The 72,089-nt window shown below is 39.4% G+C and overlaps 2 protein-coding genes across 3 annotated transcripts; one reads left to right on the top strand and one right to left on the bottom strand.

Moving 5' to 3' along the window:
- The first annotated feature begins 12,911 nt into the window (after positions 1-12,911).
- On the top strand, positions 12,912-52,841 carry atp1a3a (ATPase Na+/K+ transporting subunit alpha 3a). The gene is made up of 24 exons (XM_084739810.1): positions 12,912-12,930; positions 13,086-13,189; positions 29,389-29,502; positions 31,797-31,856; positions 32,188-32,391; positions 34,597-34,710; positions 36,175-36,309; positions 37,063-37,180; positions 39,014-39,102; positions 40,643-40,822; positions 43,237-43,435; positions 44,870-45,114; positions 45,213-45,405; positions 45,523-45,698; positions 46,102-46,238; positions 46,376-46,526; positions 46,659-46,827; positions 47,285-47,439; positions 47,944-48,067; positions 48,462-48,607; positions 49,101-49,231; positions 49,747-49,848; positions 50,222-50,313; positions 51,548-52,841. The coding sequence occupies exons 2-24, from the start codon at positions 13,184-13,186 to the stop codon at positions 51,574-51,576; spliced, it is 3,069 nt and encodes a 1,022-aa protein (XP_084595936.1). The 5' UTR covers positions 12,912-12,930; positions 13,086-13,183; the 3' UTR covers positions 51,577-52,841.
- Positions 52,842-63,453: 10,612 nt separating this feature from the next.
- On the bottom strand, positions 63,454-68,032 carry LOC146313413 (uncharacterized). 2 transcript variants are annotated; one of them, XM_084739078.1, is made up of 5 exons: positions 67,785-68,032; positions 67,302-67,457; positions 65,562-65,593; positions 65,331-65,426; positions 63,454-63,828 (listed from the first exon to the last, which is right to left on the bottom strand). In XM_084739078.1, the coding sequence occupies exons 1-5, from the start codon at positions 67,850-67,852 to the stop codon at positions 63,728-63,730; spliced, it is 453 nt and encodes a 150-aa protein (XP_084595204.1). In that variant the 5' UTR covers positions 67,853-68,032; the 3' UTR covers positions 63,454-63,727. The 2 variants fall into 2 exon arrangements, with proteins under 2 accessions (XP_084595204.1, XP_084595205.1); XM_084739079.1 differs by having other exon boundaries at positions 65,331-65,423.
- Between the last annotated feature and the right edge of the window lie 4,057 nt (positions 68,033-72,089).

The raw sequence follows: 72,089 nt of genomic DNA, 5'->3' as shown, positions 1-72,089 counted from the left end.
AATCCATTTAAGGGTTAAATAAGGGACATAAAGGAGGGAGCAGCAGGACACAGTTCTATTAAGCTGCACACTTTGTTTTTAACAGCATCTGAAATAGTGAGGCAGAAATTATCCCCGACAGCTTTCATGGAGACTAATGGTCACTTTATTCTGCAGATCAAACACCGTGAAGAACATTCGAAAATCCATTAGGGAGGCACAAAAATCTTGTGCACCTAAAGGCACAGTATGTAATTTGTTTTGTCTCTCAGTCAGAAAAATAACAAAAGTCTGACTCTGCAGGAACTTCCCCCAGGAACTAGCAGCCATGTGTTTCCACCACTGGTACCAGGGTTTAACTTAAGTGCAGGGGACTGTTTTAACTGATTAATCATCTCATTATTTTAAGCAGTACAGGCACAACGTAATGGTGGGAGTGCATAGATATATATTTTACCCCCCAAAAAGTCCCTCGTTAGGAGGGTAGTACCTCCAAAAGTACAGTAACATTGAGGGTTGGGCTTGTAGTGCTGAATACTTCTGACTGGTACTCACAGTATCCTATTTTGGCCACCATTTTTAAAACTCTGCAGCTGCAAACCAGTTTGTGTTCATTTTGCTTTGACACATCAATTTTGAGTTACAGAGGAAAGCATACAACAGATGGATGACGTCATGGTTATTGTAAAGTCACACACAAAAACGTGTAAAAACAGCCGCTGCTTTTTCATACACTAGCCAGCGGACTAATTTGCCAAATAAACAGGCTAAAGGAACCTTTTAGTTCCTTGAAAAGTAGTTCCTAGGACTAAAATGTTTGTCATATCTAAAAGGGAACACCACTCTCTGACATCATCTGATGTATCCCATGTTTCCCCGTAAGTTATAGAAACTAGTGACCAAATGAAACACATCTTACCTTCAATAAAATTAGGAATTTCTCTTGGTTTGAATGTTGTTGGAAAGATGTAAGTATACAACTCAACAAAATATATAGGTCTAGCGTTTTTAGACATTTTAATGTGGAAATGTTACATATTATGTCTTTAAATTAACTGTGTAGAATGATCAATACTCACCAAAGGAAATTCAAGATCCCCTACAAACATCTGTTGATAGGAGAAGCGGAAATTTTAGATCTGTGGAATTTGTTGCAAAGCATAATTAGCAAAGAAAATACATGAAAATCTTTACCATAGTTAAAAGAATAGTATCAGAAAAGGTGGACGACACAATATCATCTCTTTGCATTTGATGTTACATCAACGGAAAACAGTTTTACATATTTCCTTTATCGCATTAGCTGTGAATTTTTTATTTTAAAACTTGCAACCAGTATTTTTTATACATACAGTATTTGCCTTCCCTCCTCACTGGGAAAAACATTCCCGGTGTAAATCCAGCGATGTTTATAGCTACAGCCTGGACAGTGTTTCTATTATAAGATCAGAGATGTGAGTGGAGCATAAAGTGCACTAAGTGTAGGCGGAGGAGAGTGAAGCTGAGCCGGTGGCACACACGTGCACACACATACAAATACACAAATAGAAACTTCCGGATATTAGTGTGAATTATTCATTCAGCAGTGCAGTGCTTCCAAAAAGTATCGTACCCAGAGCCGTGGCTGCGGGCAGAGAAAAGGAGACGAGAATTATAAGAATCTGAAATACAACCTAGATCCAGTTTATGGTTCATTATTTCTAGTCAGAGTTTAAGTTTAAGTGAGATTAATCCAAAGTTTAAACGAGATTTACAGAAACTGAAAAAAGATAGTTGATAAAACTCACTGTGTCATTTTTATAGAGTAAAGTTCCTTTCATTATTTTCTCATCTTATTTGCTGTAAGGCTTTGCTCCATCCAGTACGTGACTTCCTTATTGGCTGGTGACTCGATTGATTGTTTGACTTCTGGAAATGAAACAATATCACGTCCCTGCAGATACGAAGATGACAAAAGCTGGAGGGAGAGGAAGAAACTTCTCTGAGATGTTAAATTAAGGGGAAAAAAAATAGACCGTTCAAACTCCTCTTCTCCTGCCTCTTAGGTCTTAAGTAACAACGACAGGAGAGATGCATGCGAGGAGGGAGGGATGTGAGCAAAGAGAAGAAAGTGACGGGAGAGATCAAACAGCTGCAGGGCAGATAAGGTACGAGAGAGGACAAGAAAAAAGCGGAGAGCAAGAAGAGTGGAAAGGAGGCCAATGAAGTAGAACACACAATGTTTCTAAGACGTTTGCTCATAAACTATGATCCATATCGACTCTGCACTCATGTCCGAACAGCCTTTTTTATTTCATTGATGCCTTTTTAAATTAAATTTACAGAAAATTGTAGATGAGCTCCCTGAAGGCAGATGTGTAAGAGGCGCTGTCCAGAGTGCTGAACCTGGAGGACTGAGGCTGTTAGCTGTAGAGTTTTTGTCAGTGTCTTTTTCAGCTCATACCCCCGGTTCTCATATATGCTTTACATTTTTCAGATCCTAGTAGTATCATCTCCACCTAACAGGTTAAACTTAAGTTAACTGTCATAGCGTCTAGGTGTTACTGAACAGTTACAGTTGGCTGGAGTGGTATGTATCTCTAATACCTTGTCTTTGTCTCCAAGATGCCCTGTTTCACAGTTCAGCAAGCTAAACAGTTTATTTGAGTCTACAAGCTGCTGTTTTCATTGTTATTTCCTCCTTAATATATTTAATATTTGTATATTTTATAATGCATTTATTGTTTTATTTCATTTACTTATTTATTGGTCAGTCCACCAGACTGAAATAACTCATTGTCATGAAATTATGTACGGACATTCATGGTCCCCCGATGATGAGACTGACTGACTTTGGTGATCCCTTCCACTTTCTTATGTATCTTTACAAATATTAGATGGATTGTTGTGAAATTAGGAGATCAAAGTTTTTGCCATTCATCTTACTGAGAACAAGGAACGTCTGTACCAGACTTTGCGTTTGGCTCCATCATTTGGTCACAATATTAAGAGGAAATTTTTGCACTTTTCATGTGGATGTTCAGTCAGTGGTGGTGGTAAATGTAGTCAAAAAGCAATAAATTCCACAGTGTGTGTTTAATTGACCAAGAGAGATGAGTTCTCTCGCTGCAAACTCCGGATGCAGGAACAACTAGAGGCTGTTTGAGTTTTGGTTTTTGGTCTCCTCTTCTTGGTGGATTGGGGCTGTGCTAGATTATTAGTTAATATTAGTTCTTATTGGTGCTTCTTTACATTTATTGAACATTTTTTTTATCCACTTTGTTGCTGTAACACCATAAATTTCCTCATTGTGGAACTAATAAAGGATTATTTTATCTCTTATATTACTGTTGTTTGCTCATTGTTCATACACTGAGACTGAGACAGATTTAACTTCTAATTCAGGGTTTTCCTGTTTCTGATTTTTCATCAGTTTGCACTTTGATCTACATCACTGAAAATCACAGCAGACTGAGAGCTGACTTGTATGTCACGCAGGTACGAGCTCACCAGCACCAGTGTGTGTTTTAGTGTGTGTATTTGTCTGCGTTGTAACACTCACAACCACTTCAAGCTTTAGGGCACCGGAACAGCCCTTTATTCTCACACAGCAAGAGATTTACGCAACACTCAACAGAGGATCTGTTGAGCAGGTGTATGTGTGTGTGTGTGTGTGTGTGTGTGTGTGTGTATGAGTTCCTGTTGCCAGTAGCTGTATGTCTCTGGCTGTGCAGTCATTACACCTGAACCATGCAAACACCTGTCGCATTAGTATGTCTGTGTGTCTGCTCATTTATGCTTGTGTGTGTGTTTGTGTGTGTGTGTGTGTGTGTGTGCGCGCTTGTCTTTATATCTGCAGGACATGTCTGTGCTCAGTGATGCAGCGATAATGTTCATCAGAGCATGCATGGCATCCTGCCCATTTACAGGTACACACACACACACACACACACACACACACACACACACACACACACACACACACAGCTACACACAGTATTTCCGTTACTTGCAGTAGTGATAGGTCATCATAATTTTGTCACCACCACAATGGTACACTACGAGTACTTTGGCATTGTAATGACCAAATAACCATGATTTTGTTATTTATGTTTTATGACAGTTTGTGTTTTTAGGTTTTGTTGAGCAACGTTAAAGTAATACAGACTTTTAAACAGTTTGTGAATATATTTTTACATTTTACAAGGGTTGGTGGTGCAGAGAGACTACGTTTCTCAGTAACGTGGTCGTAACGTCGCTGTTTTCTACATCAAATAGTTTTTCAGTAGTGAAGCTACTTTAGTGATCAAATAACGCGGTAGCGTCCACAGAAGTTACATTTCCCCACACATTTCTAAACCTTAAATGCGTCTCTTCCATGTGACGTCATGTACCTGTCCTCCGGCTGATGGCCGCCATAGACTGTGTAGAAAGAAATGGCCGTGATGGTCGCAGCGGGGCAAGATGGAGCGCGTGCAGCAGGAGACAGAGGAGGGGGCAGAGACGTGTACGTGTCGTGAATCTCCACGGCCAAACTTTAACAACTTCATGTTACTTATCGAGTCCTCACAGAACAGTTAAACGTTCCGGTGTTTACTGTGGAACCACTAAAGGAAGCTCCTGTCAACATCCAAGACGTCCAACACAAATTTAAGGACAGACGTTCAGGTATTTCCTAATGTTAACACAACAATCGCTAGCTAAGCTAATCATCACAACTCAGTCAGCAAACACCAACAGCTAACAGGACACTAGCTAGCAACATGTCCTTTGACAGCAAAAGAATAAAACTGTGTGTGTGTGTGTGTGTGCGCGCGCGCGTGCGTGTGTGTATGTGTGTGCGCGCGTGTGTGCATGTGTGTCAAGGGAATTTAGGCAGGAAGAGGTTAAGAAAAATAAGAAGACAGGAGAAGCTGAAAAGTATAACTTTGAGTTATGTTACTCAGAAATTTTACTTGTGCATTTTTTTACAAACTTCTCTACAAAACCAAACTGTTGTGGTCAATTTAAATAAATAATTTGATATTTGTGTAGATGGCTCCTAGTACAAAAGTAATAAATATACTCCTAAACACAGACAGACAGACACATAGATACTTTGTTTTTACTTTAAAAAAAATAGCTTTGATGTAGTTAAGCTACTTGTGTCATTTTATTGTAGTGTAGCTTGCTACATTTCTCTGGTGGGTAGCTTCAGTGTAGTGAAGCTTCATTTAATGTAGAATAACTTGTAGTTTAGCTCACTACATTTTCCAAGTAGCTTGCCCAACACTGATTATTTGTATCTGTATCTGTTCAACCAACCAAATTATCTTCTTGTGTCTTCAGATACAAGAACCAGAAGCGGGCGTCACATTAAACCAAGCATATGTTTTGTTTTCTAACCTTGTATTCACTGCCAGTGCAACTGTTGTGTCTACAAAGCATCAAAAAACAATTTTGCCATATGATTAAATATTTCCACAATATCATACTGCACTTTTCATGTCTCTTTCCACCTTTCATCTCTTTTTATTTTTAGCTAAATTAAGTTTTATGAGTTGTGTGAAGCCCACCACCACCTCAGTTTCTATTATTTGAAGTGGAGTTGCATGCCCTCCATTTGGAGAAGCCAGTACAGAGGTTGAGCAATAAGCAATTAGTTTAAGTGTATGCTATATTTCGAGATTTCCGCTACTTTACCTTGCTGTCAGACAGCCGTTTCTGACAGGAAACCACAGTTACATAAGGCAAATATCGACAGGCAAATAAATAATTTTACATGGGCGTTGCTGGTCCACCGCTGCCTCAATCTGTTAGATTGTTTGTGTTTTTGTGTGATTTTGGTGAATCTAAAGTAATCTTGTAAAAAATTTAAGTCACACAATAACACAACCAAACCAACAGATTGGGTCAGCAGTAGATCAGCAACTCCTTTGTTCTAGGAGGAAAAATGACAGATTTTGCCTCTGGACTTTGGTTGGTTTGGAGAGAGCAATATTTGGCTCATACAGGCTGTCTGATGGCAAAGCAAAGAGGTGGAAATATTCTACATATAGTGTACAACTTAACTGATTGATTTTTATTTTAGGTTACGTCAGGTTTAGGCAACAAAACTACTTGGTTAGGTTCAGGAAAAGATCATGTTTTGTCTGTGTAAATAGCCACGTAGGCTAGACTGCAAATAGCATTTATCTTTTTTATAATCTACAGTTGGTGTGAAGAGCTTGTTTGTGGGTTTTGTTGTTGTCACAGTAACTGACTTCCTGTGGTACAGTTAGACTAAAATTACTGTCCGGTCATCCAACACGGGTGCCATTAGACCTCTAAGTAGGACATTGACACTGTGGCATTTGCAGAGTCTGTGAGCTAAAGGTTAGAGCTTGTGACCTGAATCCCCAGACATGCTGGAAAAGTCTTGGCAGGGGAAATGAGCGAGTAACACCCTCCACTGAATCAGTGAATACCACAAAGATCCCCTGAGCAAGGCACTTAACCCCCCAGCTGCTCCAGTAGAGACGCTCAGAGGCCCCAGATTTGAATGCTTATAGTGCAGCTGAACTTGAAATGGTCATACAGTGCTGTGAAAGAGCCTTAAAACTCCTTAACTATAAATCATTTTTCAACAATATCCCATAGTGCCGAAAGCCTGGAAGAGTGTGCATTTTTAGAGCAATGGGTGCTTGGAGCAGTGAATTGTTTGATTTTGGACGTCAGACCATCAGACAAATGGTCTTTCAGTGCAATAAAACATGTTTTGGACTACTGAGGTTTCAGAATAATGGGCCGTGGGAACACTGGACAGTCCTGATTAGAGTGTGTTATATCAGTAACGGCAAATGTATGGCAAACTTTTTTCAAATATGCAGCACTCCCTGAGACCTGTAAACAAACTTTAATGAGAAAAATATGTCATTTCCCTGAGTACAGCCTCAAAAAGCCACGAGCACGGCTCTCAGTTCTTATGCTGCATCCAAAATCACACACAGTACTATGCACTACATACCAAAAATGTGTAATATCATTCAAATTACTTTTGTGTAAATAAATAGCAGTATGTATAATTTCTGGTGCACACGTTAGACTCATGACTGTGGTAACTTTTGCCAACAGTTAACTAATTAAAAATATATATATATATATATACTGTACATTATTGATACAATGGAGCAACCTTCATTGCTGTTTGCCTTAGTGTCTTATGTCGCTGTCATTGTCACGGCTGCATTGCATTGCTGCTCTTTTAGGGAAAAGTAGATGATTCTGGGTAACATTGTATTCATAACCAAACTGTTAATACCCACAAAGTTGCACTCAAAATTAGAGCAGATACAATGAGCTGAGCTGAGAAAAGTGATTTAAAGGCTGTGACATCATCACGATGTAAAATCTATGGGCTGGTGGGAACTACAGAAGTAAACCTGGGAGCTAGAAAACTTTTTTGGCATATGTGGCAGGCGAAGAAACTCCTGTTAGATTTGAATACATCCATGACTAAGATTCATTAGTAAGCTAGCTGGTAACAGCATGGCATGTTGGGTAATGACACACCAACTTTTCACGTTATGTCTCGCCCGCCGCTCTTGTTTCACTTGGAAATACGTCACAATACGGAAGAGATAAGTTCTCAAAATGCTGTTTCATCTAGACGTTAATGGACTTTGGTTCCAGATAGTTTGATCTGTGTGTGTGTGTGTGTGTGTGTGTGTGTGTGTGTGTGTGTGTGTGTGTGTGTGAGTGTGTCTGTCTGGCAGTGTCTGTGTCCTGCTGCGTGACAGACTGGACGCGGCTCTGATAAGAAATCAATCCTCGGATCCTCTGTGGTTACAAATGAAATGCAGCTCCCATTTGTCTTCGATAAGAACAGTGACAAAGCATTTCTCCATCACATGATCTTTTCATATCCATCAATCTGAATCATCCTGTTCCAGATAATTAAACCATAATCAACATCAGCATCAGGGATGTTCTACAAACGCTGCTTTATTTTTATACATCTTTTTCCTTTGGGTCTGTTCCTATCTCCCTCCACCCACTCATCCTGTTTCCAATTTCCTCAATTGTGTTTTGTGTCAGCTGGATGATTAGGGAGCCACGGTTACCTGACGGTTGTTGCTATGGTGACCAGGTCTCTGAAATGTTTTTTTTGTTCTGTTCTGATCCTCTCTCCTCTGAATCTCTGCTTTTTCTCTCAGACCTTAAAATACATCCTTCACTGTTTTAACCTTTATGACGACATGTTCTGAACATTTCAGCAGCACCCTGCTTAAACTCTGCAGCACAGACCAGAGAAAGTGGGAAGGTGGGCGGCGGCGGCGGCGGTGGTGTGCAAAAAACAGAGCTGCTATTCAGTCTTTTTATGAGGAAAAATACAGTGTACTGTGTTTAAAATGGCAATGCAAAGTAGGAAATTTAATATTTGCCCAGTTGTAGTTGGTCTTATTTTATTGCAGCATAAAAGAAACCAACCTGTTGTTTGTAGTCTTCTGTCTTTCTTTTAGAAGTTAAGAAAGCTTACTTAAAGTAAGCTACACTAAAATAACGGCAAAGGTTAAATTTGAGAAAAAGCAGTATCATTCATAATGGTTTCTGTGATGAATAGTTTCTTCACTCTTAAAATAATTATGAATACAGTGTTGTGCCTTTTTTTCCCCCTTCAAATCAATTTTTTGCCGTGGTCACAATTCATCTCTTAGATGGTCGACTTAGCTCCAGGCTTAAAACTATATAAAGGTTTTCTCAATTGTCAGTGGAGAGAATGAGTGGGAAATTCAATCTGGAGCTGGAAAATTGGACTCTGTTCATTGTCAAGCTCTGTAGCACAAACTAGGCTTCTTCTCTCTGCAAGTTAAACATTAAAACCAAATAAAGCAGCAGCAATTCTGTTTTATTTTCTGAGACAGTGCAACACATCTAACCTTATACAGTGACTTTCCCAGGAGGACTTCATGTTGAATTATTAGATTATTATTCTATCTTTTGTAGGGCAACATGTAATAAATAAATGACAGAAAATCTTAAAGTTAATCCAGCTGTTACGTTTTAGCATGTGGCAGCATGTAGCTGCCTACTACTAGTTGGTGCCGCGCCCCCATCAGACAGCAGGCCTTCTTGCTGTACGCCATAAGCATGTAAGCCCTGATGGCCCGGGCGACACCGGATGTTTATATCAGCTAAGTCAGACAGATGACAGCTTGTAAAACCAGCGTTGTTTTGCACAGCGCAAAGTAGTCCACTTTACAGCGGCATTTAAAGTACGATTTGGCAACTGTGGACTGTGATCAACGGCTTCAAATGGCTCTTCATATGCATTGTTTTTTTCAGACAGTGATTAACATTATCAATTAATAAATTCTGTTCAATTTTAACTGCTTTCTTAGTGTTTTCTTGCTGTTAGACTAGCCTACTAGTCTAAATTAAATTTTGCATGCAATCGACAGGGAAATTAGTCGCCAGGAACATCCCTAGTTTTCACCTACTCTGTTGTATTTATTTCCAGTTTACACCCACTTGATATGTTGTATCTATTTATTGCTTTCTGATTAGCTGTACTGCACGCCAATATGACCCATGTGACTGCTGCATTACACTTAATTTTTATCTTTTCCCGTCGTCACGCCTCTCCAGCATTACTGTTTGAAGCAGCATGTGTGACACAATGTCTCATAGCTCAGTTCTGGAATTTGCTAGAAAAAAAAACTTGATTGATGTCGCATGCTGGAGGGATGACAAAGCAGAGCAGAAACCAGGCCACACTTCAATTATAATAGAGGGGAGTATTGATCCCATCTGGATAGCGTGGCTGCACACACACACACACACACATACACACACACAGGCATGCACTCATACAGACGATGAGCCTGCACCGTCTCACGGGTATTCACAGACAAACATTTGCATAGCAACACACACAGACACATCTAATGCAGTGACAACCAGACATTTACACACACTGACTTGATCACTGTCTCTTTTGCTCATGTGTTATGCAATCTGTATTCCCCTCTGCTCATTTGCTCCATGTTAGTGGTTGAATATCCACAGAAAGGATGGGTGTATGCACGGCAGCTGCGCAATATTCATAGCCTCCTGCTCCATTTGAAGGCTCTAAAAACAGCAGTATAATTGTCTAATCTTGCACAGCAGGTGGTGCACACAGAAATAAAGCATGTGAAGCTGCAGCTTTTCTCTGATTGTTTCCATTTGATTTCTGTTTATACTACCTTCACTGTGTGCTGTGTTGGCCGGGGCTTTCGTTCCCGACATTAGCTCTGTGTAAGCCATCTTTATTCCACAGAAAGAATGGGCTTAGGCTTGATGTCTTGTCAGTTCAGTCTTTTGTGCATCACTCTTCTTATTCCTGTTTTCTCTGTGATTATTTCCCTGTTCGTAATCTCCTCTTCAGCCCCGCTCTCCTCTCCTTTCTATGCTTAACTGTCAGGAGGATCTTAAAACAATCCCATGTTTTGTGTGCTGCACTGCTGCTCACATTTGTGTCACATCCATAGTAATGTATTCTGTATCCTGTGTTTGGAGAATAGCATGCAACAGTCCTTTCCCATGATGCCATTGATGGTGCAGATGTACGCTCTGTTCACATCTTTTTTTGCAGAAACAGAAAAGCTGCAGTCAGAACAGCTGCCTCAAACTAAACACAGATCCAGGTAGAAGATGCTTAATTTCATCTGATTGAAAAGTTAAGATCTCCAAAGTTCTTATGTGATTGAAAAAAATGTACAATTGTGCCACTTCATATGGAATATCTGTAGGCTAAGACAAAGTAGAGAATTGGCATAATATGGGCGCCTCCAAGCATATAGTTGTATAAATCCACATACATCTTTTTGGTATTTTGTGTGACTGACTGGTCTTAAATAGGGCTGCATTACCAATTGCCCAGGAGCCCCGAACCCTGACGGGTCCTAGAAGCCCCAGGTCACTGGTTTCGGTCATTTAATTCATTGCAATTTTGTTGGCGAATTTACACAAGTAAAATACAATGCAGCAGCATAATATAATTGACCCTTTGCTAAGCATCACATGCCTTAGTTACTGTTGCTATGCCTGTCAAGCTTTCCATTCTCATACTGCATATATGCAGTTTACAGCGATAACTGTGGCAGATTTAATATTGAAACTGGGAGTAATTGTTGAAACACAAAGTTTTTGATTCCGCAGAGAAGTAAACAAAAGTAGCTTCTCATTTCTAGGTGATGACTGTGGATTTTGTCGGCTAAAGTGTTGACTCTCACTAGCAGATTTCATAAGTGTAGCTAATACTAATCCTTGAGCTCCTTGAGTCAGCTGAGGAGTCCATCTCCAGCAGACTTTTTAATGTTTCCATCTGACACATTTCAAAACAAGAACCCTGTGAAAGTGTAAAGTATGTAAAATTACCAGCCAAGTACATGGTATGACTTTAAGACTGGTTGAAGCTAGCGTACATGCCAGAAAAAAGATGGTCAGATGGTGAAATACGACACAAATATGTATACAATAAACAACAGCTATACACTCTAACAGGGGAAAGAAAGCACAGGGATAAAATTAAGTGCAGCAGTCCTTAAGATGGTCACCCAGTCAGAAAAGACTGCAATCGCCTCAGGAAGAGACCCCCAATAAGAGTTAAGCTAACCCAGCTTAAACCCACAAGAGAGAGACAGAGAGATGCATCATCCTTTTAAAAAGACAACAAAAAGATGCCACCCTGAAAAATCATGAGGCACCGAGTTGCTCATCTTAGAGCCCCATGCACACTGCTTCAACATGTGAAAAATCCAGAGCTTGACAGGCCTGCAATGCCTTGTTATGATTGCTAATCAATGATTGGACAGTTCACAGGAGGGGGTCAATTGTGATTAGCTCCAGTGCAAACACAAACGCTTGTGTGCGCACACATGGTCACTAACAACCACTCCAGATCATTTCTATATCCAACCTGAACCTAGAACCTGAACTTAAAGCCACTGAAAACCTGGCTTGAAATAGTAAAAATGTGTATATGACATCAAAGTTTGGTTTCTCATTAAGTATCTACAAAGATCTGAATGACAATAAGCGTTCCAGACTAAGGTTATTTGCTGCAGATCGAGGCAGTGGTAGACCAGCTACTCCAGTGCCCTGCGGGGGGGAAATGTTTTTTCAATGAAGTTTTGAGTATATTTAAACCAATATTGATTTCAGCCATGTTAAATCACTGTGATAATGGAGTGATATAATGGCCTCAGCTCCCTGTTGTTGAGTTGGCTCAGACCCAGAGACTCATTAGCAACATTAGCTAGTTAAAAGCTAACATTAGGTTGCTGTGGCTTTTCCACACTTGGTGCTCGGAAGAGCTGCCCAAATGAGACGTTCACCTCATTGTGAAAGTGAGCATAACATGTTCCCTGCTGGGTGTGTTAAATTACAAACTTATTCCACTTATTTGTCTGCTGTTTTGAGCTGGGAGAGGGAAGGAGACGACAGGAGGGACACTGACACAGACCTGTGTGCACTAAGCAGACACAGACACCGGCACTGTTTGATCAGTGTATAACACAAAGCCAATTTAAAGGCTTTTAATTAATGTTGAATATCTTTCTATTACATTTCTCATGTATAAAAAAGTGTAAAAAAAAAATGGCTTACAGGAAACGTATATTAGGAGGTCCCTAGAATATTTTCTATCTTGTTAGGGGCCCTTGGCTGAGGAAATAAAAACACATAATCTCTAATTTAGAACATGTACCTTTTTAGCTCTAGTTTCTTCTGCGGAGTGACAACCAGGGAGCCCTGAGTGCTGCGGCAGCCTGGACACTGCCGCGGAGGGAGACAGCATCCGAAGACGAGGCAGTGGTGCTCTCCGGCCCTACTTTCCACCGGCATCATTTGCCTCTCAGAGGAGACGGTTGGTGAAGAATCACCAACGGCTGCGTTTAATTTTTACATTTTAAGTCGGAAAAAAACAAGCCCGTTTGATATTTAATCTCAACGGGGTGAAGATTTACCGAGGTGTTTGATGAAACTTTGCCTTGTCAAGTTACCTTACGCCCGTTCATCTTTAAAAAAAATGATATTTTAGGATATTATGTCAACTAGTTGATTTTTGTCATTAGAGCAATAGCTATCAACTGAAGGGAGACATTTTTTTTTCTTCTCATCATCAGCTTTCTGCCTTGTCTCCCCGCCTTAAAGTCAGCTATTCTGATTGAATCAAGCCTACAAGCGATTCATCTAAAGAGGAGACCCGACTGACTGCGCCAAAATGGGGGTAAGAGCCACATCTCTTGTGTTGTATTTAGCTAATATACTGTAAAAATGTCGGTTCTGCTAAAGCTAGGATGTAATAACGTTAACGGTCAATGAGTGTGTCCGTTTAGGAAAGGGTTAATGTGCATGGAGGCACAGGCATGATGTTAAAATGACATTGAACACGGTGGGATGAGTATGACTGGTCTGAACTGGCTTTACCTGCTAGTTTATGTGACTCGCTGCTTTTCATCCTTTCATGATTTATCACTGTCTACCAAACGGGTCTAATTTGTCGTTAGGTGTCAGTAATTACCGTCATTTATCACAACAAATCAATATGTTACAAATCGTGATAACGACCGAGGTGATCTGATAATTGAGGGGATGTGTGTTGCTTGAATTTAGTGCCTTTTTCTGAGGAATGTGCGCTAAATGTGTGCGTACAGACCCTGGACAGAACCGGTACAGGGTGGTTACGCGTTACAGTAACGGCCATCTGTTAGTATTTCACCCTCTGTTGCCTTTTTACAGCTCTCAACCAAACGACAAATGCATTACTGCTGTTCTAATCCCGAGAGAACATCACATTGAAGATGAGCAAACAGCCACTTCCCATCTGCAAATTCGTCTTCATCAATGGATGAGAAGTAATAACTTACATTTTAATCAGTCAGTTGTGAAAATGAACGTTTGACACCAGCACCGTTTGGTTTCCTATCATTCACAGGAAAACACATCTGTAATCTTCATTTTTGTGCAGCTGTCAGTGAGGCTTTTTGGCGATGTAACGCGAAAGTAACGTAACGAGCACTTGAACGAAACCAGAGAACGGGCCCAGTGCACCGAATAACGTCATTTTTTAGCTATAAATAAGCGATTAATGGGGTTTTAACGAGCATTGGTTACGGAGAGGCGGAAAGACGCGCTGCTCCATTCACCGGTTCCAAAAAACGAGATTACACCGAGCGAACATCTGGCAGCATGCAGGCGCTGGATCCGCTGCAGACGATTGAGGAAATTCACAGCTCTTCAGTACACGATTAGTCAGACTGCATAATGGCACGGGCGAGTCCAGGCAGAAATGAAATCGATGGTGAATAATATGCAGATGAAATGCGCAATTACGCACAGGAATATGTGACCTGTTGGTGGTAAAAAAGCCACAGCCCTGACTGCGGAATATCATGCCATTCCTCCAGATTTACTGCAGTAATAGTCAAATGCATGTGTGTCCTGTCAGGTGTTCCTAATCCTAATAAAGGAGAGCTCCAAGAAACTGGTGAATTTATAATATTTGCAATATGAGGCTGTGGATGTGGTGTGGATAATCCAGAGCCAGAGAGGGTGGGGGCTGGGAATACAAACCATGCAGGCTGTAATTTGCTCTGTTCATTTTTTTTTCTCCAGCCATTTGGTGCATTTTCATTCAAACATTACATAATGCGACAGTGCATCGTGCTGCTGTCACTGATGGTGCTGGGTGTAGAGGCAGCTTAGGTCTGGGTACCAACTGGGCACAGACAGTGCATCAAAATGGTTCCTCAGACTTGGTCACCCCCCCCCCCCCCCCACACACACACACACACACCCCACTCCTATAAATGTCGACGGATGGGTCCCAAAGGAAGCTGTTCTCCATAAGCGTAGACACAGCCAACACCTTCACAGTCTCTTTTTACCCCATCAGCTTCACAAAAACTCAGTGATCTGTTAGGTCACAAAAGACATCCTGTTCCAGTCACTAAATTTAGCCTCCATGATGTCATACCTATTGAAAATCCCTGTTACATCCCTGTAGTGTTATTATAAGGTTTTATTCAGTGTCTGTACTCAATAGTGGGATACAGAGCGCTGCAGGAATGAGTCCTAAAACCCAGAAATGAGTTAGCATCCTGCACCTCTTGTCTTTTGGTTCAGTGCCTGAAATTAAGTGCCAACGTCTTGTTCTTGTTTTGTTCTGTGACATAAAATATGTCATTAAATATCCCCCTCATGAATTTTGACTTATAAAAGACAGTTGCTAACAAGTGGCTAAATGAAACTACAGATGTTGTTGTCAACAACAAACATAAACATGCCAAAAACCCCAGTCAGAAGCTACTGGGATTTCAACATTGATTTCTAGTTGATATGGTCCAAACATCTAAGACCTGTTTTTGCCCCCCTTTCAAGTGGCTTAAAAGCAGTTACAACAACAGCGGGTCATGAAACACAAATTCCGAGAGATGATATTGATTAGTGTGAAGGTACTTCTTCAAAGTCATATTTCACTGGTAGATGAAATGTGGTCTAAACAAGGACGTAATTTCAACGCATTTAATGTTTTATATGAAATGTCATAATTACAAAACTGCGGCACGAGACCTGTGTGTGGCAAATGTATTTTTCGTTGCTCTAAACTGAGAAATTTTGATGCACTTTCATAGTGTGGGTCCCAAGTGGCTATAGTTTATTATTTGCACATTATAGAGCCTGAACAATGTCAATATTGTGAATCTCAGTGAAATATGGTTTCAATGCGATCAAGGTCTTCAAATAGTCAGTGAAAATTCTTTCACTTTTGACTTATTCTGAATGTCTTTTTTTCCAGTAACCATAGCTGTCATTTAAAGGAAAAATGTATACTGGGACTAGTCAGTTAGTGGTGATGACGTGAAGTCATATGACTATGGTGTAGTTTGTTTTTAGCCCAGCATAATTTTTTACTTCTGGTGATTGCATTTACACTTCAAAAATCATACATGTGGTGTTCCATTATGAAGATTATCTGGCTGAACAAAACTTGTAAATATAAAGGTTGTCAAAAGTATCAATACTAAATACTTTTTAGTTTGCACATATGTAAAACAATACAATATCTGTTAATTATAGTGTCATATGTACTAAACCAATTAAAAAGATCTGAGTGCTCATTCAAGACCTCAGTTTCTGGTAAATCTTTACTGTTCTGACTGTGATATGATCCAGACGAGAGTTTTATGATCTGTTGCATCCTTAATGGTATATCAAAGATTATAATTATCATTCTAGTATTGTTACAAGTCTAGTATGTATAATAAACTTTTGTTCACCCAGAGCTTATTTACTGCAATAATCCAAAATCCAATGGAAACATTCCTTTGGCCTTTTGTCAAGGGAACTATGGTGATGCTGACATCCAGGTTTGTTTACATAAATATATATCTTTATGCTGTTGCATAAACACATTATGGTATGTGGAACCTATCAAATTATCTACTGTAGGACAACTGTAGCTGAATTTCCACAGAGTCCATGATGTCATGGTCCATCACTGCTAATGAAGTTTGATGGGCAGTGGTTTCTCCTCTGCTCCACATCCGGGCTGGGGGGTTGGGATGAGAGAGCACTCAGGCCAAGGCATAGAAATGGTGCCACTCCGTCACGATTTGTGATGCTGTCCACGAGATCGCCAGAGGGGAAACCACACACCACTCTGACTACTGCGCTAAAGAGAGGAGGCAAGTGGTGTGTGTGTGTGTGTGTGTGTGTGTGTGTGTGTGTGTGTGTGTGTGTGTGTGTGTGTGTGTGTGTGTGTGTGTGTGTGTGTGTGGGAGTGGAGTGGAGTGGAGTGGAGTGGAGTGGAAACTCCCAAGCTCAGGCTGTGTTTTGCCATTTGGGGGGTTGGAGTGAGAGGAGATTGTGAAATGTGCAATAGAGGAGGTGGGGAGCCTAGAGGGAGATTCAGTTGACAAGGCAACTGGGGCCATTTGATCTGGGCCAATCAATTGATAGGGGCTGTCGCTGCAGGAGGCAATGATCGGGTCTGTGGGTTAGAGGATGGAAGGCTGAGATGAAACGAAGGTCAGCCCCAGTAGGCCTCTCAGGGAGTTCCTGTTAGAGGAAAACTGACCAAGATCCAGTGATTGACACTAAATGATGGAGGTAGAGCGAGAGAAAGAGATGCCTTTGTGGTGAGTCACCTTGAGCAGTATGACTACTAGGAAAGATGGAGGAGTGGAGGAATGCAGGAAGAGATGCCGCTGGGATGCTGCTCGTGCAGTGATGACACAGGAGGGAACAGTGGTTGAGCTTGAGGAGAAAATGGAGAGATGAACGCTGAGATACAGAAGGAGAAAACGAGATATACAAGGATGAATACTTCTGCTGATATCCCATAATGCACTTGATGTGGAAGCTTCAGGAGGAGAGCCAATCGCTGTGGAGGATGGAATCGTGTGTTGTGTGTATATGTGTGTGTGTGTGTGGATGAGGCAGGCGGCTTTCTTAGGACTCAGCCTATTCTCATTCATGGTGTCTAATCCTTACTTGACGATGAGATCTCTTCATTGTAGTTGCTCTTTGTCAGGCTGGATAACTATTGTCTGTACTGCAGTTCACTAAAACCAGTGCACAAAATCATGGTACAGTGTAGTGAAAAGTAGAAAAACACATTTTCCTAGATGCATCATTAATTCAAACTGGTAATTTTTTATGTGATGGAATAAATGTTCCATCTAATGTTCCATTAGTGAACGCAATTGTTGGTTTATTGGGTTGTGGGTAGGGGTGTAATGACAGCCTGTTTCGGTAAAAAGCTAACCACAAATCGGAAACAAATCAATGCAGCACTAGCGCACCAATACATCTCATAAGGACACGCTTATGTTTCATTTTTGGCATCAGGGAGCTGCCACTGTAAGTGTCCTCTGTTTTCTCTCTCCTCCTGCCTCTGCCTGCACCACTCTTGCTGGACGTGTGCTGCCGCGATCACACAAAACAAGTGCTCCCTTTCCCTCTCCTGTGTCTCCTCTTCATTTACTCAAAAGAGACCGTGCTGAAAACAGTGACAGAAGTGACATCGTCTTTTTGCCATTAATAGCACTCTACACATGTAACATCGGTCGAATCGAAATGTAAAGATTCACACATTGTATTGTCTTGTATTGCATCATATCATATCATGACAGAGCTGAATCAAAACGAACCAAATCGTTGAACATGTATCGAGATACGCATCGAATCGGTCTCAGTCAGTGAGATACACACCCCTAGTAGTCTGAACTACTGCACATCCATGGTGTCCACAGCTAGCCATGTAAGAATCCATTTGGGAGTATATTCAAGCCTTCACAGACTTAGCGGATGGAGCGGCTCCATCCAGAGAGGCTCTGAACTCACCTCAACCACAGATCATATATTAATTAGACTTCAGCCTGTATAATGTACAGTCTATGGCTGCAACTCACTGTTTGGACTGCTGGACTCATTTTTGCATGTGCAATAGCCACATATTGCTCCTTCAAGTTAATGGTGCCCTGATTGCACTGATTGTTAAAATATATTCAGCTTTGGAGAATTGTATGGAATTTTTCTTCACCACAGAAGAATGTATTAAGATAACACAGAGCAGGTACATGTATAGTAGAGTTGGGCGATATGCTAAAATTTTCCAAGCGATCTCTGGCAGCCTATACATCGGCGATTGGCGATACCACCTTCTCCCAACGTCTCGGGTCTCAGCTGGGAGATGTGCGCAAGTGGCAAATTCATTATGTTTCACATGCTGTGTACATTCACTACGTCCAGTGGACAAAATACACTCACAAAGTGTCTACAAATTACGTTTTCACACTTATTTTCCATTTTAAACAGAGGAATACAACTGTTCACCTTATGAATTCAAATTTCTCTCTTTTACCGAACAAATACAAGCTTAATTGGCTCATTAACGCCTCAGAAAACACTTTTCATTTAACCTCATTTAAACTCACAAAAACCGTGTTTGTTAGTCTGTCCACTCTTCCAACAATCACCAACTCTGGTTTTGGTCAAAATAAATCCTCACTTTACTGCGTGGTAAAGCAGGCTGCAGGCTGTTTTCCTCTCACTCATCGCTCAGCTCACTCATGGTCAGTTGAGTGGGTGTGTGCTGCGCGGCTGGGTGAGAGCGTGGTGCAGAGCAGAGGCTGTCACTCTGCAGACTATTACATTAGCAAAATAAAATGACAAATATTGCCCTGAAAATCGGGCAAAAAAAGCAATCAGTGATGGACTCAGCACATTGTCGATAGACGATATAGTCATCCAATCGCCCAACCCTAATGTATAGTAGGCTAATCTTATTGCTTTGTGATTGAAGTGATGGGATTGTTTTCCATGAATTGATGCTGAGTTTTTAGGGTTAGGGTTAGGCTGGATACTACACTATACACTGGAATAATGGCATACTAATCTTGTTTAGTCCACTCAGCCATGCTAAACAGAGCTAAATTGCAGTCACAGTTCATTATTATGTGTGTAATTGCAGTTACACCATATACGTTCTCCTCTCTTGGTCATGGGCTCTGTTACATAATTGTCCCAGTCTGTCAATATTTCATCAGTACTGACTCTCTACCTCCTGTCCTTACTAGTTTCCATCTGTGTGAGTGTGTGTAAAACAGTGTGGATCCATACTACTCATCAGGGTTTTCCAATACCATTGATTCTGTTCACTGTTTAATGCATTGTGCATTTCCTGGAAAGCAGGGTGAGGTCATTTTGACATCACTTCCTGTTTGCAGGGTGACTGCAGAGTCAAGGGTAACTAGAGTAGTGGTTTTCCATGCTGCCTGCAACAGCATTACTATACAGAAATAACAGGTAGGATTTAAGATGGAGAGTACACTCTACAGTGAACAGTTGCACTCCATAAACCTCACAGCAGCATTACATAACACACCTTCACATTAAGTGCATCATTAAAAAATTCCAATACCCCCTCCTTCCACTCCCCCACAGCTGACTTCAATTATTTAGATGGACTCAGTGGATTGGATGTTGCTAGGAAACCTCACATCCCCCATCTATCCACTGGAAGTAGACGCTGTCAATCTGATTCTGTCAGCAACTGCCATTTTCTATCACAGTCTCAGACATGCTGCACAACACAAAGTGTCAAACTGTTTAATGGTGGGAAACAGTACAAAATCTGTAGTTTGTTCTGTGTACTCGGACAGCCATTCAAGCTGTTTAAATATTATACAAAATCAAATCAGAGACAAATCAAATTCGTGTACTATTATTCCACTGTGGATTTTCTTTGTGTTTGATCCTGGATAAACATGTATTAAGTTAAACCACATCTTCATCATCATGCAGTCTTCATCATGAATGTAGCTCAGACTGTCTCCTCTTGATTAAACCTTGGTGCAGATGAGTAGATCAGTGTGGAGGAGAGCAGAGAAACAGATGGGCAGCCCGGAGGGAGGAGAATGTAAACAAAGTGGGAGGGTGAAGGGAGGGATAGATGATGGAGGACCCCTCTAACTGTGTCTGAGTGCGTGTGTGTGCCAGTCAGTCTGTCAGTATTTTCTAGGTCGGTCAGTCCACTGATCTGTGTGCTAATCCATCTCTTTATGTGTATGGTTACTATGATCACACTGTGGCAACACCAGAGCTACAAAACTGCCCCGGAGGCAACAAACACTAGTGAGATTTTTCATTCAAAGAATCTGAGCTAAAATTGTGACATTTTGGTCATCAGATGTAGTTGAAAAATAGGCTAAATACCAAACACTGAATGTGGTTAAACACCGGATGATTCAGTGCCAGCTGGTGGATATTTCACTAAGGTCTTATAGTATCGATGGAGTTGCTGTTAGAGTACATTTGTTTGGTTGTGGTTTATCATATGGGCAAATACAAGCATTGCAAACAGCCATTCTGCTGCTTTTGTGTAGAATGACTGATAGTATAATAATAGGGGTGTACTATATATTGAATATTGTGATAACACAATAAAAAGATGTCTCAATATCGTACTGTACTGTGACAGCATCTACTGTGATTCATTATTAACATCCGTGTCAAAGGAAAAACACATTTTATAGGGACAAAAATGCTGTAGACATCAGATTTCTTATTCAGTTTTTTTAAGATGTAATTTTTGTTTGTTTTTAATATTGTGATAAATATCGTGTTGTGGACTTTGTACTGTGGTATTATCATTCCGTGAGTTTTTGGTATTGTTGCTTCCCAGCATGATAAACTAAATCCAAATTATGGAAATTAAGTAGGGAATCTACATCTTTGAGATACTGATCTTCATAACTGATGCCCCTTTTTCTCATTACAGCTTTAAGGTGCTTTCCCACAATAATTGATCTCCGTAACACCCACTTCGAAATCAGAGTTTGGTTGATTAATTATTGCAGTTCAATTTTAAACCCTTCATGTATTTATCTACCCATACCCAAACTAGGATGCACAGATCAACATATTCCTGTTTAATGTCTGAAATTTAATGAGTGATTTGAGCAGATTAAAAAATGGCTTATCCCGCCTCACTCAGACCTGTGGTGCCAGGCGCCGCAGGCATGGCTGGATATAGAATACCAGCAGAGAGAGGAGACTACAAATGTTAAGCATGTACAATCTGTCCTGTAGCTCAGCACAGAACATCTGGATGCTGCTGAAACCTCCTCAGGTTTTACAGCCTGTAACTAGATGGAGATCAAGCTGTATGTTCTTTAGCAATATGCAAGAACATATCCTCTTTGTTAATTCAGTTTAATCATGAATGACACTGAAAGCAATAGATGTCAGTGTCGTCTTGCATATTGTACATAATATGAGGGCTGAAAGATGTGCAAAAAATATTTATTTTAGCATTTCAGTTTCGCTGTAAAAAATATAAAAATTATGATGTGATTGTTGCTCAGGTCTGCACTAAGCAAGCATATTTCCCAGGAGATTATTTTTCTCTGTGCTGGACAACAAAACTAACACAGGCTTAGACAGCACTGACGATATGGAAGAAACGATTGCTGGTTTCACGATAAACCACAGTTAAAATGTTAAGCATTACTGTTTCAAACTTTAATTATCAGTAAAACCATGTTTGATTACCGTTCTTTGAAAAACCCATGGTAAATTCTGTCCAGCATAAACTTAAGACAGCTCAGGCGCAGGCCCAGCATGTAGTTTTTGTTTGTTTTGCATCAGTGAAAGCATTGACAAAGGACGTGATGCCCTTTCAAGTCTTAAAATAATTTCAGTATGTGTATCAGTAGTTTTCAAACATTTTCAGCACATTTTAACAATATTGCATTAATATTAACTATAAGAGTTTTGTTGTCCCATAAACGTGATATCAAATTTTCATACAGTTTTATCTGTAATTAGCAAAAAAAAAAAAAAAAGGCTAAACAAATCTAACTCGAGTAATGTAAATCTGTTTTTTACTGTGTTTGCCAATGTACAATTCTGATGTATTAAGACTATTTCTTGTGCCTCTGTGACTTCATACATCTTAGGATCATGCAGCACTGAATGGTCTGTTTATGTGCTTGAGTAGTTGGCCTTGTCGCCTCTGCAGTCATCATCCTGAATGGATGTGTGCACAGATGAGCATGAGGGCAGAGGAGAGGAGGAACTGAAGTAGCAAATGTCTAAAAAAATAAAAGCTCCTCATGTCAGAGCAGCAACACTGCAGTGCACATCTGTGAGATGGTTGTGTGTATGCTTCGATGTGTACTTTAGCATTTTCCAAGTCAGATTGCACTTTATGCTGCTTTAGTTTACTTCATTTTAAAGACTTAATATTGTGGTAGTTCAAGGATTACTGTGACGTGTTTGGTCCTGTAAACTTTCAAATTAAAGTTAAAGTGAAAAGCTTTCTTATCTACTTCTCATGTCAACAGTTGGTGCTATCGCACAGAAATAGTGGTAGTTTATAGCTAATGAGTCATTGGTTAAATTCAGACGCTAAATTGTTTTTATTGGTGCGCAAAACACATGAAAAATTCCTTATTTCATGTTTAGTCTTGCTGTCTTTGTGCTACTTGTATACATTTGTAGTTTTCCCAAATATCAGTAGGTTCCTCAGGGTTAAATAGTCAAAACAAAGGATACAAACAGTGTTAGTCTATGAATAGCATGGCATTTATGAAATTAGTTTACATGAGATAAACTTTCTAACAACTCAAAGTGAACAGATGAAGATGTTAAAAAGATGTTTGTAAGGATTTTACAGGATTCAGTTTTCATGCTCAGTCAGGCAACTGGCTCATAAATCTTTATACCCAAAGTCAATTTTTATTTGCCCCTGTACAGATAGGCTTATTAGTGGCCATTATAAAAACAGACTTAATTGTCATTTTTAGTATAGGGCTGCAATGTCTATAAAATTGTGAAAAATGTCCATCCCAGATTTCAAAGTCCAAGATGAAGTCTTTAATTGCCATTTTATCAGTCCAAAACCCAAAGATAGTCTGTTTAATATGGTGATAAACAAAGACAGATTTACTTGCCCAACATGGCATTTTACTTGCCCCTGGCAAGCAGGCAGTTGTTATTGTTGAGTCCTTGATTAGGAGATCTGTAATCTGATCATTTGACTTGACTGAGTCATAACTGTACCCCTGTGTTGACTGAAACACATTCAGATCAATTTACATATTGTACTCCAGTGTAGTTATGCCAGAGACACGCAGAAGATCTTACAACATTGTAAATAAATGAATGAGTAAGGATGAATGAGAGACCGGGATCGAAAAGACGGGAGAGAGAAAGAGAGAGTGATGGAGAGGGATTATTGTTGTTCAGTGGGTTAATCTGTCAGTGTAGTAAACAGCAGTAATCTGATGGCCTGCTGGACGCGACTGCCTGGGGAACACTGTTCCACCTCCTGACAGATGGCAACAACACACACACACACACACACACACACACACACACACACACACACATAAACATGCAGTGCATGCAGATTCACAGATACACACAGAAGAACACAATGCGCACGTTTGCAGTCAAGCAAAAAATAAACAGCTGCACAGATGGAATAAAAGTATCAGTCACTGAAAAACACTAAAAAGTAGATTTGTGCAAAGGGAAGTTGTATACACATACTGTACACAGCATACAGTAAACACCAAGATATTAAGCAAAAGAAATACCGATATGGATTTTCTTTTTGTAGTATTAAAGGTCTTGCTCTGATGTTATCTGTCTTTTTTGTCCTTTCAGTAGTGGCATATGGTGTACCAGCCAGTTTGCAGGATTAAACTCTGCATACAACAAAAAGTGATAACCACACAAATAAAGTTGCAGGACAAAAAAATAGCAACATGTACAAAGAAGGTAGGTGCTATATAAATAAAGTTATTATTATTATAATTAGATCAATGTTAGTTGGTTAGATTTCCTATAGCAATTAATTAATTCACTGTAATTACCCATACTTTATTCCTCCTAAACCCAATTAGTATTTAATAACATCCATTTGTGGCCATCAGTGGTTTTAGTGGCTGAAATATCATTGTTTCAGTCAGGTCGAAACAACCATGATCTACACTGAGCTACATTTGTCTTGCTGGTCTTTTTGCCTCGGTTTTTATTTTGTCTGTCTGAAGAAAATAAATTGGGCAATAGAATAAAGGGAAATGTGGTGATACAGTTGTCGTGTATGTCAGACATGACACAAGAATAAAAATACAGATGCACTTCTTCCCATTAAAAGGATACAGTGATGCAAACAGCAGACCACTGATTGGTCAGAGTAGCATAGTGTGTGTGTGACTTTGGTTGAGTGAGCATGAGAGTGAGAGGCAGAGTGTGGCTTCAGTGTGCACTGAGCAGAGGAAAAGGTGAACATTACTGGCAGTAAATGTAGATCGTAGGTTTGAGTTTGTCAGTGAATAAAAGCTTCAGCTTTTCCAGAACAAAGCAAAAATCCTGTGTGTGTGTGTGTGTGTGTGTGTGTGTGTGTGTGTGTGTGTGTGTGTGTGTGTGTGTGTGTGTGTGTGTGTGTGTGCGCGCGTGTGCGTGTGCGTGTGTGTGTGTGTGTGTGTGTGTGTTGTTAGGCAACAGCTTTACCCATGTTGAGGAAGTACTATTTGCAGTGTAGTAGAGTTGAGATGAACCATTTTATACAAGTCTTATATATACCATCATAATAGATGATTATTTTGCATACATAATACAGATGCTTCATATCCAAGTCAATCCACACACCTGTGAGCAGGGTGCAACCACCCATTGGCCAAATGCAGGTAGATTTTGGCAGTAGCAGGTAACACAGTCACTCTTGAGGGGTGACTTAAGACTGGGCAATAAAACTCAGTACAGGACTGTGGCATTGTTTACACGATGTGGATAGATCACACAGCAGAGATAAGTTAGTCAGTCAGTCTGTGATCTTTCTGCATGCACAAAACCAGGAACCTGAAGCCAGAGGTGCTAAATGGAATTATTAGTGTTAATTCCAGGCAGGTCTTTAATGAACACTTAAATTTTTTATATAGCTTCAAAAAAATTGTAAATATATTTTTGGCAGTTTTATGCCTTTAATTTACAGGACAGCTGAAGATGTGACAGGAAACAGAACAAGGGAATGACATACAGCAGGCAGGAGTCAAACCCATAGCTGCTGCAGAGGACCCACAGCCTCAGTATATGGGGCGCATGCTCTAGCAACTGAACTACCAGGCCACCCCATAGCTTTGAAATTTATGATGCTGTAATTAATGGATGTGGTACCATTTTCAACATGCAGAATTGAAAAGTGGTCAAGTATCAATACTTTTGACAATCTTCTAATATACAGTATGTAGTCTACATGCAATGAAATTTTACATCAGGGCCTTAGTGGGAACCTCGGTGAAAAAAGTCCAGTGTTTGATGTAGTCCTATGTGGTGAATATTAAAATCAAAACAACATGAACACTCCTACATATTTAAGACAGATTTACATGTAGAAATGTTCAGATTACGCTTTCATCCTGCCATTTTCCTGTTTCTGTGTCAGCCGAGCAGCTGTCTGACATTTTAGTGCTTTACTAAAAACCCTCAGGATGTTCATCCTGAATGGTGCATGCTGGGTAACAGGGTGATTTAATGAAAAGGTACTAATCCCCAGGGAGCATATGAGCAAGGGCTACACACAAACAACATACTAATATGAGTACTTGACAACAAAGCATTGCATTATTTACCTCCACCAAAGAGGTTATGTTTGCGGTTCGGTTTGTTTTTCTGTTAGTCAGCAGGTTTATGGAAATGTTACTGGCCAGAGTTTAATGGAACTTGGTGGAAGGGTGCAGCATGGGCCAAGGAAGAACGCAGAACCTAAATTTTAGAGCAGATCAGAATCACATGATGGATACAAGAATTATTATTTACTCTACAACATTGAGAGATCAGAGGTCAATTTCATCACCGGTGTCTATGGCAAAATTGATTGAATTCATTGGTACATGATAAATGCACAGCTGAGATCATGAGGAAGAATATCCAAACATACTAAATAGAAGCACTTGCAGATTGGGGACACTGAAAGGGGGAACAAATAATTACAATGAATCCACCTTGTTTGTTTATTTTCCCTACATAAATCGTAATTATTCAGCTTAGTTTCACTCCATATTTTCCCCTGATCATCCACCCCGGACAACAACTGCACTTGTCCAAATGCACGCTTTCCTGTAAGTTTTGGACTGAATTTGCTACATAATAGTATTTTTTGATTTGACTATTTTATGTCAGCAATTAGAAGTATTTAGTGTTTCCCCAAGATAATTCTTGACAGGTTAAAAAAAAACCTCACATTTAGACGCTCCTGGAAAACTGAAACTCAGAATAATGAAATTATAGCCCATTCAAAGAAAGCAAAGTTGCAGCTTTTCCAGTCTTACATTAATCAGCAAACAGCTCAACAGCAGCATACTTTCATGAATAGATAAAAATGGTTCAAACACACACACACACATATATCCACGTACTCTAATGTAGGACATGGTTGACACGATTGTGAATATCCCATGATGCATGTCACAGTTACTGTCAGATTTTTTTTCGTCTGCCTTCTGGCCCTTCATTTCCACTGGATGTCTCTCTGCCCTGACTGCTGTTATTTTCCTCCTCCTCTCAGACACAGCAGCAGCAGTGTCTAGCTTAAATAGCAGATGTTGTAAATTGCAGTTTAAGTGGACCTCTTGAGACACACCTGTGCTCTAATGATGCCAGATCTAATCAGGAAGTGTCATGTTCCCCGTCTCTCACCAGGGGATTGCATCTAAGTTTGGATCTCAATCTAGATGTTTTGACTGGGTCTTAAAATAGTAGAAAAATGAGAGTTGGCTGTCAAGCATGTTCTTAATATCATTCATGTTATTAATCAATGGTAATTAGAGCCAGACTGATAATCAGTGAGCCAACAGTAGTAGTAGTTTTTCTTTTTAGTTTTAAAAGCAGCGTTTCATGAATATTTGATTTTTTAATTTAAGTTGTTTTTTGTGTTTGGATTTGTCTTTTCTTGAATTTAGGATTATTTACAATTATTAAAATAACACAATATATATAAATCAGGATTTTTATGGCTCAGAATGAGACGGAGGTGGTACCATCCTGATAATGTGCTTGTGCATGTATACCATGCCTTCACCTGGATTGAGCAGATGTTGTTTAATAAACATCAACATTAAATTAACATTAAATTAAATGCAACATAAAATCAAATTATTCAAATCAAATCAAAAATATAAGGTCATACCTTTTGTTTTCAGCTGTTTTTAATTTACAGTTCAGAGCTCTCTTGCAGTCTAGTTCAATATAAATATAATATAAAAGCCTTTTCTTTAATTTACACATTTTAAAACAAGCAAACTGTGCCTCTGTTACAGGGTAGTTGAACTATGCATTAAAGCCGTTGTTTTCATCTACACATTTCACAACCAAAGGCATAATATTTAAGCTTCCTATTTCTCATTTTATAAAACCTCTTAATTAACTTTACGTCCCATCAGTGTAATGTTTTTAGATATGGCTCTAAGGATCAGTGATTACTTTAGAAAGTGAGTTCACACAGAGGAGAATCATGACGCCAGGTGAAAGTGTAATGTTAAACATCTGATTATTACGGCAGTGAAAAGAAATGATGCAGGTTACTTAGGAGGCACAGTAAATTTGTCAAATCGAAAAGTAGTGCAGGGGTAGTTCATTTAGGAAACTTTTTGTTCTGTCTTTTTAAGAAATTGGACTTGCTTGGATGCAAAAGAAACAATATCCACCTGTGTGAACAGCCACAGAGAATCAGGAAGTTGCCAATAAAATCCATAGAAAGAAAGAGAGAGACTCTTGTTATATGAGCAGTGTGGCTCCTGTAAGAGACAGGGCAATGCATGTGTATGTGCGTATGGAGTGAGTGGACAAGCAAGAGAGAGCAAGCAGGTATTACGAGTGACAGTGAATGTACCAGAGCAGAGAATCAGGTCTGTAGCTAGCAGTAAAAGTAGTCAGATTTAGCAGCAAATGTGCAGTGTAACTTACAGTTGTTACTTAATAACGACTGGAGCTTCTCAAGACCAAGTGGAGCTCCCATGTGATGTTTTCCAGCTGCTGGTAAAAGTGAAGTGAAAAGTGGGTTTATGCTGAAGTGAGCATTAACTTTGGTCCCAGAAGTAAACAAATCTTCCATGTGCTTTCTGACTACATTCGGAGAGCTGAAGCAGGAAAGGTAAACACTCTTCCTCATTGGTAGCTTGAGACAAAACCTTTTCCAGAACTGCAGATTACTATACAGCACTATGCCATGACCATGTTGGTGCAATGCTGCAATCGCAGTTACAAAGGACAGAAATCCACCAAGAGCAATGCTTGTTTCCTACAAAGACACCCGTCTTGAGAGCTGTAGGCGGTACGAAATTTGATGGAGGCAGTTGTCCAATTATTCTTCATACAAGAAAAACCCTGTAAATATATATATACAAAAAAAAAACATAGAGAACATAGACCGATATATCTATCAGAATTTTCTTGATCCCTAATGTCCCTAAAAATCCCGTATTTGTCAGGCTCTAATGGTCCTAAGTGAAAGTGTTTTAGATGTTCATGGTAGTGATAGACCGATTAATTGGTTGGGTTATTATAGGGCCAATTCTAACTGTATTCGCATTATATCATATATCATCCATCACCCACCCTGCTCCCTAAATATCGACATTTACCATTGAAAAATCCATATCGGTCAACTGGTAGTTCATGATACACCAATGCTTATTCCAACTACAAGTCAAGGTGTTCTTTGACTGTCTTTGTTTAGACTTTTTTTCTGGTGATGATTCTGTTTTATAGAGCATCTGTTGTAGTGTACGGTACTTGATGTTGTCTTGTCCTGCAGTGAGAACAAAGTTATGAGTGCCAGCTGGTATAAAACCAGATAATATCAAAATAATATGACAGATTGAAACTCAGTGATCTTGTCTTTGTGTGTTACAGTATGGACGGTCGGACAGCTATCGCGTGGCCACCACGCAGGACAAGGATGAGAAGGAGTCACCCAAGAAGAAGGGAGGCAAGGATCTGGATGACCTCAAGAAGGAAGTTCCCATAGTAAGTACACCACTCCTTTCCTTTCACCACACCATTTCCTTTCACCTCACCCTAATTTGTCACATAACTGTTGTTTTTCTTCCTTTTACCTACTTTTGAGAAGCAGACTGGTGGTGCAGAAGCACCCAAAAAATCTAATTTAAAACCAAAACACAACTAGTCAGACACAACAAAAGCTTTGATGTCCCAGCTGAGCAGTGAGGAGTTCATAGATAGTGTGTCCTGGACTCACTCCAGCAATCGAAGAGCTGCAATCCAACTGTAATCTAATCTCTCTGTTTGAGAAGGAGATAACAGAGACGTGCTGTTCTGCAGCAGCTGGTGTACAGAAGTGTTACAGTGTGGTTTGAGGGAATATGCCAGAGCAATTTAATCCTGTTGTGGAAGGATTTGCTCCTGAACTGGGCAGGAAGCCAAACCCTCAGGATATCCTTCTTTTATAAAACTCCACATGCTGAATCAGATACACACATTGATTTCCTTTATTTAGCCATCTTAAAAAATACCTGAACTTCTCTAAGGAGCATTTGTAAAATACAAATTCTGAACCAAGGGCCCATAATACTGTATGTAGAGTTTTATCTTAAACAGGATGATGTAGGGTTCTAACTTAACTAACTAACTAACTAACTTAAAGTGTTTTTATATATACTCCACTTTAAATTAATTAAAGTCAGTCCTTTGTGAACCAAGGAGTAGACCAACAGAAAGAGGACAGAGTTCTTTTTCTGTTCGCATTGTCAGTTCTTTTGCAAGAAGACTTTTTTGTTCACACTATAGTTCCTCTCGAGCACAGGTGTTTCCACACAGAATAATGTCCAGTCTGTTGCAAAAGGGACAAAATGAAAACTGAGGGAAAACCAAACAAACTACTTCTCATCCACAAGCCTTGGTAGCATTACCAGTGGCCATAATTCGATCTACTTCTTTTATCAAGCGTACCAGTGCTATAGCATGTGGTCTATCTATGGCGAGCATAGATGGCTAAAATACAAAGGCAAAGAGTGAAGCGAACCTTGAGCACTCAGTGCAGAGGTTAAGTGAAATATCAAAGGGACCCTGAAGCAAACTGATTATGGTTCATTTCAGAGGGCTCTGATGTCTTTTGGAGTGTTCACATATGTGCAGAAAATGCTAACTAATCACTCTGAGTTAATTTGAAGGGCTGAAAGGGACCAAGTTTGAAAACAACTCTAATTATAAGAATCAGTTAATCCAAAAATATAAATACACATTTTGGAATACAAGATTTCCTCACCTAACACCAGTGTGTGCTAAAATTTCTATTCTTTGAAACATTTTACATTGTTTTATAATATCATTAGACTTCATGTAGGGCTTGACTGATTATTGACCTGATGCATATCAGATCTGATATTTAGCATTTTTACAATAATCTGAACCATTTTTTTTTTTTTTAATCCGATTGCAGAGGCAAAGTAGCCCATTTTAAACTAATCGTTCCAACGCAGCTGCCTCATTGTGCCGCTAATACAACACTATCTGATTGATTAAATGGTGAAAAGTGCCAATTTAGTTGAACACATGCTTAAAGCCATTTCAATTAAGTTTTGTACTGGAGTTGTGTAATTCTGAATTTTCAAAATTTTCACTTTTACTGCAAATTTTGCAAATCCAAATATCACTCAGCGCTTGACATTAAGCTTTTTCAGCCACTTGCCCACAGGCAAATGGGAGAAATATTTTACTTGCCCAACAACTAAACTTAATTGTTAAAAATGGAAAACACAAAAAATATGTGCAGAACTTTCACATATAGTGGAGTATTTTTGAATATGGGGATCAGATGATTGTTTCTGCTAACTTGCTAGCTTTGAGCTCAGTGGAGTGGACAGCTCCGCACAATCCTGTAATTGCGACTTTGTGACATTTCAGAAAATTCTGAAACAGCAGCAAATGTATTGTTATGTAACGGAAACACTGGCCAGTTTTAGGTGGCTCAAGGAACGTTGTAACCAAAACAAGAGGTTGCTCGCTTGTTATTCCACTGTGCAGTGTGTTTGGGATCAGAGCTGCATAGCATCATAGCATTCATTTTTCACTCACTCAATTAGATGACTACATGAGGCATTACACTGCCTGGGCAAACAGGGCATGTGTTAATGCCAAGCACTGTCTGTTACCTGTTTCCTTGATTGCTAATAACTGTTATTAGCTCTGAAAAAAACATATCAGTCATTTAAGTTTATGCCTACTTTGTCTTGAACATAATTTTTATTTGATATGATAAAAGGCTGTTGTTTAAGTTTACATGCTTTTTTCATTCTTTGTAGATGGAACACAAAATGTCTGTTGAGGAAGTTTGCCGGAAATACAGCACTGATATCGTCCAGGTAAGTTGATCACTTAAATCAGAAATACCACTTTTCCACCATTACTTCTACTTAATGTGGTTGTCTCGGTCCAGATTAACACAGTGTTGATGATTCAACTAATATTCAGTTTACACAAATATCCCAGTCACTGCACCTATACATCTTTACTGTTTAGATTTATTTAGACGGTCTCTCTTTCTCCCCTGTTTCTACCTTTTTCTTCTGTCCTAATTTTCTCCTCTGTCCTTCTTTTCCTGCTTCATTTCTCACTTCTTCACTGCCTCTGCTCATCCATCTCTCCTTTAATTTATCTTCCATCTTTTGTCTGCCTTCCCTCTGCCCCTCTCAGGGTTTGACCAATGCCAAGGCAGCAGAGTACCTGGCCAGGGATGGCCCCAATGCCCTGACTCCACCCCCCACCACCCCAGAGTGGGTCAAGTTCTGTCGCCAGCTGTTTGGTGGCTTCTCCATCCTGCTGTGGATCGGTGCCATCCTTTGCTTCTTGGCCTATGCCATCCAGGCTGCCACGGAGGACGAACCCGCTGGGGACAATGTAAGTGGAGAGTTGATGATGAAGTCTTAGTCTGCCACTGTTTGTGTAGCACCTGCAAGAAGCCAGATGGCATAAACAACCGGAGGGGGTAAAGCACAGAGCGAAGAGTAGCTGCTAGTGTTTGTATGCTCCCTGTCGGCCAGCACATCACTCAAAAAGCTATTTGCTGAGTCACTACTCCTCAGGGATGTGGCTGTATCAGTGATAAAGGATGTGTCAGCTGTTTGTCTGCATCATGCCAGCCGACCCATCTTTAGTGTGACAGACACCATCATGTTAACATCCATTTTGGTCCCGCCACAGGGAGCCTGTGACTCTTGGCATTGGTAATGGTAGGGCAAAGAGAAGGATGTTTTCGTGGGTCAGTTCTGTTTCATGCTGGGTCAAAGCGCAGCGTAGAGTCAGGGACTGAGGCTAAACAGCTATGACACACACAGCATGAGAGGACAAAGTACTTGGCTCAGACCACAGGAGAGGACTCAGGGTGAAACGACCACAGCGACAAGTCAGCATGAGTGACCAAGACTCTATCACACACCCAAAATATAAACTCACACTCTTACAACCGCTTACAGTTTGGTCAGATAGTACAGGAGAGAGATGGGAGTGCTGTATGCAAAGATTATTTAAAAGACCTTGTTATTGGGACCCATTAAAACATGGGACAATAGACAGACTAACATAGCTATAAACTGCTAACAGAGTAGACCAGAGGGTCATGTTAACTCAATATTGTTGGTCTGTATTTATTTAACAATGACAGAAAAATCTGAGGGGCATTTGTCAGTTTGACAGAAAACACTGAGCGTGATCTACCATAATGAGTGGTGGTGTCAGTTGCAGCAAGGAAGAGATCACCTTTGGCCATATAAAAGATAAAGAAATCTTTAGCCATATAATGACTCACTATGGGGGCATCATTTATTTTAATTGAAAAAAGCACAAAAGGAGGGAGAAGATCAAACAAACTCCATACACATGGAGAAACTTAAATCTGCCTGGCTCACACACCACCCATGACCGCTGGGGCGCATTTCAAGAGGAGAGAGAGACCCTGGTGTTGTTGGTTGAAAAAGCCATGGACTGCATTACTCTGAGCAGCAGCCATAGGAATAAATGGCAATATAATATATTTGATTATTATATATAAATTTACAGAAAATAAAATTTTTATCCATAGTTCAGTCACTTGGCTAAAGACAAGTGTGTTTCAGTTAAATAGACACTTTCAAATGGGTGCAAAGTCCACCCCACTGGGCTGCTGCACAGAGACAAAGCAGGTCAAGTCAAGCAGCACATGTGTATAGAAAAGGAGCAAACGAGTCAGTTACCTCCAAGGTTGACAAGCCTTCATTGTCTGCCAGAAAGGAGTGAAAATAGCATGTCCACCCGGATGTCAAGTTTTCAGAGCTGTAGCCAAAACATATCCGGGAATGACTGCCATATCTACCCTTTCCCATTGTCAAATTTAAAAGGGACTTTTGTAGCTTGTTGCTTTTTAGAAATAAAAGCACTAAGAGGGACTGAAAAGTTGCTAAATCTAGTGAGAAAGTCGCAACACTGAGCTCAGTAATTATAATGTGGTTGATAAATGAGGTAAGGGATCGATGCAGTGGAGGATGAAGGAAAAGAAAGTGGCTAAAATTACACTTATAAGCCTGCGGCAGCGCTTTGTGTTGTCAGCAGACTGCCACTGTTGACCACAAGTGACCACAATATCTGTGTCTCTGTTCATCTTTTCTTCCCATATCCTGCTATTTAACAGGCTTTGTCTGGTTATCATTAAAAAAATAAAATGAAAATGATGGATAAAAATAGATTATGCCAGAATTTTTACCATCCTGTCCATCAAAATGATAAACAATGAAAAAGTCTAACACAACCTCAGAAGTAAAAAGCCTTCAAGTGACCAAATCTGAGGATGTGCTGCTATCAGCTACAGAATGAAAAAATTAAATGAAAAGCTTCAAGACCATTTGTGTTATTTCTAGAATTCAAACTTCACAGAAACCTCAACTTCCTGAAATAGCTTCTTTCCCTCTTGCCCCCTCCTGTGTTTGCTGTCAGAATGTCTTACTGGTGATTTTTCAAGTTAGTCGCTCTGTCTGTCTCTCTGTTGATCTATTTTTTCTTTTCCTTTATGATACATTTTTAGATAAAGGTATGAAAGTCTCACCTTTATTTCTTTCTTCTCTTTCTCTGCAGTTGTATCTGGGTATCGTGCTGTCAGCTGTTGTCATCATCACCGGCTGCTTCTCCTACTTCCAGGAGGCCAAGAGCTCCAAGATCATGGAGTCCTTTAAGAACATGGTCCCTCAGGTACTACACTCTAATAATTTTTGCCAAAAGGGTATTTACAAAAATGGCCACTTGGAGCTGTGGGAGTTTAAAGGGACAATTCACCCCAGAATCAAAAATACATATTTTTCCTCTGGCTTGTAGGGCCTTCTAGATTGTTTCGGTGCGAGTTACTGAGTTTTGGAGATAATCAGTCTTTTCTACGGACCTAGAATGGCGCTCAAAAACAGCTGAAAAACAGCAATGTCTCCTTACAGAAATCATGGCCCTGTTCACTCAAGTTACTCCACAGACCATATCTTTCTATCAAACTACACCATTACCACTGTGCAGCAGGAAATGTGCATCTTCTCATGGAACAGAGGTTACAGGTCAGCTGAGGAGGGCTGCATCAGTGTTTACATGCCACGTTGTCATTAGCACAAGCTTCTTATTCATGCGTAGATGTATGCTTCCCCCTGAGCAGTGATAGAGTTTGAGGGTGTAGTTTGGTAGAAAGAAAATAATACATATATGAAACTGCTTACAACAAGGTCTGTGGATTATCTGGAGTCACTTGAGTCATGATTTCTGGAAAGAGACACAGCTGTTGAGTAGGGATGTTAATGATTAATCACAAATAAATCACGTTTAATAATATAGCTGATTAAAGATGAATAAATCAATAATCGATAGTATAAGAAAGAAAGTAATTGCGCCTAGTTTGATGTTCTGTCTGGTGGAGGCATTTGTTGAATAAGGAAACTTAATTTGAAATGAATAAAAACAAAACCAAGGAAAATTGGGAAAAAATGCATTTTGTATCTTATTAACAATTAATGATTAACCAGTTGTTAGCATTTTCAACCATCTGTAAAGGAAAATGTACAAAATTTATGTGAATATATGTGAATGTATTTGTGGTGCTTTGAGCATCACAAGCTGAGTACCATCTAGGTCTCTGCAACTCACACCAAATCTGTGTAGAAGGATTAATAACACTACAGGTAGGTCAAAAAACAATATATGTTTGATTGTCTTCTTCCAAGAGCTTATGCTTTTAGGTGGATTATAGTAATTCCTTAGTAAATGCTTGCAAGTATTAGAGGTGGGGGAAACACTAAAGAGAAACAAAATGAAGTGTGTAAATGCATATTTGGAAAGATGAAATTCTTTACTGTTCTTCTGTGATTTAAGTCATAATGCTCAACAAAAAGGTGGTCAGGTTATATGACAGAAACAAGTAGGCTCATAATGAGCGAATTACATTGGCTTGCAAATAAAGCAGGTGTTTATTATGTGGAAAATTCTATTTTTATGAAGCTGCATGATGCAGTATCACGCTGATACAGCTTTCACACTATTTCCTTTTTTCTTCAGTCTGTGGTGGACCTTTCAGTTGCTTCCATTTTTACAGTGATATGCTGTTTCACCTTTTCTCTGACCTCTCTCTAAATAGTTTATTTACAAAATGTTACACATCTTTCTCTTTCTCTCTATTCCCAGCAAGCCCTGGTGATCCGTGAGGGAGAGAAGATGCAGATCAATGCTGAGCAGGTGGTGGCAGGAGACCTGGTGGAGGTGAAAGGAGGAGACAGGATCCCCGCTGACCTCCGCATCATCTCCTCCCACGGCTGCAAGGTGGGCTTCAGGCGCAGCAGATACACTTGTATACAAACCAAAGGAGAAACCAACACCTGCTGTAGAGCTGCACTGTAGTAAAGCATCTCTAGAGTGTCACATTTTCAGCTGCCATAGAAAGCATTTGTAGTTAGTCATATATTTTAACTTGCTACAAATGAGCACAGTACCTCTCAGCTCATTCAGTGTCAGTGGCATAACCATAAGTGCAAGATGAGTCGGCAACAGTTTTTGATTTCTAGGAAAAAAACTATTTAGAATTCCTGAGAATATCTACAAAATGACCTTATTATCATTGTTTGGCCAGATTCTGGCATATGGGTGATGTCTTCAAGGGAACTCTAACTAAAACATGCAGCATCTTCACAATATGACAATAAGGCATAATTCAAAATTGTTTTCTAAATGGCTTTCCAAGTTCCGATTTCCCTAAATGGTGCTATGGACAAACAGATTATTTGTCTTCATACTAAATTCACAAAGATTTTCAATGGTCCTGCAGGTCCTCAAATGAGTCTCAGAATGTTGTCTCAGGAGTTACATTTTTAGGAAATGTAATGTCTTCATTAAAACCTCCCCACAGCAACACAAACAGTCATTAGAGGCACAGCAAGCCTGAACAAAGATGATAAAAACAGAGAAAAGACACACAGTCTGTCTCTCTGTGTGGCTTTTTGCCTTATCGTAAATGCACTCAACCAGTTACTCACTCCTTTATCTCCTTTCTCACTTACCAAATGGTTTCATGTCCAGGTGGACAACTCATCCCTGACTGGTGAATCAGAGCCCCAGACCAGGTCACCTGACTGTACCCATGACAACCCGCTGGAAACCCGCAACATCGCCTTCTTCTCCACCAACTGTGTCGAGGGTAAGATCAGCATCACCTCTGTCCAAAACCAAAATTTTCAACCATCAGATTCATCACAAATCACACGCTGTCAGTCACTCTTTTAAATACATTTCTGTGTGTGTGTGTGTGTGTGTGTGTGTGTGTGTGTGTGTGTGTGTGTGTGTGTGTGTGTGTGTGTGTGTGTGTGTGTGTTCATATGGTTGCACATGTATGTTTGTATTGTTCCAGTTCAGTGCTCAGATAGTCCTGCAAACAAAGATGACACATTAGCTCTCGCTGTAGGCCACGGTCAAAGTGTTTGGTCTGACGAAGAAGTGGTTAATGACATCACTGGTCATCAGGGAGCTGTGACTGGAAATATGACCTCATTTAACCTCATACACGTTCTATTCCAGCTCAGTTCGTCATATTTCTGATGGGCCCTGCAACTCAGGGTGGCTACAGGTCTTTAAAAAAGTAAAAAAGAAGAAAAAAAAGTAAAAGTATTGATATCTTAAATTCTGTTTGAGGTTTATATATTGAATACTGTAAGCATGAGCAAGAGTTAAATTCAAATGCCTCTGTTATCCTGTTGTAGTCTTTGAGGTTTTTGTTTTTCATGTCTGCAAACTTTGTCCCCTGACAACCACTGTAGCATCTAAGCAATGTGTAGGAAACATTGATGGTTAAATAATTGTCCAACTGCACCAATATTTGGGCAAAAGGCGAGCTGTAAAAAGTCAGACAAACAACAAGTCCAATCTACACAAGGAAGCTGACTAGATTCTTTATCACAACAGACTGTCTGTTGGCTAAATTAGACAGAATTTTACAGATGGTATTTACAGTGAATCACAATGATCCAGGGGTCTAAATGAATTTCAGCATAAAAATTAGCATTCCACCTTGATATAGACTCACTTCAGACCCCAACTGTAGGACTATTGTAGTGATTAATATAATTGAGAACAAATATATAATAAATAATTAAAGTATTGGGACACATGTTCTTTAACCATTTACTGTCATTTTGCCTTTTTATCATTTTGAATTGACAATATGTATTTACTCAGAAGAGTATGTCTGTATTTTTACATTGATGATTCTAGTTTTATTGGCATGAAATTTATATAAATGTTTTAACTGAAAAGTCTTAAAAAGTCTAACATTTAAGCTGCTGCAGCTCACACTATGCTCTTCATCATGGTAGAGGTAAAGAATAATGTATGGCGCCCTCCTGTGTTCATGTTGTTACATTGCATTGAGTCCTGCACTAAGTTTCCAAGCATCCTCACTGTCTACACGTTTTCTTACTGACATGTCTATCTCACATGTTTCCTTATTCTTAAGCTTTTCTGGAATTGATGATGTTGGTGTTTTATTGAGTCAAAGAAAATTATACATACAGTATATATAAGAAAGAATTTTAAAATTATATTAAAGTACTAATAGATGTAAAACAAACGGTATAAGGATTGTATTTTGAGACGGGGACAGTATCAAAATTAAAATATTTTTATCAAAACGTAAAGGAGAAATTTTCTGCCCAAACCTTTTTCTCACTCATGTATTTGTGTATGTGTGTAAAAATGTATTACTGATTATAACTCAGAAACTTCTATGTGCAAGGTGAAATAAGTGGGGTTGTCAAGTCATATTAAATTGTGTGAGTCTGCCTTTTAAAACATATCATATTCTTTTCAGACGTAATGTACTGATTAAATCACATATTGGAGGCAGGAATCATTGTTATTTCTTTGATGTGACAAAGCGGTAAGAGAGGAGCTGTTGTTGGACTTGAGTTAATCTTCTCGATGCTTCAGATAACTGGATCTGATAAAGAAACCTGCTCCCTCTCCTCTCTTTCTTCAGGAACAGCACGTGGCATCGTCGTGTGCACCGGTGATCGTACAGTGATGGGCCGCATCGCCACTCTCACCTCAGGCCTGGAGACTGGCAAGGTACCATGGTCATTATTATTCATTCATTCATTCATATTCATTATCTGACAGTGTGTCATTTACCGGCTATATAATGGAGGCTGCTGGCTAAAAACATGCAATTTTATGCAGTTTATCAGTTATTCAGTTTTTAATACATATATTCATTGTTAATGTAAAGGTAACAGCTCATCTAAGAAGTTTATATAATAATATTGTATTTATTTGTATAGCACTTACAAAATCCTTCACATAACAAGCCAAGAACACATAAAACATAACATAAAAACACAGTAAAAGTATTAAAGTACTAACCAAACCACATAAATCAAATTAAGGCTGGCAAGTAGAATAAAAACTAGAATCAGATGAAATTAGGGAAGGTGGTGACACGTTAAGCTTAGATTTAAAAGAAGTCACCATGTCAGCCTGCTGTATTTCCTCAGGCTGGGCTTTTATTGCAAATGCTTTGTCCACCTTAGTCTTCAGCTGAGAGTCTGAAATGGAGAAAAGGGCCCTTACAGAGGACCCCAAAGTAGAAGCAGGCTCATACAGGGATAAAAGATAAGATATAAGAAGGAGCCAGGCAAGTTAGTGCATGGCAGCTGAGTTCTGTACACTCTGTAGCTCGTCTACAGTTCTTCTATTTAGACATGTAAAAAGGTTGTTACAGTGGTATGATGTAATGAAAGAATGTAAAATAGTTTCTGTATCTTAAGATCTTATTTGGGCAAAGTTTATTGCATTTAATAAGTATTGAGGCAGGGTTCCTATGCAGTGTGGAAAAGCCTGGAACTTGATTTTAGTCACTTTTATGTCTGGATAAGTGTGGAAAAAAGAAGTAAGGAAAAATATTTGTGTTTCCAGACTATTAGCCCCATTTTGTTATCTAAAATTTTAAAATTCTGAATTTCTAAGAATCAATTGGATCAGGAGCAGTCAGCCACCACAGACAAAATAATATATGTTATTATTATATATATGATATTATTTATGCAATATGTTAAAGGAAACACAGCTACAGGTAGCACCAGTTAGTTTACATCTTCTTTGGGAAGAGATGTTTGACAGTGGAACATCGTCCAACTTTCTGTGTGTTCAGTGGACTGAACAGTCACAGTGGTCAGTTTCTGAGGGATGGCCAGGATTCCAAATGTCAGTACAAATTTGTTGGAGCTACAGAAGCTCACTGCAAACTTCTGGCAATTATTTGGCAAAATACTAGCATACATAGTCAGAATGTAACATACATGTTAACAATTGTGTTTAAACATAATTTATTTACATAACATCTAGCTGTGCTGCTCAAACATGAAATACGGTCTAAAAAAATCTGCCAAGAAGTCTGGAAAAGTATGGAATATTTAAATGGAAAATGTGAAGGAACTCTGTTCAGGGTCAGCTGACCTGTTAGAGCTGCCAAACCAAAGTGATTTCATCTGCAGGTGCTTCAGTGAAGAGTTTTGGCGTCCTAGTTACAAAATACCTGCTGGCATTCCAGTGAAAACATCATCTTCTCGAATCAATCCAAACATTGTCGTCTTCCTCTTCTCCTCTTCAGACTCCCATTGCTAAGGAGATCGAGCACTTCATCCACATCATCACAGGTGTGGCTGTTTTCCTCGGCGTGACCTTCTTCATCCTGTCCCTCATCCTGGGTTACACCTGGCTGGAGGCCGTCATCTTCCTCATTGGTATCATTGTCGCCAATGTGCCTGAGGGACTGCTGGCCACCGTCACTGTGAGTAGGCAGAGGAATGAGACACTGGTGTGTGTGTGTGTGTGTGTGTGTGTGTGTAGGTGTGTGTGTGTGTGGGGGGGGGGGGGGGGGGGGGGCTGTGAGAGATGTAGCTGGGGGAAAGGTAGGTTTGTTTTGTGTTCTTTAATATGTGAGAGGTACAGGGATGTTAGTATTTCTCCTGTGTGTGTGTGTGTGTGTGTGTGTGTGTGTGTGTGTGTGTTTACAGTGTTGTCCAGTTGTGTGATTTCTTCATTTCGAACTGTTTTTGTTGTGTTTCTCCCTACAGTCTTTGTGTGTTTTGTTTTCTCCTCAATGTTTTGCACAGACTTGGGTCAAACAGATATGAAATATATTCAAAAAATCTAAGAAGCTACAGAAAACATTCTTATCTCATAATGATGTCCTGCCAAAACAGTAACAGCTAAAAAATTTCTTGAGGCATTACCACGAGAGGGACCATTTCCATCATAACTGTTGAAACGAGACAGTAATTATGGTTTGTTTTAGCCCATACATAAGCCACACTCTGTTGTAGATTCCAATGTCAAAAATATTTGAAACATACCCATACCTACACCTTCTGAATTCAAGTTTTTATCTCTTGTCGAACCAAGATGAGCTTTGTTAACTAGTTGTAAAACGTACTGCATTCTAACTTGACAGAAACCAAAGAAAGTTCAAACTCACAAAACCATCACAGTTAGTCTGTCCATTGTTCCAAAAATCACTAACTTTGATTTGTTTGAAATGAATCCTTAATTCACAGAGTTAGTTGTGAAAATATTCTGGCTCAAGAGGCTGTTTTTCTCACACTCATTATTCAGCTCAGTTCAGCTCGAGTCTGTTGCTGAGCAGCGGCTGTCAGTCATTCCTGAGGCAGAGCATTAAATTAACAAAATAAAACGACAAAAACTTACCCAAAAAACTTCTGGCAATGGATTCAGCCAATCACCAACAGCTGATATCAATCACCCAACCCTACTGAATATTAGGAGTAGGAGAAAAAATGATTCTTTTAGGTATCATGAGTCTTTTTATTATGATTCTGGTATCATTTTTTATTGCTGAGTCAACTATCTAGTTCTCTGTCTGTTAGCTTGATGCTAACACATAATGGGAATTTCTGTTTATGTTCTAATGAAAATCAGCATTATGGTAATCTTATCTTAACACAATATGTGTGCTCATACTTTCAGACATATATTTCCACTGATCTGTGGAAACAAACTAATAACTGTTGACTCCTAAACTCCACACTGACCAGTTACAACAACCTCGAAGGGTCAAAACTCATACAGCCACCACTTGGTGGACAGGTTGTGTGACAAGAGAGGTTAACACATTTATATTTTTTATTGTTTTCAGCTTTTTCCCATGGTCAATACACAACGAAATTGACACCCATCAAATCGGGAGATGAGTGCATCATCTCACCTTACAGAATACACTACACATAGTCCTAGCAGTAACTGTCACCAATCAGCTTTCCTGATCAGTTTGTGGTTTCACCCATGTCTGATCATGTGTACGGTGTTTTCGCTGATGATGTCCCGTCACGTCTGCTGTTTTTGATTGTGTTTCTGCTTCCTGTATCTCTGTGCTTGTGTTTTTTTTTTCAGTGTGCTGTGGTGTTGCTATATGTCTTTGTGCTTCTCTGTGTGTATCTTTGTATTTCTCTCTGTGTCAGTATCTGTTTCTGTGGTGAAGGTGGTGTATTGTCTCTGTTTGTATATCTTCTCTCTTTCCATCTCTCTCTTCTCTTCCCACAGCAGCCCCATATGTGTTTGTGTGTCTCTTCCTCTCTCTCCCATCATCCCTCTTTGTATGTCTCTCTCTCTTTTCCAGGCCAGTCGCGGTGCTGTCTGCAATGACAACGGCTAGCTAATGTAATGATATTAGGCTAATAATGACTGAATTCGGCCTCCTCTGCTTGGCCTTGGCTAGTTCTGTTTGGCCCATGGGTCTTGCCGTACTTGGCATGATGACATAATGCACCGCTGCTCTGCTTCACTGCTTCACTCGTTCGTGCCTCATTATTCTCTCTGCATTGCTGTTTGGGCTGTGTTTTTATTTTTTGAAGTATTGATTTTAGTGCATTGTGCTATAGAGAAACATTCTGGGGAGCAGGATGAACGTTTCCAGGTGTCAGGGCCATTTGGTTAATTATTTCAGGTAAAGTATGACAGCGATGTCTCTGTTCAAAGTTAGTTTAGCACCTGGAGACGTTCAACTGTGCTATTAGTTTACCACATACAGTAGATACTAATTCTTTTTTCTCTTTCTCCTTTGGTTTTTTGTTTTTCCTCTCTCCTTTCGTCGTATTCTGTCATCAACGACTCCTTTCCTCCCGTCTCTCCTCTGTCATTCTTCTGTTTTCCTCTTTGTTTTTGTCTTTTCTCTCTCTCCGCTCTCAGGTGTGTCTGACATTGACTGCTAAGCGCATGGCTCGCAAGAACTGCCTGGTGAAGAACCTGGAGGCTGTGGAAACACTGGGCTCCACCTCCACCATCTGCTCCGACAAGACGGGCACGCTGACCCAGAACAGGATGACTGTGGCCCACATGTGGTTCGACAACCAGATCCACGAGGCCGACACCACCGAAGACCAGTCTGGTCAGATTTTACTGTTTCTCCTATTTTCCTTAAATCTTGAAACAGTGCCTTAAAACTGTGTTTTCCTACAAAATATTAGCTTGACCTATGAGTATGAGTTTCTCTTTGCATGCCGACCAGTAACTAATGCTACTATAATGAGCGTCTGCCCAGGGCCAAATGTTCCTAAAATTTTGGGGTGGGAATCTCTTGGCACCCTTTGATTCAATTTCTGATTCAAAGGGTTATGATGTGATTATGATGCATCACTCTCAATCTTTTTTTCATGTAGTTTATTATGCATTCTCCATAATACACAGACACACAAGAATGATGACAATACAAGGACATGACTGTAACACAAACAAGACAGACCAGAGGGAAAACAGTGGGGGAGGGGTTGCAGTGATGAATTATTATTTTTTCTATGTCTTTATATTTAGCACTTTGTGTGTTCATATAACAACTTCATTAAAAATACATTACATGTTCCCATTCATAAGTATACTTTAATTCATTCATTTATTTATAAGTCTGATCTTTTTTTAAAATAATAATAAGAAGAAGAACGAGAAAAAGAATCTTTGAAACTAGGTGGTGCTGGTTGGATTGTATCCATCTGTAGTTTCTCACACTCAGCAATCCTCACCAAAACTCAACAAGTAGTGTAGTTTAGAAGGCAAAGATGACACACATGTCATTCCAAAGATGTTCAGTTTAATACGATAATAAACAAAGGAAGCAGGATGTCTCCATGTTTGAGAGGCTGATTAATTGAGTATCCAAATACTTTAATTGTTTATTATTTCTTTTTTTACCATTTCACCTGTTAGATAAGTGAGTTGCCAGATTTACTCGCCTGACATGGTATTTTGCCTGCCTTGGGCAAGCAGGCAATCCTTATTGTTGAGTCCTGATGTTGGTTTAGGAATAAGGAACATACAGGCTGTCTTATAATGGGGTATAATGGGAAGAATTTGGCTTTAAATTTCAGATACTCAATTTTTCTGCATCAATTCATATTCTTTCAAGAGGGAATTGTGATGCATCTAAGAATCAATTATTTCCCCCACCCCTAATAAAATGTATGTTTAGTAGAAACCTGTCATTGGTCTTTGCATGTTGATGAGCTTCCTCTGCTAAACTCAGTCTGAGGCTGCCTGTTACTGCTCAAAACAAGGTTAATGAGTGGAGCTACGTTTTGTTACAATTCATGTTAAGTAACATTAGTTGTTGATGGTAAGTCATAATCTAGAAAAGTTGAAGAAATGTTTTCAGGTTTGGATATAAGTTTACTCCTTGTCTGCATCTTGAGCGTGTCTAGAACAGAAAATATAAATTAGGGCACACAGCAGGGTCTGTGGGTGTAGTTGAGATGGGACAAGGTGGTGGCTGCTGAATGCGACAGGTGATAGAGACACATGGTAATAAATATGTTCTTTGATCATTCTCCAGGCTCTTCCTTCGACAAAAGCTCCACCACATGGGTGTCTTTGGCCCGCGTCGCTGCTCTGTGCAACCGTGCTGTGTTCAAAGCTGGACAGGAATCTTTGCCCATCCTGAAGCGTGAGGTCGCCGGCGACGCCTCTGAGTCTGCCCTGCTGAAGTGTATCGAGCTGTCCTGTGGCTCCGTCAAAGCCATGAGGGACAAGAACAAGAAGGTGGCTGAGATCCCCTTCAACTCCACCAACAAGTACCAGGTTTGTCCCCTCTGTTTACACATGCAACTAACAAATAATGATCCACAAAGACTTCTTCACTGGGTTTTAATACTAACACTTAAATATGTTCCCATCAGCTCTCAATTCACGAAATGGAAGATGAAAATGACAACCGCTACCTGCTGGTGATGAAGGGAGCTCCAGAGAGGATCCTCGACCGCTGCTCCACCATCATGGTGCAGGGCAAGGAGCAGCCCATGGACGAGGAGATGAAAGAGGCTTTCCAGAACGCGTATCTGGAACTGGGAGGACTGGGAGAGAGAGTGCTGGGTAAGAATGAAAAAAGATAGGAAAACAGTGGTAAATCACCAAAAGGTCATGATCTGAAATTAGTAGTTTATCTGTTTGTACAACTCATTTGTTCTCCTTCGTCACTGATTCCTGCAGGTTTCTGCCACCTGTTCCTGCCAGAGGACAAATATCCCAAAGGTTTCGCCTTCGACACAGATGACGTCAACTTCCAGACAGACAACCTTTGCTTTGTAGGCCTCATGTCCATGATTGACCCTCCCCGCGCTGCCGTGCCTGATGCCGTGGGCAAATGCCGCTCTGCTGGCATCAAGGTGGGTACCTTTCAAAGCTGGCATTTAAAGAACAGGAAAGAACTAACACAGAACCCACCTGAATGTGAAGGCTGTGTGTGACTGTCATGCAGATTTTTAGAGAATTTTCAGAATGAAATGTTTTCTTCTTCTCTTTTAATATACTTCATTCCTCTTTTAACATTTCTAAGGTTTTAATTAGTCATTTGAAACTATAAAAAACTCTGCTCGCGATTGGGTGAGCAGGAACTCAAAAGTGGCTCCAAATGATGTCACCAGCACAAGATGGCAGCATTCATATCCACAATATTTTGGCTTCAGCACTCCAGCTCCAGCATCCATCTTAATTTATGTCAGTGGTTGCAGCCTGACTGTTGGCCTTTTCTCCTCTAACTTCCTCATCATCTTCCTTCTAATATTTCAGGTTATTATGGTGACTGGTGACCACCCAATCACAGCCAAGGCCATTGCTAAGGGTGTGGGCATCATCTCCGAGGGCAACGAGACAGTGGAAGACATCGCTGCACGCCTCAACATCCCCGTCAGCCAAGTCAACCCCAGGTGAGACAGAAAATGTGTAGTCCCACCACTGCAGGGTAGAAGTGGTATATGCTCGCTTTTTTTTTATATGACAGTAACTTTTATAATTTGTTATACAGAGGTGTACAAGAGTGTTTCTCTGTATCTTTGTTGTGTAGGGATGCCAAGGCCTGTGTGATCCACGGCACAGATCTGAAAGACCTCACTCAGGACCAGATGGATGATATTTTGAGGAACCACACAGAGATCGTCTTTGCCAGAACCTCCCCACAGCAGAAACTCATCATTGTAGAAGGCTGCCAGAGACAGGTACATTTACTGTACATGCACACACAATCATAAACGTATGGACACAGCTGAAGATACAGATGTACCTCCAAAAAAGTGCAAAAAGTAAGTTGGTTTTATTGGGAATGAAAACCCAAAACTATGTGTCCTCAGGGAGCCATCGTGGCTGTGACAGGTGATGGTGTGAATGACTCTCCCGCCCTGAAGAAGGCTGATATCGGTGTTGCCATGGGAATCTCTGGCTCAGACGTGTCCAAACAGGCCGCTGACATGATCCTACTGGATGACAACTTTGCCTCCATCGTCACTGGAGTAGAGGAAGGTGAGAGATAAACAAAAGAAAACAAAGTGAGGGCTGTGAAGAGAGAAAGGCTGAAAGAATGGTCAGAGGGCTCAAGTTGAAGTCACACATAAGATTCATGAATAAGTGTAAAGGGGTAAACGATGCTGGTGACAGTTACTACTGATAAATAGCTGATGTTAGCTTGAGTGTGAAGTTGCTAGAGTTCAGTCATAATGTGACAGTGTAGCAGCTTCAGACTGTCATCTGACTACATTTCAGCCTAGCTTAGACCAACAGTTGTCTATTAACAGGTTGGTTATTTGCAGAAAACAGAATGACAGTGATGATGATTGTCTGTAAAACATGAAATTAACTCATAGAAACTTGTCCAAACCATAATCCAAACACACTTTGTGAAGTATGCATATGTGCCAGTCTGATGCTTCCCTGCTCACTGAGGCATTTATTTATTTAAACTCCACCTCAATCCTTACAGGCCGTCTGATCTTTGACAACTTGAAAAAGTCCATCGCGTACACTCTGACCAGCAACATCCCAGAGATCACCCCCTTCCTGTTCTTCATCCTGGTCAACATCCCACTGCCTCTGGGAACCATCACCATCCTCTGCATCGACCTGGGAACAGACATGGTGAGGGACACAAACGTACAAACACACTGTGGTGTGATTGCAGCTCTAATGTGTTTATGTCCGGTCAGGCGATAAAAATGCAGAAGCCAGCGTGTGAATCCACTCACAGGTGGCCCAACACGTTCACCTCTTTTACATACTTGATCTTTAAACATGCTCAGCTGTACACAACATATGAACTGTATAAATTCATGTCAGACAGGTACCCAGGTGGTAAAATATTTACAGTAATGTCAGGCAAACACACACAGATGTTCAGTCAGCTGAGAATGCTCACTTATGCTGTATGAATAGCAAAACATGATTGGAAGTAGAAAAAGTATGTACACAAAACGAACACTAGGTGGCAGTGTAGGCCTAGTCCAGTTTTCATGCTTTGCATTCAGAGCATTTTACAATAAACCATAATATACCCAGAAACAGATTATTTCACTGCATACAAAGCCAGCTGCGGATACATGAAATCAGGAAATAAAACCTCTGTGTTTCTCCCTCCTCTGTCAGGTACCAGCCATCTCTCTCGCCTATGAAGCAGCAGAGAGTGACATCATGAAGCGCCAGCCCAGGAACCCACTGAGGGACAAACTGGTCAACGAGAGGTTAATCAGCATCGCCTACGGACAGATTGGTAGGTGTTATTGTTACATTTTTCAACATGCAGTACCTGCGGGTTCCCGACCCGGTGCAGGACTCCGCTCCAAATTTGTTCCATGAACTAAATGTGTTTTGTTTGTAGCACTCTGTCTTACACTGGTCCTGCAAAACTCTGTGTATACTGTATATAAATGGGGTTTATGAAAATTGCATAGGTGAACCTGAAAAATTGCCATGATAGAATAAAGCAGCTGTGGGATATGAGATGTGGGATATGGGATATATACCTCTGGTGTTTGTGTGGTAGGTGTCTAGTTGGTAGGACTAAGGATATCATCACATCATAATATTAAGTGATTATTATGGCTGTGTAGGATTTTACTTTGTCTGATCATTTCAAACAGTGCGTGATTAAACTGTGTCTGCAGGTATGATCCAGGCTCTTGGCGGCTTCTTCGCCTATTTTGTCATCATGGCTGAAAATGGTTTTCTGCCGTCTGAGCTCGTCGGCATTCGGCTCAACTGGGACGATCGCTCCACCAACGACCTGGAGGACAGCTACGGCCAGCAATGGGTATGAATGACCTGACAATTTTAGTGTTCTCCTGCTTCACTTATATAATGGAGCTATATTTTAATAACCTGATTTCTCATTTCTCTCGTGCGTGTTGTGTTATTATACCAGGTTACTCATACAAAGCTCCCAAAATATTTTATTCATGATTCATTTAAAGGGTGACTTAATCTGCATTTTTTTTTCCTGGGTTTGTCCAATGACGACTCATCCATTAGCATAAAATTATGACAGGTAACAGCAATGATGCCCTCCCCTCACCTCCCTCCACCTAGGGGGTTGAATCTCATAAAGAAAGATACAACAGGTCACGTAGGGAAACTTTTTTAGAGGGACATGAGAAAACAGCATTTTGACACTAAAACATACTACTGAGAGGCTACAGAATGATATGAAAACCTTAGTGATAAAAACCACTTATGTAAAGAGAAACTTATGACAGAAGACACCACTAATACATTCTCTTTCTGTTTCTTCCTCTTTCTCCATACAGACCTACGAGCAGCGTAAGATTGTGGAGTTTACTTGTCACACAGCCTTCTTCGTCAGTATCGTGGTGGTGCAGTGGGCAGATGTCATCATCTGCAAGACCAGACGTAACTCTGTGTTCCAGCAGGGCATGAAGTAAGTCAAAACATTATACAGAAATGTGTTTATATGAATAATTTTCCTCAGCTGAGACTGAAACACAGTAGGGATTTTATTTGTTAGACAGGTAGAAAATATATGATGTTGCTAATGAAAGCTAATATTTACTTATTTTAAAGAAGAAAAAAAGAGGAAACAAATGAGATGTGGTGGTGATGAGGTATTGCTTCCATTGTTGCAGTTCCCCTCACCTGCCACTAGATGTCACTCTGTTCTGCAGGTAGCATTTACAAACAAACCCAGAGACACTGGTGCTGCTGCTTATGATCCAAAAGTAACTGCTGCAGTTGAGCACATAAAGCACACTAGATACCGAGGTTTTTTCAGTGGCAGGGGGAGTTGTTTAATTTACTCTCATTCATTATGTTTTAGTCAGCATTTTTCACTATTATCACATCTGTGACTCTTACTTTGTCTGCCTTTATCACTCGTCTCTCTACCGTGTGTGTCCTGTGATTAACCCTCATCTTTCTGCATGTATTGTCTGACAGGAACAAGATTTTGATCTTTGGCCTGTTTGAGGAAACAGCTCTGGCTGCTTTCTTGTCCTACTGCCCGGGCATGGACGTGGCACTACGGATGTACCCACTCAAGTAAGTACCATCATCACAGTGCCATCATATGAAGTCCTCCATGTTTAAATTCAGGGGTAAATGAATTCTGGATGATTGTGTCAATGAAATCCCATTACTTTGTCCTGAAATCAAAATACACTTACTCCACATTACAGTCCCCTTTGTGCTTTGTTTGTTTTTATAGCTCAGTATCATATGTGAAGTCTCAGTGGGCTTAACAGGCCCGCAGCAGCAAAGATCACAAACTTTATTAGTCAGTAATAAACAAAATACTGTTTACTTCTAATAGAGTTAATGAATATTTGATGAGTACTGTGTTCGTCATTATTTTCTGCCAGTTTTGACCCAAACACTGCTCTTACTGTCCATCATTCCCTCCGTTCTCTCTCAGGCCCAGTTGGTGGTTCTGTGCGTTCCCGTACAGTTTCCTCATCTTTGTTTACGATGAGATCCGAAAACTCATCCTTCGCCGAAACCCAGGAGGTAAAACACATACATACTCATATACTCACACATACTGTGTACATGTAGTAGTTTCATCCACACAGTAGTTTCAGTTTTTTTCTAAGAAAACACAGCAAGTTAAAGCAAAAAAGTTTTATCAGGCTGCTAATAAACTGCTGTATACACGTATTCTTTGTTGAGAGTGCTCTGCTCAATCAGTCATTCATTATCGACCAGTTTCTAAATAGTTTGATCAGTGATTTCTATAAAGGCTGATCAGAAGAGCCGATCAGATGATGAAACAGCAGGGTCCAAAATTAACACCCACGAAGTGTCAAATGTGGGTAGTTTTGTCATTTGAGTAAATCTTTGAAGGCTGTTTGCCACACAGGGACAGGACTTCATGCATTCAGGTGCACCTCATAAACTACACTCAAATGGCCACAGAGGCCTTCACCTGTCATTATTTTATTGTTCACTGCAGCATCTTTAATAATTAGGTGCTAAAATTCTAACAATGTCCCATTCGTTTCTACATAGACAGATTTGACAACAAAATCAACCTCTGTGATATTTTTCACCTACTTTTATACTTTGTATACTTAATGTACAGTGTTATTAAGAACAGCTAAAGCTCCTATAAGGAACCTTCATATTTTGTTGATTTTGGAGGCACCCGTGGACAAAAGCAGTAGTTTTTCCAACATCATAATAAAAATCTCCTTATGCTTTTTTTCAACTGCGAAATGTACCACTCACTGTAACCTTGTCTGGGAAAATGAACAATGAGAATCATTACTATTAAACTGAGACTGTTTCATAACCAGTTAAAATCTCCTTGTAGTGGCTTTAAATGAATAAGTGACGCAACACAATAATAAAAGGCTTTATGTAGAACCTGTGATCGGTATCAGTCCATACTGGTGATTGGTGATCAGCCCCAAAAATCCTGATCAGAGCACCCTTAACATTTGAGTAATGTTAGACTCACTTTAATTACATACCAATATTAATCTTTAAAGGTTGGAAGATGTAGTGGAATAACATTGCAGCAGTCATACATAACATAGATTACAGATTAATCATTTATATTTTTAGATCCACTTCATCAGGTCACATCTTTTTTAGGACACTGTGCAGGATAATATCATCCAGTTTTTAATAATGTTTGCTCTAATGTTAGTGACTGAATGAAATCTTTTGAGGTAACTCTCCTCTCTTTCTCTTTTTTCTTGTTTCCCTCTTTGTTTCTCTTCTCTTCTCTATTCTGCAGGCTGGGTGGAAAAAGAGACATACTATTAAATTATCAAAACATCATTTACTTCTCACCCCTGTCCTCCCCTGAACTCATCCCTCCTTCTCTATCTTTCCCTCTCTTTCTCTTCCCTCCTTCCCCTCATCCCTCCTCTCCTGTCATCATCCTCAAACTGTACAAGAAAACAATGTTTACTTCTCCTCTCCATCCTGCCATCCTCATCCCCTAAAGAAACAAAAAAAAATCAAACGCCAAGACGATGAGAGGACCAACGACAGAGGAGGAGAGGATGGTGGTAAATCTTGCCCGTTCTCTCTGTCCCTCTGTCCCCTTCTTTTCTATCCAAAGTCTCTACAGCACTAGTCTGCCAGTAACACTGTTGTGCCGATGCTAATTACTGCACTGTTAGCTGCAGCCACTCTTCATATGTGTGCTCAATAAAATTAAAATTAAAAGACAAAAACCTGACTGTTCCACTGCGATCACGATGCCAAGCAGAACAACATGGCAGCTCCCGTCTAGACTTTGAACTGGCGATTTGAGCGTGTGGGGTGGCATCAGTTTTTTGTTTGTTTTTGAGAAAAGCCGCCCGGATCCAGCTCTTCAATCACTGCCATTTCCTACCATTCACCTACTACGACCTCTCCCCCTTCTACCCTCCTTTTCTCTCTTTGTATTTCTATTTACTCACTGCCAATCTTCTACTGCCGTTCTGTTCGTAAAAAAAAGTTTAATGTTTTATTTTATTTTTTAAGTTTGGAGTGGGTCTGAGAGCTGCTTGTTTTCATTCAGACATGACAAAGCACACTGTCTCTCCCTCCTCTTCCTCTCTTCTTCCTCTCACACTCCTCCTTTTACCTGCCTCCCCCTCTCCTCCTCCTCCTCCTCCTCCTCACCCTGCCTGTCAATCTGTCCCTGTTTGTCTGTCTGTTTGTGAACACCGTGCAAAAACCCTCCGTCCTCGTAATCCTCCGCCCACCTTCACTACCTGCCTCCTCTTATTCTCCCCCACCCCCTCGCCCTGCCCGCAACCTCCCCCCTCCCTCAAACCCCACCAAACCTCACCCCTGTTAAAAAAAATACAATCTTTCTGTGTCCTCGGAAAAAGAGATTTCTCTCCAATTTCATTATTTAAATCAGTTGAAATATGGAATAAGGCACTGTACCTTAACATGCGAAAACAGCAGCAAAAAGAAAAGAAGAAGAAATGAAATAAAACGAGAAGGATCTCTCTTTTTTCAGCTTGGTCTCGAGTTTGTTTTTGTGTGGAGTTTTGTCAGAAAATGGAAATAAATGCTGTGACCAACTCTTATTTATGGCAGTAGTGTCAAGTCATCTGTTTTCTACCTTGAGAGTTTCACCATGTCAAAGGGAATGTTAACACATTAAAGACATACTGCACACTTAAATGTGTTTTTTGAGCCTTAAAGTAAATTAGGCTGGTATTAATATTGACACTTCTTAAAGTCTAAACATATTGTACATGTCAGAAAATATTTACTGGTGACGTGAAAAAACTGACATTCTAAGATATATTGATTATAGCCACTTTAAGGAGTTTTCATCCATGTTTGCATAAAAGTTTGGGATAAAAAGTTCCTTCTTGACTAAAATTTTGAAGCTATAATATGAAACATTTCCACATTAAAATGTCTAAAAATGTTAGACGTCTGATATTTGGTTGAGTTGTATTTCTACATTACTACATTATCACAAGTGTTTCCACCAGTGTTCAAACACAGTAATATTTTGAATAAATAATGTATTTGTCCATGTTTAAACATTGGAAACTATTGGGATAATGTAAGTACACAACTCAATAAATCATATCACATATGTCTGGTGTTTTTAGGCATTTTAACGCAGATGTGTCAGATGTTATAGCTTTGGACGAGAAGCCCTGAAAGTGCTGCGAACATCCATGAAAACAGGGCCACTCCCTCTGAACAAGAACATGCAACAGGGAATGGGAACTGTAGAACACTCTGAGGTGCCGCCGCCATCTTTGGAGGATAACGTACGTAGTTGTCATCGTCACCAGGTGATTTGTCATCTGTCAGTCATTCATCATCAGAAATGTATAAAGTATGTGTGAAAGACAAATGCCAATTAAGAGAAGCTCTCAACAGAGGCAAAGAGGTGATTTATTTAAAATCTGAGGTCAGTTAATTATATTGATCCTTACTAATGAGGAGACAGTGTCAGCTGCAGGCAGACAGATTATCTTCTCGTCACTGTCAGCGCTGGAGAGACACGTGGTCAAAGGTCAAAGTAAGGATGTTCAGCATAACAACACAGGATCTGACAACCAGCTCATGAACTCACAGAGACGCACGCAGATGCAAGCGAAGGTAACGTTTAATACACCTTAAATGTGTGTAAAGTTAAACGATGCTTACAAATGCAAACATTATCCCCTTCATCAGCTGCCACCCGAACCATTCAGTGTCTCTTTGTAATGCTGAGCCTCGTCAGTTTCCATGTTAGGAAAGAATGAAAATTGTTTGTTGGTCGTGTGATTTGCTGTTACAGCCCACTATTCAACTATTAAATTGAAGTAACATCAAGTTACATTTCTCTATATGATCAAAAGCACCAGAAAAGTTGCCACACGGACTTTATGGTGAAATTGTTTTATGCGATATTGTTACCAAATTAACTTTTAATCTAACAAAATGCATTGTAGTTTGTTAAATTGCTAGTTTGCTATACAGTGTCTAAACTATCAACAGTTGGTCGAGGCTCATGTGCTGCTTTCCTCTGCTTTATGGTACGAAGTGTGTGTTGGTATGCTTCTCACACACACACCTGTGCCATGAACAGGTGAGGCTTTTCTGATGTCTCCAGAGGAACGACACCCTGCAGCCTCCGGGGTGAAACAGAGTCTTGAGTTTAACAAAAGAACCAGGACAATATCAGGACGCCTTCATGTAGCACAGGCACTAAAAACACTAAAGAAATAATGCTGCATTATAAATCCTCTTTATGTCACATGCAGGTTCATCACCTTACTGAGAATCTAGCCTGAAAAATTATAACTCTAGTGGCTTCTAGGTTTTGGAATATACCACTGGTTAATTTCATACCCTGCTCGTTGCTCTGACTCGAGAAAGTTTACAACAGATTGTACAAAAATAAGCTTTCAGAAGCTGGCATGGAAATACACAGCATAAAAAACATCACTTCAACAAAGTGAAAGTACAACTTGTTCCATGTTAACTTCTTTTGAAAAATGATGTAAAGATTGCGACAGATAATAACAACACACAACAAATGCACAACTGTACTGATCGACGAATATGGCTGATTCTGATATCGGTTATAATAACCAGTACTGTAGTGTAGTACTATAGTACTATACTCAAATACAATTTTGAGGTACTGTACTTGAGTATTTCCATTTTCTGCTACTTCATACTTCCACTCTGCTACATATTGGAGACAAATGCTGTATTTTTTAATCCACTACAATTATTTAATGATTTAAATTACTGTTTACTTTCTGCAGATTCAGATTATTAATTCAAAATATAAATCAAATGATAGATAATGCAGATTATATATTAAACTACCCAGCAGTTAATAAAGTGATTAAAATGAGTTCCATCTTTACCAGCTGCAACATTAAAGTGATGAACACAATAATCAATTTATTTTATCAGCAGTCAGACTTTATGAAAACAAAAACAAAAAAACAACGATTTAGATCATTTTAAAGATGATGACTGATCAGCCAGACTGATCTGATAATCTCTGATTTTAATTATTTTAATTTTAAATTATACAGCCAATGGAAGATTGAGTTTTTTTTATTGTTTGCACTCTGTTTTAACTGTTTAAATAACTGTAATAATTATTGATGCATTCAGTTCTATGAAATGTAGCTTATTAGTGACCTGTTTCAGTTTTCACCCCTTTCAAAATTAAGTACAGATTTATCAGTAATGAATGTTTAGGCCTTATTTAGAAACAGGCTCAGTTTGGGTTCAATAGTTTTGTGCTTCTACTTGTGAACAGATGAGTTTGTGTGTGTGTGTGTGTGTGTGTGTGTGTGTGTGTGTGTGTGTGTGTGTGTGTACATACACACACACGCACACAGTGACTGAGAGCAACGGTGTCCATGTTTCATGAATACTATTACAAGCCTCACAGAGCAAATGAGTGCTCCTGCCCACTTGACACACACACACACACACACACACACACACACACACACACACACACACACACTGCTCTAACCCAGGGATATAGGTCACCTCTTTTGTGAGTTTATTGTTTTTCTGTCTTGTGTTCCGTTGTGTCAGGAGTTTCATTCAGCCCACAGTATCATGATTTCTTCCTGTTGTTCTTTACGGTTAACCGCTCGTCTCCTACACAGATTCTGTATCACCAGGTTAATGATATTAACACTGGATGTGTTAATGTACTCTGCAGGTCTACAATAAAACAGAGAAACTATAAAAAGTTCGATCAGGGAGAAAAATGTATTTTATAAAGTCTTTGGTACAACAATGCAGAATACTGTGTCGTATCCAAACAGACAGATAAGCAGAACAACAGCACACTGATGTGGAAAAGGTTACGTAACATGCCTGCTGATACGATTACTAAACAAATATCAGATAGAACTAAACAAATTGTACTTGAATTGTTCAAATAACTATCCACAGGTAACTTCTGGTTCACACTGTGTATTCTAGAAATAAATGGTCTTGTAGTGTTATTGATTAGAAGTTATTACAAAAGAATATGAAGAAAAGATTATATTGTGTTGTCATGCACATTCATTATTCAGAGCAAAAGTCAAAACATGACAACAGTACAGTGGTGTGTTTGTTCTCAGACGAGATCTGGCAACACGTGAAAACCGGACACGTCCATTTGATCTCAGAGGACAGAAAGTGTCACCTGTGTGATTTATAGAGGTGTGAGAGTGAAATGCATGAGCATGACATGACAGTCACATTTACATGTAGATTTTTAGTTGTTTTTTTTTATTTATTTATTGTTGTAGTTTTTTCAGTTAATCTAACAAGGAAAAAACAAATATTACAAAGGAACAAATGCAACAGACACGTAAAGGACATCTAGCTGAAGCTAATTTGCACCAATCGCTGCTTATACTTTTAAATTCAGTTTAAAACAACTAAACAAACAAATAGAATAAAACTTACTGAGAATAAGAACAACAAAACAGATGGAAAACATTCTGTGTATATTTGTATATGCCTGTGTCTGTGTGTGTATCATTCATCCCTGAGTTTACACTGACACACGTGCAAAACTATGTGAGTGTTTATGTATATGCAGGTCAAGTACACTTACTCCAATACTACCTGTAAGTACAATTTCAAGATGCTTGTACTTATATTATGTATATTGTATATTGTATTTATAATATTTAGTGCTTCTCCTCCACCATATTTAGGAGAAAGTATTGTACTTTTCACAGTTAAAGTTACTTGCAACTTTTAAGATTTTATGATTTTATGAAATAAAAAATTCTGCTTATATTCTAATAATATTTTCATAAATATGCATTATCATAGATTAAATTACTCAGCAGTATAAGCTGTTTAATACCTTCTGTGACGACACTATAGGTTACATCCCAGCAGTGTAAATATAGTGTAAATAATCTTCTGTGCAGCTATAGATACAAGTGTAGACATAGGAGGTAACAAAATTACATTACAATTAATTGCATTACACTCAATATATTATATTATCAAACAATGTTGAGTAATTACAGGGTGCAAAGAAGGTACCAGCAGACTTTCACATCATCACAGATGATGACCAAAGGAAGGCTTTATTTTACAGCCCTATATTTTATCATCATTTTACAAACAGCGTAGTTAATTACTTTTTCATAATTATAAAGGCACAGCCTTCCTGTAAGCCAGATGTTTTGTTTCCGAGCAACAGTAATGTTAAAAAAAAAAAAAAAACTAAAAAAACTAAAACATTAATAATAATAATAAGTGCTCCAAATTAAAAAGTTTTACACTTTGATTTCCTAAAGCTGTTTTTGTAAATATATCATCATTTTAAAAGAATAATCAGGGGTGAGTAGTTACAAGTTACAAGTAATGTGCTCGTGTTAAAAAGTGGCAACTAGTTCTTTCATGTTCCTTTTTTTAAAACTTTACTTTTACTCTCTACTCGTGTGTATTTTTGAGCCGGTAATTCAAGCTTTTTACGTCACTACATTTGCCATTTCTACCTTTGATACAACGAGTCTGTTGGGGAAAATGTAGTGAACAAGCTGAGATTAACTGTTAATTTTTCACGTACAACGTTAATCTTTAATGTTACTGACTCTGTCATTAACTTATCTTGTAACCAGCTGTAATTTAAAAGCAGCTGTTCTCAACCTGGCGGTCAGGACCCCCAAGGGGACGCAAGATAATTTCCAAGGGTCACCAGATGGTTGTCAAGAATAAAATGAAACAACAGTACAGCTGGCCTTGAGAAATTTAACAGCCACCTCACCGATGGCGGCCACTAAATATTCCATGTAGGTTAATGCGAGGTGTAAATGGCCACCATGTTTTATCCCCACACTGCGATCCTCTGCCAACACAAGTTACAGTTTCACAAACATCCTGATTGCTTTACGCCCTTTAGTTTTACTAAGTCTACTCTAACTGCGAACACAAAGAACCAGAAACAACAGCAACGGAAATTTAGTGACAGGAAGCAGGAGTTTAAGTGACCAGAATAATGTAACGTGTGCAAAACAAGTGTCACAGTTAAGCCTGTTAAGCTGCATTAAGTTGCCTTCAGAAGTTAACATTTGGGCCACCAAACATGTACTTTGGCCACCAAATTTAGGGGCTTGGTGCTTGCTTAAAGGGACAGTTCACCCCAAAATCAATAATACCTGTAGCTCTATTTATCCATCTAGATTGTTTCTGTGTTAGTTGCAGAGTTTGGGAGATTTCAGCTAGAGATGTTTGTCTCTGAAAATCTCAACGGCAGCGTCTTCTTCCATAAATCGTGGCTCAGTTACCTCAGATAACACACACACACCTTGTTGTGAGCAGTTTCATGTGGGAACATTTTTCTTTTTATAATTAAATCTATTGGAACGACTTTCTTTCTACTAGGAGAAAAGTAGTTCCTACATGAATATGCTTATCTTGAGTAACATGATCATGATTTCTGGACGTGATGTGTGATGCTCCGCAAGCTGAGTGACATCTAATTCCATTATGTTCAAGAGAGGACAGACATCTTTAAATCACTTATCTCAAAATCGCAGCAACTCGCATCAAAGTCATCCAGACAGATAAACAGCCAGAGGAAAAATATCTGTTTTGTAAAACTTTAAATCTATTAGTGTGATAATGCTGTTTTGTCGCATCCTTCCTTTATTGAAAAATTGTGATTTGCACTTGGACATATTTCGATTACTTGTGCAGCTCTACTACTTATATTTAAGTAAAAGATCTGAATTCTTCTTCCACCATTGATGTAGGTTTATTTCTATGAAGTCAATCAATTCAGTCTTTACAAACAAAGCGTTTTTAATTTCAAGTTCACGTCTGATAAACCACATTCTTCTTTTTTGTTCATGTGGATGCATTACCTTGTATTGTGCCGGCTTCCTTTTTTTGTTCTCTCTGCCTCTGTATGAAATGTAAGTAATGTCCTGTAAGCCCTTGTGGGCCGGGCACCCTCGGGTGTGTGACACTCGGATAAAAGTATTCAATTCATAAGGACACACACGCGCGCACACACACACACACACACACACACACACACACACACACACACACACACACACACACACACACACACACACAGAGGCAGGAATCCACTAACAAACATCTGTTAGAATAAAAAAGAGAAGAGATGCCTTATAGCGCTGCAGCTCCACTCGACTCATAATGATGATGCTCTCGCACACACACACACACACACACACACACACACACACATATCCCTTTCTTATCCACCATAACGACCACACTAAAACACCTTTCCTCTGACACACACACACACACACACCTTCTCTCAATCTTCTACCCACTTACACTCTCAGCCCCCTCCTACTACCACCTCTTTCTTCCAAATCACACACACACACACACACACACACACGTACACATCTTCCCTCAATCTCCTACCCGATTACACCCGCACGCTAAAACCCCTTTTTGCACACCTCCCCAACACACACACACACACACATCTCCTACCTTCCCTAAAACCCTTTTTCGTTTCCTCTGACACACACACACACACACACACACACACAGGCTCTCTTTTTGTCAACCACTAAACCCCCCCACCCCTCCCTCCATCCCCCCCACAACCCCCCCCACCTCCTCCCAGTAATCTGGCTGGCCCGTGGCCTCCTCTCTCTCGCTCCACTGTTCTGTGTGATAGAATATCGATCGGTTTGCCTCGGCTCGGCGTGGAGCAGGAGGAGGAGGAGAGGGGGGGAGCTGTAGGGCTAAAGGGAGTGTGTGTGTGTGTGTGTGTGTGTGTGTGTGTGTGTGCATGTGTGTGTGTGTGTGTGTGTGCATGTGTGTATGTGTGTATGTATGTGTGTTGGGGGGGGCAGTGGTCAGACATGCTCCAAGGTTGTTACCACAGCAACAGTGGGATGGGTCAGAGGGTTGCCATGGAGCCTAGGTCGCAGGGTCAGGGGGAGGGTCCTGGAGGGCTCTCGTTTTCTCCTCATATGTGTGTGTGTGTACGTGCATGTGTGTGTGTGTGTTAATAGGGAGTGGAGGGGGCGGGTGGGTGGAGGAGAGAGGTGTCCAGTCCAGCTATATTGGGTGTGTTAATAATGAATGGTGTTGTATGTGGTCGCTGTCTCTTTCCTTCTCCCTCCATCTGCGTCTCCGTCTCTTCCTCCGTCTGCGTGTCGCCTTTCACATCACCTCCATTCAAAAGTCCATTAAATTTTTTCTTGATTTAAGAATAAACTTTAATAAGGAGACTTTTTGACACCAAAGCGGTGACAGGTGTACAAATCTAGATTAAAACAACCAGAACAAAGGCTTCCTCAAGTCTTTTAAGATCTGACATCATGTGCATGTTTCAGAGACAGCCGACACACACGTCTTAGAAGACATACAAGAGGAAAATCAATGACTTAGACATCAAATAAAAATGTAGAATATACTGTATGTAGTTTGGTGTACAACAAGAATATTTGGTGCAGCTTTCCTCTATTTGTTTTAATGCATTTGATGATTTTATGTCTCCTGTAGACAAATTTCAGAAACCCTCTCATGTATGTCTCTTAGAATAATGTGACATCTATTTTTTTTAGCACTTCTGCTTAGTTTGGTCAAATTACAGCACATAAGAAATGTATTAGAAAGATATTAAAAATGTATTGACAATATTTGCACCATGTCAACACAGAAGACACATGAAGAGAGAGCTGCTTTACACCATAAATGGGTGACACGTGTTTAACACATATTATAGATTGTAAGATCAGAACGTAATCTTTGTCTGAGCTGTTCGCAAACACACTAGAAAGATAGTTTATTGTTGTGTCTCACTGTCTGGACATCAAAAAACGATGTTTAGGATTAATAAAGTATCCGGAGCACAGAAACATAATAAGAAATACAGGCAGACGGCTGCAGGGTCTCTGCAGTTACAGCCACCACCACACACTTCTATTAGGTGATAACAGAGGGATTAAGTTTAGTGTCTATACATTTTTTTAGGAAAATGTTGCATAAAATGCCTGTAAGTGACTGCATCAGAAAACTTTTCTCCTGGCAGAGAGCCACAGATCCTTCTGTGAAACATAGGAGAGGAAAATCACTGAAGACTTTTGAAGAATCAAAATGTAGAATATTCTGTAAGGTAGTTTAATACTCTGTGCAGCTTTCTTCTTTATTTCATTTGATGTTTTCATGTCCACTATGGATCGATTTCATACACACACATTCACACACTTTGCTGAGATTTATACATGCATATTTAAAAAAAAAAATAGGCTTTCTGAAACAGTGTGATGAAATAAAACTACCCAGACATTATGATTATGATTGCATTTTTTTTTTCCAATACATGCATCAGTCACAACTGAAGTCACACTGTCAAAACTCTTCACACATTCATCGAAACAGACGTCTGCGTGGACCAAACTGTGAATCACTTTTCACTGCTTTCGCACAAAATGCATTCCATGACCACATTTTCCAAAATCCATGAACTCTGCCCTCCAATAGTCCACCACCTTCAAAAAACTTTTTTTTTATTTATCAGCAGCACATTTTTAAAATGTTTAATGTGGTCTTTTCAAAACTGTTACAGACACATTCAAAACAGAAAAATGGAACATGTCGTGTTTCTGCAGGAGCCATACTGACAAATATAAAAATCTTACAATGACAGAATATTTACAATAAAATGAAATGATAATCTTTTCATTGCCAAACAGACAAAAAGGCGGCAGCTTCAGAAAGATTCTGTTTGGAAACGTGGATCAAGGAAATCAGTTTGTTGGATAAAGAAGAGCAGCAGGGAGAGGGAGAATAATGTTTAGGACAAAGGAGACAAAACAGCAAGAATTACTGCATTTGCAGAATCGTAATTACTGTATCATAGCAGGCCTGCAATTTCAAGAATTTCAGCTTTTTATTTTTCACAAGAAATTTACTATATTCAAATGTATAGAAAAAAAAATAAGGATACTGAAGCAAATCGCTGCATTTCTGATTCATTCTTGCTACGTATAATTAAGACCAGTTACTAAAGTGAAAAGGTGGAATGTATTCCATAATGGAATAATTATTTATAGGAAAATATCATTCATGTTCATGTTGACGTGTTCTTTTTACATCAGTGTGTTTTGAGTGACAGTTTATGCTTTTTGAATTAGGATTGTCATCTTTGTTTTGGTCCAACAAGTTTATTTTGAGACACGTATGAAGTGTTTTGGTGGTTCGAGTGAGTTTTGGAGGTGAGATGAACCGTTTGGCCAAGATGTTGGTGACACAGACTGTATGACGTATTGACCAAATAAAAATGTTGTTGTTTTTCCTCCTCACAGGGGTGTTACGATACACCAGTATTGACGACAACATGATTTTTAAAAAGTGAAATACTGATACTGATAGTTCTCATATGAGAATATTGTGTAAATAGTCCAGTGCCTCCTAAACACACTGAATACTCTTTTATCACCTTTTAACTCTCCATGAAATGTAACTGCATCTTTTTTATGGTTACAGAATTTGTGTTTGAAGTGAAATTAATTTACCACAAAAGAGACAAAACACACATTAAACAATGTTAAAGTTGAATTAGACTGACAAGATTATTTTCATTTTCTCTTAATACACTTTTGGCCATGTAATAAAAATTAGTCACATTTCCAAAATACAGATAAAGTTTCTAAACTTCAGGCTTCAGGTACGTCATCATCATCAAAGCACTGCAGAAATATACTGACTACATCTAACTGAAGATTGATAATTTGATCTTTGCACTTTTTGTTGTTTACTGTTTAATAAAAAATATCAAAATGTAAGCTTTTTCCTAAAACACAAAATATATATTTTTTTAGTTTTTACTCTTACATTCTTCATATATTATTGTGTTTTTCTTCTTCTTTTGAAGTAGAATAAGCAGGATTTGTCATTTCCTGTTCGTAAACACACCAGAAAGATAATTGATCATCAAGTCTCCTTCCCAGGTCGTAAAAAATAAAGACGCTTTGGGTTTGTTAAGGGTCCCGAGCACAGCGACATAATGAGAAAATAAGACGGTAAGGACAGAGGGAGGGGTCTCTGCAGACACACACACACACACACCAGCATACACTGCTAGTGGGTCATAAAGACAAGTGAGATTTAACTTCTTTGTCTGGCTTTACATCACTAAATGTTTACTTCCTGTCCATCATCTCTCTTTTATAAAATGTAACAAGTATATTTAGCTTTTTGTGTTTCATGTGCAGCATCATACAGAATAATGCTGTTGTGTTTAGTGACATACAATATACTGTGAGTGTATTTGACACGTTATAAGGGATGGAAAAAAAATATAAAACCATCATCAAGTGTACATTGCACAGATCTAAAGACATATTGTCTTTTCTTCACTCAGTTTTGACCTTTCTTATCTGTCATACAGTGAAAGAGCAGCAGCGAGAACATTTTCTGTTTTCACCGCAGAACATTCCTCTTGTGTTTACAGTTACGTTGTGTTTAATTAAACCTCCTGCACGCGAGCTGAGATTGTTTGCACTTCCACTCTCCTCTGCCGTGCTGAAGCGGCGTTCTTCACCAGGACACCGACCGTAAGGACAGCAGCTACAGGAGACGCACAAAGAAGGACGGGTGAGACTCTGAACCTCATCAATACAATTTAAACACAGTCATCTATGTACATTGTTTGATAAGTTATTAATTTAACACAAAGTGACACCAAATTATGAACAACCAAATCAAATTAAACATAAAAACTACCCCCTTTCAACTTATTTACACTTAAACTTAATAAGCTATAAATGTTCATATTTGTTGAGATAAAAGAGATGTGTGTAGGAAAATTTGATGTTCTTAATGTCAGATGAGCCTCAGATTTTCATCCACACACCCCATTTATATGCCGGTGTGGCACAGAGAAACGATATAATAAAATCCTGAGAGTTCTTCAAACAATGTGTCAAAAAACAACCACATTTTTTATCAGAAAATGCAGTTTAAACCCTTCACAAAAGTCAAATTAAGGCTACTGTATCTGGTTTCAGCTTCTTTAATGTGAGAGTTTGCTGCTTTTCTTTGTCATATATGACAGTAAATTAAGAGTCTTTGTGTTTTGGACTGTTGGTTGGAGAAAAGAAGCGATTTGAAGACGTCACTTTGGGATTTTATAGACTAAACTGTTCACTTTACATCCACACATCTCAAAAGTCTGACAATCCTTCGAAAAATTCACATCAAAAAAAAAAAATTGAAGCTAAACGGAAACCTCTCATTTTTATTATAGACATTTAAAACTTTCACAAATTTCAATCAAAATTAAGTCTTTTGTTTTTGAAATCTGCAACAATTAGTCAATTAATCGATTAGTCGATCAAAAGTAAAATATTTAGATTTTCAGTCATTTTTCAAGCAAAAATGTCAAACATTTGTTTTCTACATCTGAGGGTTTTCTGCTTTTCCTTGACATTAATGACAGTAAATGAAGTGTTTTAGGGTTTTGGACTGTTTGTTTGACTGAAGAAGCACCATGAGGACTCACTTTGTCATTTTTCTGAACAATTAACAACAATTAATGGATTAATCACAACAATAACCTGCAGATTCATGGATAATGACGATAGCTCTAGAATAGTGTGTGCAGGTGTTTATGATATTGTGTGCCTCTGGTGTATTTGTGTATTTTTCGGTCTCTGTTCAGTTGTGTTGTAACAGAGGACGCTTCAGTGTTTAGAGAAGTGAGAAATGTTACCCAGCCTGTGGTTCAGAATACAAATTCACATCCAGCTTTGACTTATCTGGTCAAAAGCACCTTAGTACCAAGATTTCCTTTTTTTAGATTTTAAGCCAGTGGACCAAATAGGATCTTAAAGTCACAAGGCGTCCGTGCAAAGCCAATCTCTGAGCGCCGCAGACCCCCGGCCCCTTCCCCTCCAATATCCTGCATTACCACTGCAGGGTTATCAAACAGTGCCGGTGCAGCTTGGACGACTGCATCTCTGTGACTGATTTCAGACGAATTTCACTGCTGCTGTCAGTGTGTGTTTAAGAAAACTTTGTGGCAGGACATGAATACAGATTTAAACAGCGTGAAACAACAAAACCCTCACCAAACATCGCTAGTAGTATGATTCCCGTCTGTCCGATCTCGAAAAACCCAAACAGCCACGTTCGGCCAAATATGTAGTCCCAGCTAACAGATCCTGCTGCAGGAGGGGGAGGACAGGAAACACTGTCAGTCGCATTCATTTGATTTCTTTTAATAAATAATTCAATGGCAGAATTTTATTTAGAGCAAATTGAAATTTCAAATTATCTTCCACCCCAAACTAAATACTCACCATGTGTTGAAGGTCTTGTAAAAAGAAATAAACTGTTGAGAAAAGAAGAAGAAACAGATGAGATGCATTAATTAATTCACTTAATTGTATATTATTCAGTGAGGATAAAGTTTGTCTGCTGCCTGCAGGTTTATGCTGTAAAATCACACACTAAACTCAGTGGTGGTCAGGTCAAGTTATTTATCATTCAGGCTTCGTGGTCAAGGTCATTTTTCAAGCGAACGTGAAAACAATCTGGTTACAGCCTCTCAAATTTAAAGATTTGCTGCCGTTTCTTTGTTTTCTGACTGTAAACTTAAGTTGTTTGTTTCAGCTGTTTCTCTGAGAAACTGCAACCAAAATCTTTCACTGTTTTTTGACATTTTACAGACCAAGCAAACAATCAATCAGCTGAATTCATGTTTTTGAGAATAACGAATGAATCAGTCATCTCCATAACTTAAATTAAAATTTTATTTTTCTGTGATCATCGCTCCCTCAGCCTTTTTTTCGCTCCTTTATAACAGTTCATGAAGCTAAAGCCAGTTTGACTCAGTTTATTATATGAGGAATAAGTTTTGTCTGCTGTCTGTGTGTTTATGCTGTAAAATCCCAAAAAACACTCGATGTAGGCAGCAGCATGATTTGTCATTTGATCTTCATCATCGAGAAATGAAGTAATTTCACAGACATAGACATTTTATGGACCAAATAATTAGTTAATATCTTTGATCTGTATTCAAATATAAATGTACAGGGGTTTTATATATTTTTAAATATTTTAATATTGTATATTAGGTTAAAGATGAGACCACATCGATACGCTGAGCCCTGGATTGATTTAAATGGACCGTGAACATGTTGATGTCCTGACTCTAAAGTTACGAATCGGCTGACTGAAGCTTTGCTGCACGATGTTTTACCAGAATAACATTAGTGTAGCGTTTCTTGTGAGGTAAAAACAGGAACACGTCCAACAAAACCAACACAGTTTATAGTGCATCTGCAAATCTAAAATCTGAAGTTAGTGCAGGACATTTGGATTTTATAGGAAGGTAAGACTTCAGTTTATATTCATAACATCAAAATGTTTGTTCACAGTATTTTTTTGTCTGAATTTGTCTCATATGCAGCCCTCTCTCAGGGTCAAACAGAAACATCTACATAATAAGGTGGTTAGTATCTGCTGCAAAGTAACTGGCACTATACCGGCAGGTCTGCAGGATCTTTACACCAATCAGTTGTTTTAAGACGGCAGAATCCATCCTGTCTGGTTGCTCTCGTCCATCACACAACCAGTTTCTTCCACCTGGTTCCCTCCTTAGACTTAAAACAGCTACAACCAACAGATTCAAACACTCCTTCATACTAAACTCTAAAGTCCAGGTCAGAAATGTGATTTATTTCCATACTGTTGCATAACATGTCATTTATTTATTTATTTTTTATTGCAACTTTGCAACTGCAATTTTTCTTAACTGACAGAGTCACTTGACTGTGCATCTTTGTCTTCTCGGTCCTACTGTTGTGTTTAGGTATCTTTTGTCTTATGTGTGCTAAATGTGTACACCCCAGTTACCCCAGTGGGGCAAATAACATTATTAACTGATTAACTGACTTGGTTTGAACTAAATAAATATTGTTTATGCAGGGTGTAGATCTTAGTTCGTAACTTAAATTAAAATATTGTCTTTCTGTAGGAGTTCATAGTTCCTCCAGGCTTTATAACTGTTCGTGAAGCAGGTAACTGAATCCACTCACTTGACTGGGCTCAGAATGAGGAGGAAGGTGAAGATGACCTTCAGGGCTCGGTTGAACTTGGCCTCCGGTGCGCTTATGCACCGACAGCTGCAGTTCGGCCATCTGACCACACGGTGGCGCTCGAGGCCCTCCTGCCGCAGCCGTCTGAGCAGGACTCTGCATACATGGAGATAAGGATCAAACAGCTCGATTTGAACCGACACCTTTCACATGTGAGAGTTTTAAATGCAGCCGAATAAAACATGTTCCCCTTCAGAGAGGAGTCTGTCGGGTTTCACGCACAGCAGCCGCACAACAGATAAAATATACTCAACATTATTATTATTGCGTTTTTAACGGCCTATATTTTGTAGGAAGTAGCCATAGACGCACTTGATATGACGGAAAGGTCACCGTGTAGCTGTAAACACACCCTAAAGAGCTCAGAGAAACATTATGGAGATATTACAGACATGTTTTGTTCAGTCTGTCGTGTTTACGCACCTCAGGTCATAATGTTGCACCACCTTTAGAGTTCCTTCCTCATTTATAGAAATCTCCACCTCCCCCATATCATCCTCCAGATATCAATCCACACTGCCGATCTGTCAAAGTGTTTTGTTTTTAGTTAAATAATTAGTTAAGAAGTAATTATCTGTTCGCGATGAAACGCCTCAAATCTGCTCACGTCTGCTTTGGTTTTCCGGGTCTGTAATTTCCTTATCGGCAGTACAGATTCTTGACGGGAAGTTTCTGCCCACATGGAGCAGCGGGGTGGGAGGAGAAAATACTCTCACACAAACTGGAAGCTCATACGTGCCTTATTAATCCTCTAATACACTCAAGCTTTCAGTTTTCGGATGCAGACTGTGATTTTATTTTATTTTTCCTCAGGAAAAACTCTCTCTCTTCATTAAAGTTGGGAAATATGGTTGAATCCTTCTAGTAATATTGATGTAAGAAGAACTCTTCCTTCAGTAAAAGTAGTTATATCACAATGTAGAAATACTCTGGTACAAGTAAAATTCATTCATGCAAAGTCTTACAAAAGTATTAACATTAAAATATATAGAAAAAGTACTCATTATTATGCAAAATGGTCCATTTCAGAATATGTTTATAATTTATAGTCTGCTGGTTTGTACATAATGTTAAGCAGTTAATTTATATTTTTGTATTAATAATCTAAATCAAAGTAACTAAATTTATCAAATAAATGTAGTGAAGTAAAAAGTACAATATTAGTAGTATAACATAACATAACATGCAATGGAGATAATCCAATACCTCAATACTGCAGCTGAGTACTTTACTTAAGTAAATGTACTTAGTTACTTAAGTTGCCACCACTGAATATGCCTATGTGTGACAAATCACATTCTGAATAATCAGATGAGTTTTCAGGACCATGAACTGCTCAGGGCTCTGGCAGGATTTTAGAGAGGTCACTGAACGCACCACGCAGAAAATATACAGTAGAATATAAAGTATTAACAATTGTTTTGAAAATCATTATATTGTTTATTTAATGCTGGCCTAAAAGTTGTCATTCATGAAGGCTTACAGCAGCAATATTAACAATATATATGAATATTATTTTATTAAAGCATCCCTTTAAAAAACATAATTTCATATAACTCAGGTCTGAAGTGATATGACTAAATGCTCCACCTTGAGTTAAAAATATGTGACTCATTGCTGCAAAAAAAAGAAAATAATAATAATAATAATTATATACCTAATTAACTAATTAATATACTTTGTATTCCTGCTTTGGTTGTTTTTTAAACTGAATTTAATTTAAATCAAGTTATTCACAAAGTGTGACACTTAATTGAAAGGCAGTGTCACTGCTTTTATACCTCGAAGACCAAGTAGGGGAGAGCTGGGACGAAAGCAAAGAGGGCACAGATGCAACATGGGCTTTGTCTTTTGTGACACAGAAGTCAGTTCATGCTGTGAAGTCAGAACAAAGTGCACCCCGTCACAGAGTCCACGCCAAAAAATCAGGCCAGTAGACCAGCAGGAAAAACTGATTTGTACTTGGAAAGTTAAAAAATAGTCTCCAGTTAACACGGTTACACTAAATAAATGCATTGATGTAAATAAATAAATAAATGATAAAATTAAAAAAAAATGATGAACTCGTCTCTGTTCTCCCCTTAAATTGACAAAGACATTTTGACTCGTCACAACAGGGAAGGCAGATCTAAATAATTAAACAAATGATGGCTGAATTCCATTTAGCTGCTTCAGTTTCAGAGTCACACCCACTGTGACACTGTCATGGCTTACTGGGACGCTTGAACACTCTTGTTTGTGTCTTTCCTGCTTATTAGAAGTCAAAACGTCTGCTGTGAGAGGAGATCTGTTCAGTGTTCGGCTCTGTCGTTGATCCAGGGGTTCAGACACCGACTTTGAGCTGCGGCGTCTCAGGTTCGATTTCAGCTGTGGGGATATTTGCTGCGTGTCGTTCTCTGCGGCTGGCTGTTTAATTCAACAGTATGCTCAAGTGGCTAAAAACCTGAATGTGATTATTAGCTCTGCAACATTAACTGACTTACTGAAAGTGTCTGCTCTTCACCGAGCCACCACATTATGGTACAAGGTCGTCGTCAGCGGTTTCTTTTTATTTATTTTGCCCCAAATCGCAGAATTGTGTCAAGAGCCTTTACAATCTATTGCCTGAGAGCCTTACTGCACTATATTCCATTATATTTAGAGTTGTCACCTTGCACCTCATTTTCTTTCCCTTTACATAAATACATCCCCACGAAAAACTGGTGCAGAAAAAAATCACCAGAATGCAGGAAAGTAAGTGGCAGAAGTGTAGCTACAGTCTATAAGGTACAGACTATAGGTACACTATAGTGTGTCGTCTACAGCAGTGGTTCCCAACCTTGTTCCCAAAGGGATCCCTCTTCTATTATTAAGCAGTGACATATTTTAGGAGTATTTTATATTATTTCAGTACATAACAATAACAGCAAAGAGCAAATGATAAACCAACATATCTGCATGAGGTTTGTGTAAAATAAGTGATTTAAATTAATTTAGAACAGATTATTTTCTGTATATACAATGCTCAATGTCTGTATTGTGTGTTTTTTCACATTTTTAACAATCATACAGCATTGATAGACCTTTTTTGTTACTAATTCAGTGTTTCCAATGTTAATTCAGTGTTGTTTTAATGTTTAACTCTGTCATGTAACTGGACTGTTGTGTTTCAGTCTCCACCGTGCCCGTATACTGTGCATTTTTTTTAAGTTTAAATAATCACCTAAATAAAACAAATAAAAAACATTTCATGTTGTTGTCTTCACAGAAATTAATGAAATGTTGAAATAAAGACCTGCTGTATATATAGATTTTTTTTTAAGTTTTGTTGAACCCCTTAAAATCAAAAAGGCCTTGCAACAGGTCTGCAGCACTGCTGAATTTATTCGCAAATGTTAAATTGAATGAAATGATTAAAATGATGTCAAATTTGTTCAAATATAACTAAAATGTGGCAAATTAGGTAAACTGCAGAAACTCTTCTGCATTTTGTGATTCAGGCATCTTGAGAATTCGACACGACGACTGTAAACGTGTTTTGCTGGTATTTAAAGTCTCCTGTTTCACTTTTTCTTACTTTACTTCACTCCTGACACTCTGTTTTCTCCTTTAATGACAGTAACAGTGTCTTTTTTTTCTCTTTTTGTCTTTGACCTTAATATAACTTTTATTAGACAGAAGAGAAATCACTCTCCCAGATGCTGAAGCTCTGAGCTGAGCCTCATCACCTGCTGCTGCTGCTGCTGTCCACACACACACACACACACACACACACACACACACACACACACACATATATACACACATATATACACACATGCCCCCCTTTTCTGGATGCAGTCTCAACTCCGTCGCCATGGAAACAGCTAAGATGCCGAGTGCAGGAGAGGTAAAGGGTGTGTGTGAGAGGGAGACTGTGAAGGTATAGAAAAATCTTCTGAAGGACACATATAGATTAAAGGTGAGTGTGTTTTATTGACGCCGAATACTGGTCCACACACACACACCTTCACACACACACACACACACACACACACACACACACGATTTGACACTGTGCATTTCATTTAACTGATTTCTGAATGTGTTTTTCACACAAACACAGATATCTCTGACTTTTCTCTGACTCTGACACATTTTTCCTGAACCTCTTTGGCCTCCTTTCTTCTTCGCCTCTTCCTCTTTTTCTTGTATTTTCCTCTTCCTCACCTGCCCACTCTCACCCGGACCCTCACCCTTTCACTCAAAACCACCTTACATCACAATACGAGCCCATATTTTGCACCATCAGTGACCCCCAGAGGGAATCAAGCGCCCTAAACGCCTGGCTGTGTTAATGTCACGCTCTCTCCATTGAGCAACACAGGACCCCTCTCTTTTTTCTCCCCCTCACCTGCTTTCTGTCCATGTCTCCCGGCCTCACCCTCTCCTCTTTCTTCTCTCCCCCCTTTCTTCTTCCTGCCTCTAAAAAGCCAGATGGGCCGCAGCTCCTTTTATTCTCGGGGCCCGGTGCACGTGCCGAGGACACAGGGGCCTCACAGCGTTTAATTCACAAGCTTTAGACGCCCCCTTCTTTTAACCCCCCGTGACCAACACCATCACCCACCTCCCTCCTTGCCTCCCTCCACTCCCCAACTCACTCACCCTCTTTCTGTTTTCTGGCCCCCCCCCCGCTCTACTCTACTCTACTCTATTATCTCTTCTTCAATTACACTCTTTTCTGCTCTTCTCTGCTCGGCTTTGTTCTGT

The sequence above is a fragment of the Lutjanus erythropterus genome, chromosome 16 (assembly GCF_056507025.1).
Source record: "Lutjanus erythropterus isolate fLutEry1 chromosome 16, fLutEry1.hap2, whole genome shotgun sequence".
In the NCBI taxonomy this organism is placed as follows: domain Eukaryota; kingdom Metazoa; phylum Chordata; class Actinopteri; order Lutjaniformes; family Lutjanidae; genus Lutjanus; species Lutjanus erythropterus.
This window is presented reverse-complemented; position numbering and strand designations above follow the sequence as displayed.

Excerpts from the sequence above, each read along its gene's own strand:
- atp1a3a (XM_084739810.1), top strand. Across the intron at positions 46,239-46,375 it reads GTCAGCCAAGTCAACCCCAG|GGATGCCAAGGCCTGTGTGA; the intron begins GTGAGACAGAAA and ends TTTGTTGTGTAG. Across the intron at positions 50,314-51,547 it reads CCTTCGCCGAAACCCAGGAG|GCTGGGTGGAAAAAGAGACA; the intron begins GTAAAACACATA and ends TCTATTCTGCAG.
- LOC146313413 (XM_084739078.1), bottom strand. The coding sequence starts at position 67,852 with ATGGGGGAGGTGGAGATTTCTATAAATGAGGAAGGAACTCTAAAGGTG. Across the intron at positions 65,427-65,561 it reads TACAAGACCTTCAACACATG|CAGGATCTGTTAGCTGGGAC; the intron begins GTGAGTATTTAG and ends CCCCTCCTGCAG. Across the intron at positions 63,829-65,330 it reads CATACTACTAGCGATGTTTG|CTGCTGTCCTTACGGTCGGT; the intron begins GTGAGGGTTTTG and ends CGTCTCCTGTAG.